Genomic DNA, 72,089 nt, shown 5'->3' with positions numbered 1-72,089 from the left:
ACTTGGATTGAACATGTGAACTGCATAGTCTTCTTATAGAACATACCATTTACCAAATATGAGTGCTGCCAAACACTCATTTAGCCTAAAGGAGTGAGCTGGTATTAGGGGTGGAGGTATATGTGTTATTTAAAGTTAGAATAAGGGCTAAGTAAGTGAATCATTTTAATATTGTGCATGTGTGATTGTGTGTCAGAAATATGTAGCAATGTGTTCTGTATAAGTGAGTGGGTTGATACGAAGAGTGGAAGTGTGTGGGCGAGTGTTTGTGGATTATGGTTAGAATAAGGGCTAAGTAACAGGATGATTTTAGTGCTGTACCCACGTCATTATATATGAAAAATGCCTCTGTGTGCTTTGTGTAGTGGCATTGTAAGGGTTAGGTTTTTTGAAGGTACTGTGCAAGGTTTGGGTTATCTGGTCAGAGTAGGGTTAGCACATATGAGTAAGGTGATATACCACCTTATTCATGTTCTAATCTTAACCGTAACCATAAACCTGCCCATGGCCTAAATCAAATTCTACAGATTACTTTACAAAAAAAGAACTTTCCCTAAAAGTATCATTCTACAGACCAAGTATATATGGTGATATTGAAAATTTTTGTTATTATTTATTTATTATTATGACAATGGCATATGGGGTCCTGGGTTTAAGACTTGAGACTGACATTTGTTTATTTCTTTATTTATTTTGATTCACCGATTGGAGAAATACAGTATTTGTCTTTCTTTTCTGATCTGTGTGAAGTCAGAAAATTTGAATTTTTGGTGAGTGTTTTTCTTGACATACAGTAATCAATGAACGTAGTGTTGATTTTTCTGCACACCAAGAAATTTAAGTATAATCAAGTATTCCATGTTACATTTACCCATATACATAGTTTTTTTTTTGGGGGGGGGTATACCACATCAATGAGCAAACTGTGGGTATCTTTTTTTTTCTTTTTCAAAACAGGTTTATTGTTTTAACATACAAGAGAAATATCATAACAATTTTATACAAGTAATTAAAATAGATATGATTATAACATTCAACAAAACAACTAAAGTATTTACAAAGACATCCACTACAATCAGATCAATTAATTAAACTAAAATACCATGCTATTGAAATTAGGATTTTTTTAACAAATTTTGTAAATTATCCCATACAATATAATAAGATGTTTTTCTAGTTGTTCTTGACCTAATTGTGTTTATTTCCATATGGCACACTATATTCATAACATTTTTAAATTCATTGAATGAAGGAGGTGTATCTGAAATCCAATTTCTGGTTATTATTTTCCCAGCCACTGCTAGAATAGACCATAACATGGGAAACTTAACCTTTTTAACACTTTGAGGTACAGGTGTGTTGAATAATATAAGAGATTTAGAAATAATGAAATTATCTGTAAAAAGAGCCTGCAAAAATTCATCAATTGACTTCCAGTATTCTTTCAATTTTATACAGTCATAAAACATATGAGCCCAGTCAGCATTAATTTCTACATTACATCTCTTACATAGATTATCTTTATTATTTATTTTATTCATCATCAAAGGTGTATAAAAAGATCTGTGTAAAAATTTCCATGTATAAAGTCTCCAGACAATGGAAGACGTAGTTCTATAGGCAGATTCCAATATATATTGTTTATCTTGTTGATTTGGTGGGTCCCCATTAATAGAAGTGAAATAATTCCAGTATGAATCTACACTGTAAAGTTTCTTGTCTGATAATTTTATGTATGTATGAAAGTTTACCTTTATCAGAAACTTTATGTTGTAAATTTAATATCAAGTAATCAATCAGTGTTGGAATAGATTCTTTAACTGTTATAGACATTAGATCTATTTTATTAATGAGATGTTGTCTAAAGGTCTGAACCTCTAACCAGCAAGTTTCTCTTAGATCAAATTCTTGTTTTAAGAAATCTAGATTTTTAACTTTATTATCAGATATCAACTGATACCAGTACTTTAGATTATTATCTATAGCTAAATGAGTTCCTTCAGAAGTAGATGACAAAAGCATACCCTGAGTATACATTATAGGGAATATAATAAAATTCCATTCCCTATACTTAGGGTGTAAGAATATAAAGTTACGATAGCTAATAATAATATTTAATGGGTAACAAACCATATGTTTAGGTGTAATAGGTGAAGTACAAAATTCCTTTAGTAACCATAACATGGAGTTATTTACAATCATATTTTTATGTGTTAAGGAGATTTTCATGAAGTGCATACTAATTAGCTCACAATAATCTTTCCATTTTGCAACATATGACTGATCTATTAATAAAGTAATAACTTTTACAATAGAAGAGATAGTATATAAATTAAAGTCTGGAAAAGAAATACCCCCTGAGACCAGCTATTAGTATGTTTCTTTAATGCAATCCTAGGTCTATTAGGTGCCCATAGGAAATTTAACATTAGTGTATTCAGTTTCTTGATAATTATTTTTGTAGGTGGAAGTATTATTGATTGTATTAAGTATAAAATCTTGGGGAATATTATCATTTTAATAATTGTAAGTCTCTCCTCCATAGTAAAAAACATATTATTCCAGGTATTAAAAGGTTTTGTATATTAAGAAAACAGGTATTATAATTATTATATATAATAGATTTAATATCTTTAGATAGTATTATACCTAAATAAGTTATCTGACCTGAATTGGGTACATATTTAGTAAAATCACTAATGAGAATATTTTTTCGTATATATAGGTAGTATTTTAGTTTTTTCTTCATTGAATATTAAACCAGAAATACTTTTAAAATTCATCATTTTATCAAATAGAGACTGCATAGAAGAATTAGATCCTGCTGATGTAATTAGAACATCATCTGCAAAAAGTTGAATTTTGGATGTTGTATTTTCATCTATTTCAAAACCCTCTATGTCAGTACTGTTTCTGATCAAATTAGCCCAAGGCTCCATTACTAAAGTGAATAATAGTGGAGAAAGTGGACATCCTTGTTTTGTACCTTTAAAAATATGTATTTTATGTGAAACATATGCTCCTACCTTAATATAAGCCAATGTTCCTTTGTATAAATGCTCAATTAGATTTACAAATGCATCTGAGAAGTTTGTGCACTTCAGTAACGTAAACAGATAGTCCCAACTTACTGAATCAAATGCTGAACTTATATCAAGACTAATAAGTGTTAAATCTTTCTTTTTCCTATTTGCAAAATCAATTAATGTTAAAGTTCTTCTTATATTATCAAAAGTATTTCTATTTACAATGAAGCCCGTCTGATCTATATCTATAATGCCGGGGATGATTGTCTTCAATCTATCAGCAAAAATACTCATAAACATTTTATAATCAACATTAAGTAATGAGATGGGCCGATATGAAGTACATCTAGTTGGATCTTTATTAGGTTTTAAAATTGGCGAAATAAATGTATATTGCCAAGATGGGGCAGTTATTAACTCAGTTTGGGCCAAAATAAAAACCTTATGTATTAATGAATATGTACTTTTAGAAAGGATTTTATATATCTCTGGTATAATACCATCATTACCCGGTGCTTTATTTGATTTAAGCTTATTTATTTGTGTAATAACCTCTGTATATGAAATACTCTTGTCCAATAGTTTAATCTGTTGTTTATTAAGCTTTTTATTCATGTTTGTGGTTATAAACTCCTTTATTTTATCTTTAGGTTCCATGTTAATGTTATTATGGTTAATTTTGTGAAAGTGATTTCTAAATTCATCTAGTATTTCTGGTATACTAGAAACATTCTTCTTTTTCCTTAGAGAAAAGATTTCTTTGATATGGTTTTGTTTATTCAACCTTTTTGTTTTACTTTTAAGTCTATGTAAGTATTTGGGGCTTATTGAATAAGACAAAAACTTGTATTTCTCTAAAGTTATTTTAACTTTATGAGTTAAAATTTCTTTGTATTTCTCATCTAGTTTGTTTATTTCTTCAATAACTTTCTTGTCCATAATATTTTCTTTATTATTATGTTTATAAGAGTCTAATTTACTTTGAATATCTAACAATTCCTTATCCCAAGATTTCCTTTTATTATTATACCATCTGATACTTTGTCCATATAGATATGATTTTAAGGCATCCCAAACATAGACAATGGAGACTTCAGGAGTATTATTTATGTCTAAAAATGTTTTACTTCTGAAAGTATATATTCTTTATAGTCTTTTAGTTGAGTTAAGTATGCTGGTATCCTTTTGATCTGAAGATTATGAGTATTTTTATCATGAATTCAAAACAATTGAATTATGATCAGATATAGGACATGAAATGATTTTGGAATTAATTAAATCTGTTACCATCTGGTTAGAAATAAAGACCCTATCTATTTTTGAATAAGTTTTGTATCTGTTAGAAAAAAGGTGTATGGTAATGATTTTGAATCTATCTGATTATTAATATCATTCAAATGATAAGAATTAGCAAAATCATTTAAATGTTTTGCATTAGATGTAATTCTTCTTTTTCCTATAGTGGTAGTATCACTTTCATGTAGTATACAATTAAAGTCACCAGCTAAAATAATATCTCCTATAGAGAATGATATGATCTTATCAAGATGATGTTTCACTGTATTAATACCAATTCCAGGTATCCAATATACATTAATTAAAGTGTAAGTCTTCCCATTAATTTGTATTGTAACCATACAAAACATTCCTTTGTCATCCTGATAAGACTTAATGGTTTTAGGAATGGGCATACTTTTATTCCATAAAATAGCCACTCCTCTTTTTTTCTGAGTGTGCTCTGAACTAACCAATACTGTATATTTGTTTGTGGCTAGTTTATCAATATCTTTTTTCAAGAGATGGGTTTCTTGCAGGAAGACTAAGTTGGCCTTATGTAAATTAATGTATCATATTAGGCTTGCCCTTTTACACGGATTATTCAATCCGTTAATGTTTAAAGAAATTCCTTTTAAATATGTCATTTGGCATTTTTAAAACTTAAGAATCTTATGATCAAAATAACAAATAACAACATAAGTAATGTTACATCTCCTCCTTTAGGTGTACCTTTAAATATAGCTGTATTTATTGAATCTCTTATGGGATTTTGTATAGGATTCAATTTTGTTTGTAGTGACAATGAGTGTACAAAATATATTGTGGATGTCAAAACTATATACATATAACAATGAACAAGTGAAAATAATGTAAGGATTAAACCTTGCATCCAGCCTGGAGTTAAAACTCCAACTTAGAGTAGTATTTACCACTCAAGTTAACCCCCTACCCTAAGCAGCAGTACCTCAGCTACCACCTTATCAATTTAATACTGGTTATATTTAACTTAAATTAACAGCTTTCAATTCAATTATCTAGCAAGACAAGACTACACATTTGGTAAAACAGCATCATATAAACTAAAATAAACTTTTTTTTTTTAAACTATTCATACTACTATATACATCCATGTAATATAATACACTTGTATTCAAATAGCATTCAAATAATCTTGATATTAGGAACCAAGAGGAGAGAGAGAAATAAAAGACGTGAAAGAGGGGGAGAGAGTGAAAGAAAGAGAGAGAGAAAAAAAAAAAAAAAAAGGAAGGCATATTTACATATTAATTTATTCAAAGTATGTAAAAATAAGTTCTAACATTCATTTAAATCAAAAACTTTGGCTAATATGGTTCAGACATTACATATATTAAGATGCATCTATTTTCTGTCATGTAAATGCAGTCAACAGCTTCCAAAAAAAAAAAACCTTGAATTGCTTGTATATGAGCATTTTACTCATACTCATTATTGTCAATAGAATAAAATATTATATTTATAGAAATTGTTGTAAATCATACTGCATAGTTATGCAAATTCTCAGAAAAACTTGCATTATTGTAAAAAAAGCCATCTGTATTTTGTATGTCTATACTACTGCTTTAAAATATATCACATGACAATTTCTTCCAGAATAGAGTTATAAAGTTATTTATGCTTGTCAATCAGATAAATTAAATGAGTTATAGTAATGTATATGTTTGGAACATAAGTTTTTAACACAGATTAGTATGCTGCAGTCAAGTAGATTTTCAAAAACACTTGAATAAATGTTTCATTTTCTATGCCTTCTAAAATAAGACATTTACTTACTACAAGAAACTGCATCATTTAAAATCATTATAACTGACATATTTTATGAATTATAACATAGATATTTAAGTAATTATATAAAATAACTCACATTTAGATGTTAAAGAGTTCATTTTCCTTCACATATTTGCATTTGCATCAGTTCTACTTCCTGGTAGAGTGTTCTTCCTGAATCTGCAATGTGTCAGTGTGATATCTGGGTCAAAGGTCAAATTGACTGCTTTCAGCTTCTCTGTGAGAATTCTGAGAGTTGAAGCTTTTAAAACAACTCGAGGACACTGTTCATGAGGTAGCCCACATCTCAGATTGTCTCCCTTAACATTTTGGCGGGAAACTTGTTAAAAACTAGTGACAAACATTCATTTAGCAGTGTAAATGCATCTAAACTTGACAAAACCTTCGCAATGTATTTTACAGGTTATTACAGCCTCTATGTAAGTGAAATTAAGCCCAAAGTTATTAATAAGTAATAAAACTCAATATTTTTGTCCCAACTCAATTTTTATGCAAATCTTATTATTTACTGTGTCTATATGATCAAAAGCATTTCTATATATTAATATGAAAAAAAAATAAAGAGAAAGAATAAAGAAAAGAAAAAGAGAGTAGAAAATAAAAGAGTGTAAGGCAGAAATAAAAAAAATGTAAGAGAAAGCTATAAGAAGTATATACAATGGAATATTACTTACTGTTTATATTAATAGAGTTAAAAATAGAACATATTATTTACTATTATTTAGTTCTAATTATTATTAGTTAAAGCATGACAGATTATTTACAAACAAGCATAAGCAGTATAATCAAGAAAGTATAATTAGGGATAGCATTTGAAGAACATATAAACTTTTTACAAGGAATAAATATGTTATTATTCTATTAATCATATTTTCATTACTCTTCTCTCCCTGCCCTCCCCCACCCTTTACCCACTACATAATCTAAATAGAATGTCATTGTTTAAACAAAGAAAAGAAGAAAAGGAGGAAAAAAAGAGAAAAAAAATGTATCAAATTACTGACCTTACTTCTCTTTTTCAGAAAGAGAAACAAATTGAATAATAGCTTGTTATTAGTTCCTCAGATATTTTGACTGGTTATGAAACAAAACATTTCTTTGCACACGGAGAATAACTTTGATTAAATCTTTTTCAGAATATTTGTGGCTTTCTGGAAATGCAGGAACTATATTTAAAAAGATTAATAATGAAGTAAAATGATGAGAGCAAAAAAGAAAAAAAACAGAACAAATCATTTGTTTTTAGTCTCTTCTTCTTCTCTGAAGTCTTCCACGAAGTTTCAGTTGCCAGTCTCTTTAATGAAGGACTAGCCCATTCCATTTCCTCTATTTTATCCAAAATCTTATTTTTTTGATAAACAGTAAAGCAGAGTCTAAGTCATTAAAATTTTAGGACCATCAGGAAGGAAGATTTTTAGCTTGGCAGGAAACAGAAGGTATGTTTTAAACTGTGCTTTTTAAGCTCCCTTATTAGTGGCAGAAAAACTTTTCTTTTAGCTATTACCAAGGAAGAATAGTCATTGTCAAAATGCACAGTTGTCTCATTAATCTTAACAGGAGCTTTAGCCCAAGCAGATTTAAGAACCATCTCTTTATCAAAAGATGATAGAAATCTAACTATAACTGATCTAGGATAGTTTTTGTTAGAGTTAGTATTAGCTATAGATCTATGTGCTCTTTCGATACCAAAAGAGAATGCTTCTGGTAAGTCTAAAGTTTTAGGGAGCCATGTTGTTAAAAAGAAGTAATATTGTTACCTTCAATATTTTCTGGCAGTCCAAAAATCCTAATGTTATTGCGCCTAGATCTATTTTCCAGGTCATCCAGCTTTGTTTGTAAATGTGTATTTTGTTTCAGCAGAAACTCAATGTTGATTTCCTCTTCTTGGATTCTATTTTCCATGTCATTCACAGCTTCTTCTATGCCTGTCATCTGGATCTTCTGTTGTTGCAGGTCTATATGTAACAAGTCTATTTGTTTTGTAGTTTTTCTATGAAGGTATCTATTTTAGTATCCATTTTATCCATCTTAGCAGTAAGTTGCTGGATTATAGTTATCAGAGACTGAAGTTCTTTCTTGATGCTGGAGTCTTGAGAATTTGTCTTACTGGAACTCATTTCAGACTGATAAACTGACAGGAAAATTTCCAAAGTGATTTCTGACAGGAATATTGTTAAAATTTCCTTTCTTTTTTAGATATAGTTCAGGAACTATATAAAACAAACATATTTAGAAAGAAAATTACTTCAAAAATTAATTTTTTAAGTAATTAATTCCTGTCAGTGTAATGAAATTGGTGGAGCTGAAGAAATCTGCTGCTATCCTGTGTTCATCCTTGGCCACGCCTCCAAACTGTGGGTATCTTGATGTTTTTGTGGAGATCATCTCAATTCAACTCGTGTGTGATTAAACTGATCTTGAGTCTGTTTTGTTTAGTATCAACGTTAGCCAAGCTTTATTGTGGTAACTACTAAAATTAAACAAAAATTAAGGATCAAATAACCTCATCACCAGACAAAATAAAATTTTTGAAATTGGATCTTCCTGACTTCTCCAGATGACCAGTTTACTCCATAGAAAAGGTGACTTAAGTAAACATGGGTCAAATATTAAAAAATAAACTAGGTTTCTAGAAGCTATGCTGGCAATGAAATTTACAGAAGCTGCGCATGGCACTGATGGGGCAGTGATCACTGAGAAAATAAGAGAACAGACTAACAGACCTAATATTGTACTTTACATTAACACATGAACAAGTCTTATTTGCTTTCCTGGCATGAAGATTTTTTGGCCCTACTGAGTAAGTCGTTATGTTCGACTCTCCACTCCTTTTAGGAAGTTGAACATTTTGCTCACAATCTGATGTCTCTTCATGAAAGTCTACTTATCTTTCTTTTTTCACTCTGATAAAGATTTAACTCATCTTTAATAGCATAATTTGTTATGCCATGTACCTTCACCCTGTTTTTTTTTGCCTCTTCATTCGTCTCTGTTCATTCCCTCATCTCTTCCTTGCAGGTCTACTTTGTGAAAATGGATTGGATTCTTTTTTGGTGGGACCACTGAAGCACAAATAGCTTTTATCTGCAGTTACCCACTTTTACATTTCTATCTGCTTGACAGAACTGTCAGTGCTTGGTTTGGAACACACTGTACATCAAACCACTTACTGATATTGAAGAACATAGACCTCAAGCAGCTGTAACAGAAAAAGGAAACCTCTTAGAGGAAACTGTTCACTTGGGTTGACCAAACATGTAGCTGAAGCTCCATCTCAGGTTCAAGTTCCCTGAGTCACACCCCTTCTAACCCGGACCTTATATTTTTAACTGGAAAAACTCTCTAATGTTAATAACATGCTATTTCCATTAGCAATCTGTTATGGCTACCCAGTGTTGAGAAAGATGAAAATATGTACTCAGAGGTATGAGGTTTCAGGATTTCTGGTCCATCCATTTTAAAATACCTTGGCCCTACTCAAGTGATGGCAAATCTATGACATGTGTCAAAGGTGACACGCCATGACATTTTGGGTGACACACCAGCATTCACCAACACCTGAGATACCAAAGAAACTGATTTTGCATTTGTTGCTTGTGTGAAGTGCATTGAATTATTTTGGGCCAGAATCCAGTTCAACAACACTGCTGCAGAGGTAAGGAAGTTATTAACCTCAAAGACTATTTTGGTATACTGTCTCTATGATAGTCTGCAAAGGGCAGTGCTGACATTTTCTCTTTATGGTTGCACTTCTGCAAAGGACAAGTAGTCTGCATTTCTAGAAGTGTGCTGTTATACATTCCTCTCTACTGTCCCTCTTAATCCCTCCTAGAACTGGCAAATTGTTACACTTTAATAATGACAATAATTAAACTTATAGACTAATTCTGCTTCAGAAAATGTATATTAATTCACATTCATTTTTTATTATTTATTTATTTACATTTTTTGACTGGGAGAGTCCGACTGGACACAGATCCGTTTTCAGCGGAGGCCCAGGGAGAAAAGCTCCACATTAAGTATTATTTGCATTATACAGATAAAAAACATAGCATTTAAATGTAGACATTAGTCCAGTTAAGGATGCAAGACAAGAAGAAAACAGATGTAAAACAGCTGTAGAACATAATACAATTTTAAAATATGGTGACATTTACTAAACATGGTTACAAATGTAGTTGAAATTCATCAGTGAACAATTGATACAATCTGTTTTTGAGGTACATAGCCATTAGCAGTTGTTGCTACAAGAAGTTAGTATTATGTGGTAGGCAGCCTCGGAACATGAGTAGCCAAGCTTGCTAAGAGTAGGCTGTTGACAGGGGGTTGAGAGAGGTAGTGGGTGGGGGGAGTGGATGGTATTAGAGGGGGGGGGTGGTTGCAAGGGCATATCTGGCAAGTTTTGAAGTGTGACTTTAGTAAGGATTTAAAGTGGGTGCAAGAAGTTACAGAGGTAATTGAGGATGAGAGGGAGTTCCAGAGTTTGGCTATAGTGCAGGAGAATAATGCTTCTCCAGCAGAGTTAATGGCTCTTGTGAGCTGTAGGAGGTTTTTGTGGCTGGATCTTAGTGGTCTCGTGGTTATGTAGGGTTGGAGTAGATTCTGGAGGGATGGGAATTTTAGTGGTTGGTTTATTAGTTTGTGGGCGAGTGTGAGTTGGTACCATTGAAGGAGGTGTGGGAGCTCTAGCCAGCCCAGCTCTGCTAGTGAGAGACAGTGGTGAGTACGGTAGGAAGCCCCTGTAGTGAATTTGGCAATTTTGTTGTAGCAGGTTTCGAGCTTATTTAGATCGCATTGTCTAAGGTTAGTAAATATTGGAGAGGCTTAGAGTAGGGTAGAGATAAGATGAGAATTTGCTACCAAAATTTTACTGCTTTGGTAAGTAGTTGCTGATTTCTATATAATGCTCCTAGTTTTTTGTGCACTTTTTTAATGGTCATGGAAATGTGAATGTCAAAGTTCAGTTTATTGTCTATTTCTACTCCTTGTAATTTTGTGTGTTCTGTAGGATGGATGGTGGTGTTGTCTTTTGCTGTGATGTTAAAGTGAGAGCTGTCTAGGGTAAGTTTGGTGGGTTGGAAGATTAGTAATTTTGTTTTGTTTGGGTTGTGTATTAGTTGGGCATTGGATAACCAAGTTTCAATAGAAGAAAATGCTTCCTGTGTGACTTTTTGCAGTTCTGGTAGGGAGTGGGCTGTGCAGATGATGATTGAGTCATCTGCGTATTGTATGAGTGTGCCATGTGTTGTGGCTGATGCTAGATTATTGGTGAAAATAGAGAAGAGTAGGGGTCCCAGGATGGACCCTTGGGGAACTCCTATGGAGACTGGTAGTTGGGGGGATAGGTTGTCCTGCCAAACAACTGCTTGTTGGCAGTCATATATGTAACTCTGAAACCAGTTGATGACTGGTTGAGAGAAGGATAGGTTATTGAGAAGAGAAATGAGATGTTTGTGTAAGACCATGTCGAAATCTTTAGAGAGGTCTAGGGAGGTAGCTGAGGAGCGATAACCTGTATTCTTATTTTGTAGGATAGTGTTAGAGAAAGAGAGTAAGGTGGTGGTGGTGCTATGGTTAGGTCGGAAACCATGTTGTGTGTTGGAGAGGAGGTTGTTAGCAAGGAGGTGATCTTTGACTTGAGAATGAATGTCCGTTTTGGGTCTATTCCTGCTTCTTTCCAGCCCCTGCTATCAAGCACGCTTTAACGTGCTTTAGCGCGATTTAGCGCGGAGTTGCCACTAGAGCAGCATCGGGCAACGCCGGTTAAACAAGGTTAAACTCTTTCTGGCTCCAGAAAGTCTGTTCTTCAATTTTTCCCTTAGAACTGCTCTGTTAGGAACCTAAACAGTTTACACCGTCACTAAAAAGTGCAGCACTTGTTCCAAATAGCTTTTTCTTCTCAAAAAGCTCAGCACTTGTCTTATAAGCATATTCCTTGTCTTATAAGCATTCTCTTTGCAGGTCAAGCACCCCTATATTATACAAATCTCTCACTAGCAAAACCCCCCAGGAGTGCCCACTTCCCTGCTAAGCCCACTACTTTTCTGTCTCATACTAACTCATAAATCTTTCTAGCATGTCGAAGGGTCAGATGCTGGCGTCCTCTCCTGCCCAGTTGGTGAATCTGGGAATTCTGAGACAATGTTACAATTGCCTCATGTACACAGACAACCCTCTCCTCCTCCCACGTAACACTAACACTTGCGAGGGATGCAGCTATTTAGCCAAACTGGAGGCTGAGCTCTCTCAACTCAGGACTGGCAAGACCAGGCAGGAGGAGAAGACAACTACACACACCACAATACCAGTCTCACATAACTCAACCACACCACTGAATCAAACACATAAACACACCAAGACATACTCGGAGGCTCTGAGTAAAAATTTACCTAAACAGCAGAGGCCTCCAAAGCAGACACCCAAGCAACTGCAAACTCAATACACCACACAAACAACACATAAACAACAAAATCAGTGTGCAAAGCAGTCACTGCCCTTAAGGCCAAATACAACACCAAACATACTTGTCATAGGTGACTCCATATTCAGACACACTGACGTCCCACTCACCAGGCTGAACAAGGAGAAGGTCACGGTAAGCTGCCTATCGGGCGCTAGAATCCGCCACAAAACACAAGCACTCAGGTCACTCCACGGCAAGTACAAGTATGACACAGTCATTGTCCATGCTGGTGTGAATGACCTGAGACGTACCTCCCTGGACTACATGAAAAGAGACATAGAGGAGCTCTCTGATTATGTATCCCAGGCAGGTATGACCCTGACCCTGAGCAGTATCCTTCCTTCACCAAGAATGATGCCACAATATAGTGACAAGATGATCAGCTTTAACAATTGGCTTAATTTCTGGTGTCATTCAAAGGGGATCCAGTGCCTGTCTGCCTGGGATGACATGCTTGACAAGCCACGCTGCTTTGCAAGGGACGGCTTGCACCTGTCACCCCTGGGATTCCGGATATTGGCTAAGGCTCTTGCCACCCCCATAGTGCCTTTTTTAGGCAAGGCTCAAATTCTAAACCTACCACCCTAGAAAACAAAAACGTGAAGAAACTAAGGGTAATGCTGCTCAATGCCAGAAGTCTAAATCTCAAAATGCACGCACTCGAGGCCCTTCTCAGTATGGAGAACATCGATGTCTGTGCTGTGACTGAAACCTGATTCCAGGCTCCTGAGAGCACCCCAGCACTATCAGGTTTCATCTCATATCATGCGTTCCGGCCCCAAAACCCGGACCACACCACAAAAGGAGGGGGTGTATCCATATTCATCAAGGATACCCACACCTCCAGGTTGGTGGCTACGCACGAAGCATTGGAAACCATCCAGGTGCAATTAACCATAGGCAAAACTGCTCTACAATTTGTAGCATGCTACAGGCCACCCTCTCAAACTCAGGAAACCCACACAGCCTTCCTGAAGACACTGGAGGGTATAACTGTATCACCAAACACCATCATATTGGGTGACTTCAACTACCCGAATATAGACTGGGAACATTACTCGAGCCCAAACTTTCTAGCCCAAAGGTTCCTGGAGTTCATAAATTCAAATGCCATGGAACAACTAGTCATCATCCCCACAAGAGGAGAAAATATACTAGATCTCATCATCACGAACATGGGGACAAAATGCTCCACACTGGAAGTATATCCCTCATTGGTGAGATCAGATCATAAACTAATCTCACTAGAAATCCACATCCTGCCCCCACCCCAAACAAAAAAGACCACAGTGAAGAACTTCTCTAAAGCAAACTTCACACTACTCAAGACAGGTGTGGTATCCTTCAAGGCCCCCGAGCCAATGGAAACCACAACCCAAGCTGTGGAAGCCCTTACAAATGCCTTCTATGAACACCTTCAGGACTGCATGGATCAGGCAATCCCAAATAAAACCAAGACTCTTTCCACCAAGGGCAAACGTCCAGTCTGGTGGACCCCAGCCATAAACAAACTTTACAATAAGAGGAGAAAGCTATTACATGATAGAGCAAAATCCCAAAAGGGAAGGCATCTTTGATCAGCACTAGCAAGAAACTATGATCCCTCATAAAATCATCCAAGGCCAACTTTGAGAGAAAAATTGCCATAGATTCAAAAGACAATCATAAGGCCTTCTTCAGCTATGTCAGAAACCTGGGTGGAAACTCCCAGATATGCTCAGAATTAGTCCAAAATGATACAAAAATCACTGAACCCACAGACATTGCCAACATACTGGCAGACAGGTTCAGCGCAAACATCACCCCCCTCCCCCCCCAAAAGGAGAGATAACTATCCCAACTGAGAGTAGCCTCCCAGACATTTCAAATGCGCAGGTGAAAGCTGCTCTCTCTAAAGCTAAAAACACAGCATCAATGGGACCGGATGGGGTCCCCAGCTGTGTGCTACATGAACTCAATGAAGAACTAAACCCGCACATAAGGCAGCTGTTTAATCTTAGCCTCACCACAGGATATGTGCCCAAGGAGTGGCGTACGGCAACTGTGGTCCCACTCCACAAAGGCGGTGCCTCTACGGACCCTGGTAATTACTGCCCTATAAGCTTAACAAGCCTGGTCTGCAAAGCTATGGAGAGGATCATAATGGAACTCATAAACAAGGACATAGGGGACTTGCAGACCTTGGACCCAACCCAGTTTGGCTTTGTCAAGGGCAGATCTTGCCTTTTGAACTTGGTCGACTTCTTCGAAACAGTCACCAAGGCCATTGATGAGGAAAGGCAGTCCATACAGCCTACCTTGACCTTGCAAAAGCTTTCGACACAATACCCCACTCGGGTATTATAGAGAAACTTACCAGCTTAAATGTAAACCCATATGTCACAAGATGGGTTGCAAACTGGCTAAAGGACAGAACCAACAGGGTTAGAGTTGCTGGAGCCATGTCAGACTCCAAGCCGGTTACAAGTGGAGTCCCACAGGGCTCAGTCCTTGGCCCCCTATTGTTCGGCATCTACTTCTCAGAAGTACAGGCAAACATAGGAGGACTATGGCTGACAAAGTTTGCGGATGACTGCAAACTGGGTGCCATTGTGGATAGTACATCGGACACAGACATCCTTCAGAGGGGTCTCACGGAAACTGATAGCTGGTGCCAGAGCCATGGCCTGAAGTTAAACGCAAAAAAGTGTATAGTCATACCCTTCGGGAAAAACAAGGTAACCCCAAGCTACCATATAGGTGGCAACCCACTAAGCACAGAAGAGGTTATCAGGGACCTGGGGACCCAGGTTGACAGTGGCCTCTCGTTTGACGCTCACATTGCTAAAGTGGTTAGAAAGACCTTCTACATTGCCCACCTGATCATGAAGGGATTCACATCCAGATCAAGTGAGGTCATTGTTCCCCTGTACTCTTCACTTATCAGACCAATGATCGAGTAGAAATGCCCCATTCGGGATGTATCTCACCTGACACCTGCAGCAATTGAGAGACCCCAAAAGTTCCTCACCAAAAGGATAAAGGGACTCCAAAACCTGTCATATGCTGCCAGACTGAAGAAACTCCAACTCTATTCAGTTGCATACCGTCTGCTCAGAGGTGACCTGTGCCTGACATACAAGGCCATGACCAACCCGGAATTAATGGACATGCTCCACCTCAAAAAATCCAAATCCACCAAAACCACTAGAGCAATCTCAAACCTTAGCACGGATATAAATAGGACGTGCTGGAGGGATAGATTTATCACCCAGAGACTCCCCATGCTGTGGAATAAAATCCCGGTCCATGTGAGGCAGAGCACCTCGCTGGCTCTGTTCAAGAGAAATCTTGACCGGTGGATGGGAGATCGTAGGTTTACCCCGGGAATCATCTCTGTGTCACTACTGGACAGAGGCACAACAAACTAATGGGCACAGTATTTCTAACATAAGGGGCGGCGTAAGCCACATAACTTTGGGCTAGGCTTATAAATGCCCTAGGGCAGTTAGCCTAGTATAAACCTATGAACCTATAATCTCTCTAGTATTTTGGAGAGTGGTAAGAGAATAGCTATGGGGCGGTATTTGGTTAGATCTGTGGAGAGGCCTTCTTTGTGTAGGGGAATTATGTGTGAGACTTTCCATAGTGTAGGAACATAACTTTCTGACAGAGATCTGTTAATCAAGAGTGATACGGGGTAGGCTAGAGCGCCATCTGCAAGTTGAATGCATTCACCTGGGAGGTTGTCTGTTGCTAATCTGGTGATTTTAAGTTTAGTTAGTAGTTGTTTTATTTTGGAGGTAGGAACAGGAGAGAAAGAGAAGCTAGTTGGGAGATTGTTAGTTCTAGTTGATGGTGTGGGTTTATGGGGGGGGGGGTTGTGTTGTCTAGCTAGTGATAGTACGGTTTGTGTGAAGTGATTGTTGAAAGAGGTAGCAATATTTTCGGAGGAGTGAGTTAAGTTAGGAGTGGGTGTACTTACTTTACCTGGGTGGAGGATGGAGTTTATTGAGGACCAGAATTGTTTGGGGTTTTTCCTGTCAGTGTCTCAAATTAATAGTACTAGTACTTAAAACTGTCCGTGTCTCTTATTTCTAGATTTGTCTCTGATTCTGTTGAGATTTATCCCTGATGTATTGAGAGCCATGCTGTTTTATTTATTTTTATTCATTTATTTATTTCATTTTATTATTTTTTTTTTGGAGGCGGATGATGCAACCAGAGTCAAGTTAAGCATTTTCCAAATTTCTGACAGGCCGAACCCAAAATGTTCACCATCACTGCCCTAGTCAGTAGTCTCTTATCATTGAAGCCACTAACTCACAAAGTTTTATCACCCTACACAGTATGCAAGACAAGCCACTGTCACACCATGAGGTATGTGTGGTTTGACCATTAAAAGCTGAACTATAAGCGTTTACTCTTCTTAGGCTCATGGAATGTGTCCAGGCTGAATGGATGTCAGCTCAAATGACAGACTGTGGGAATGGTTATTCTGTCTCCCTAATCACCTCAGACTCATGGTCAGAGTACAAAAGCCTCTAACATTCACAGATTTAACATATTTAATCTTTGTAAATCAAAGCTGGTATGGAAATAGGTAACACTGTTTCTTATATAGGAGTGAAAAGTAGGGAGAGATGTAGCTTAACATTGACTCTAGAACACTTGGTAAATGATTTTTTTTTCTGAGAGCATTTCTAATGTACATCTCCCTTATCAATTAGCATTGAATTCTCAGGATGCATAATCTCAATGAACTTGAGTGCAACACCATACACTTCACAAGAGTTTCGATCTGTGCCTCAAAATAGCCTTCTCTTGGCAGTCCAGGTCTACCTGGGCTAAACCCCATTTTCCTGAAACATTATGTAGAATGTGCAGATTTCATTCTAGCATGCATTCTCCATTTCTTGTTTTACTGACTAGTTCTGTCTAGCCTGCAAATGTGTTCTGGTTGGGTCTACTTGAGATGTTCGAAATTTCAAAATGCCAACATTCATTTGGCTGAGACCATATGATCGACATTTTGAAATGTCGAACATGTATAGCGGAGATCCCTATACAGCGTGGAACCAGGAGATTTCCCTCTTCTGCACTGTAGTGCGATCTCAGAGTAGGAATATTTAAGTAGCAGGGAGTGTGGGGGGTGCAGGGAGAGCATACCCTCTGCTAAATGCAGTTAGTGAGGTGTTTTTGTGTGTTTCATGTTATGTAGGAGATGTTCGACATTTCAGAATGTCGATCATATGGTCTCAGCCATATGAAAGTTGACTTTTTGGAATGTCGAAAATCTGAAGTAGATGCTTTCTGGTGACATATACTGTATAAGGCAGTGGATCTCAGTACAGTGATACACACAACAGACTTGTCTCATTTCTTCCTATCCTTTCCATAACACTGGAGACAACCATCCTTGGGAAAATAAACACATATATGCATATATTCATGCATGCATCCTTCTGAACTATTGTCAGTGTGTTTTTCTTTTTTTAATTCAGGCTATGGGAACATGATTTTAATTTGGTGCCTGACATGATTGCTCACCTATGACATTTTTTGGGTTTAATTAAGGTCTTCTGTTGCCTGGACCACATCTTACTGCTGAATAAAATCAGTTGCCTCAGATTCAGTGAGAGTTCACATTCTTGATTCATCTGCCACCTGAATGGTAGGACCTTCAGAATTAAAGTGTAAGGATTCCCTTTCACATATAATAGCTATAGCTGTCAGTTGTTTGCTTTGCAAGGCATGGTCCTTAGATAATTACTTATTTTGTTGTGTATTAAAATCTTACCTTGGATGTTACAGATCTAATTGCAATCCAATATGATAATGATATTGTTCTTCTTTCACCCCAAGACTGACTACTGAAGATTTAAGTTTTGTTTGATGAGCACAGTTTCAAATCAATTGTAGAAAGAGTAAGGCAATGATTTCTAATGACCTATTAGCTGACAAATTCACCTCCAACTTTATCCCTCTCTCCCCCTTCAGCTCTCTTCAGGAAATACTATCAAATATAACTCCCCCTGCTATCACTAGGGAACAGGTCCTTAATGCTCTCTCAAAAACTAAGAACGCTGCATCAATGGACCCAGACAATATCCCAGGATGCCTTCTAAATAGCATGAAACATGATCTATCAGGCTATATGGAATTGCTATTTAAATGTAGCTTACAAACAGGCTTCATGCCTCACAAATAGATAATAACAACAGTCATCTCTCTACACAAAGGTGGGGGAACCACAGACTCTAGAAACTACAGACCCATAAGTCTCACTAGTCTCATACGCAAAGCCATGGAAAAAAATTATCATGGAAATTATTAATTATGACGTAGGAAACCTCCAGACACTGGATCCAAACTAACCCAATTTGGTTTCGTCAAGGGAAAGTTATGCCTACTTAACCTGGTGGACATTTTTGAGAAGGTTAGCAAAGCAATGGATGAGGGAAAAATGTTTCACACTGCCTACTTTGATCTGGCCAAGCCATTTGACACAATACTCCACTCAGGCATTGTTTACAAACTCAGTAGGTTAGGTATAAACACTTATGTCATCTGGTTGATAGCAAGTTGGGTCACAGACAGGACCTAGGAAGGGCTGACACATACAAATAACTGGTGTCAGAGCCAATGACTAAAAGTAAATGTCAGGAAATGCATAATAGTATCTTTTGAGAAGTCATCCACCTCTGCTAACTATCATATTGACAATACGATCCTAAGAGATGACCCAGTAATCAGGTAGTTGGGGGTATGCATATATAGTAATCAAGCCTTTGACCATCACTTGTCTACAGTAGTGAGGAAGTCATTCTATGTTGTGCAACTTCTAAACAAAGGTATGGCATCTAGAGTCAAGGAGGGCATTTTTCCACTGTATTCAGCATTCATCAGACCTGTCACTGAGTACAGTGTCCCTTTTGGTATATACCTAACCAGACACATCCAACAAATGTAACATCCATAGAGGCTCCCCACTAAAAGAATAAAAGGCATAAGTAACATGCATTATACAGACTGCCTCAAAGCCCTATCCTGTATTCTGTCTCTTACAGGCTGTTGAGGGGAGATCTATGCCTGACATAGAAAGCATTGTCAGACCCCACCCTGATGGACCTCCTGCACATCTGCAAAACAAACAGCACCAGAATTACCTGTTTTAAAGAATTAAGCATTGCCTGTTACATAAATAGGATCTGCTGGAGCAGTAGCATAGTTAGGGTGGGGAGAAAGGGGCAACTGCCCCAAGTACAAAGTGTTTGGGGGTCTGCAACCATTAAAACCTGATCTTTTGGTAATGCAATACTGGTTTTTAACAGCCAGTATTTCATTTGTGGTCAAACCTGAGTACTGTAGTGTTCCGTGTGTGATCTAAACTGTAGCAGCTGCTTGTTTACAGTTTAAAAGTAAAAAAAAAAAAAAAAAATCTTTTTTGTTTTAACTAAAATCTGAGTGGTGAGGTCTGAGCAGGCAGGGTATAAATTGTAGCAACTGTTTGCTACATTTGTAGCAAGTAGTTTGCTACAGTCTGAAAAGGAGAATTTTTTTAACTAAAGCAGAAGTGCTGTATTGCTCAGTGCATGCAGTATTGAGGAAATGTTGGGGGCAGGCAACAGAAACATGACCTGAATGGCTGAGGCAGGAGGGAGGGGTGTGTGTCATGCATTTGGCCACCTGGTTGTTGTGTCAATAGAAGGAATGTACATTTTTCTTTTTCTCTCTTCAATGAATGACCCAGGGGGCGAGTCATAGATTTAACTGTAATAAGCCACTTGCTTACAATGTATGAATCAGCTTATTACAGAGAAATGCTTTTTTTTTTCCTCTTCACTTAAAGAGCAGAGGGGGTGGGGTGCTGGTTTACAGTACAAGCCCAGGGTGCTGCTGGTTGAACAAGCTACACTTCTCTGCTGGAGAGACAGGTATGTATCCCAGAGACTACTCCTTCTCTGGAACAGGATCCAAAACCATGTGAAGCAAAGTTCCTCCCTAAATCAGTTAAAGTGTATCTTGGACAACTGGATGGGGAACAGGAATTTCATACTTGATTTGGCAACTGTGTCTCTACTGGACACATGCTGCCTGTAAACGGTTACTCTCCCAGACCTCTGCTTGTAAATGTTTCATCTCTGGAGCCTATGCTTACACTTATGAAAGGTACCAGAACTTGTCAGAGATTTGTGAGGAATGGCTAGGCTTAAAAAGGCCCCTGTGCTGATTAGCCTAGTACACACCTATGAACCATTCCAGTTTGCTTCTGTTCTCCGTTTCTCTAGGTGTCTTAGTAACGGGTGACATAGTATAGTATGACAGTGGCTTTCTAAACCTTTAAATATTTATGTTTAATACCAAACCTTCTACGCACATTTTGGATTCGTCTTCAGTGGTGTTTAACAGGGTTTTATCACCAGTTTGGTGCTTTCAGGAAGATAAGCTAGATCCTTGATGTTGAAGCCAGAGAAGTCATTGGTTATATGGTCCTTGTCACCCAACTTGAGCATGGGCTTCCACTTATTACCAGCACCTCTGCTGACAACCTAAGCAAAGTTATGTCATTACATAGAAGATAGCCAATTTCAATTTCTTAGGCCTGAAATGTATTTATTTATTTATTTACATACAATGATTTATTTTTGTCTCAAAGTCTCAGTGTCTATTTCAGAAAAGTCATAGACATCTCCAGTCCTCCAGAACAACTGTTTTCACTTTTCTGTTCATAGCAGAAGATTGTTTGCTTTAGCTAGTTCATTTTTAAGGAAACAGGTGACTAGCTGTTGCTCTGGAATTTAGAAGGCTGCAAAAATGTCTTTACCTCCCCACCAGCCATACTTTACCTTGTGTAAATGCATTACCTTAGGGTACCACAGCATGAGCATTACAGCTTGCTGGGCATCAGATGCGGATCTGTGCCCATTTCTTCTAAATCTTTCCTTCCTGTCTTGCCTCTGCTTGACTATGTTTTCCATACAAAGGATTTAACTGCTTTTTCTATTGCATCACCAGTCTTCTTGTCACTTAGCACAGTTATGCATAGCATTGTTATTTTGGATTGTTTGATATATCTCTCCACATTTTTTACTCAAAATCATGTAACAAAGTCTGTGAAAATGAAATGATATTTAAGAAAAAATGTACAATATTAAGTTGCAGGAAATGTTTTTAGAGAGATGAAAATAATTTATACTGTATGTGATTAACTGATAATGTAATAATGCAACAGTACACTTAAAGGCAGTTAAAATGTGTACCGAGACAACCCCAAAGTAATCAAAATCTAAGGCACCAGAGATGTGAGTTGATACAATAATTTATTTATCAGATATTATTATATATATATATATATATATATATATATAGAGAGAGAGAGAGAGAGAGAGTACTTGCTTGTGTGTTGTTTTGTGTATCTGTGTCAGAATCTGCATATGCTAAATCATAACTCATGTGAGTTCTAACATGCAGAGCAACTGAAAATAGTAATTGCATAATTTCAGGGGAAACATCTTCTGCAGCTTATTACTTGTATGGAAGATCTTTGCATTACGCAACCATATGACAGTAAACCCTTTTGTGTAGATATAGCAATAAGACTTATCATTGTATTAAAAATGTTCCTTTGCAACACACCTTACTTTAAGAGCTATAAAAATTAAACATATTATTTGCAGCATTCATGTATTGGAAATTATTCCATATTCTGAATAAATTTATACTGTTGAGCATAAGTGTTGAAATGTCAGTTGCTGCCAAAATATTTCAGTAGGAGCAAATCTGGCATGAATTTCTATTTTTCATACTAGTAACTTACAATGAGACTTTAATGAAACAAGTGAACATCTGGGATAAGTAATACTTTCTTCTCTAAACAGGTACAGCTGTTAGGCCCAAACTGCCATGGTACCTGAAGACATTTTCTATCTTTACCATGTACTGTTTGCTTACTGAGACATTTCTTTATATTGCAGACCATCTGCTGAGTGCAGCCTTAGAGACATATTCTCTGGCAGATACCTTCTGTATTGGCAAGCACTTACCAATAACCAATGCTGCATTTCCTATGCGTCTGTTATCCTATACCATATATAAGATCTACTGCATGTCAACCGACTGTTCATTTAGATTTCTATTACGAATCAAAATATGCTGCTCCCAAAGCTGATTACGTATAAGAAAATATACAAAGCACATGTAAAAAACAAACTTCATGAATTACTAAAATTGAACTTAGTACTTTTTACATTTAAAACTGGGAAACATTTTCTAAACTAAACTATTGTTGAGGCTCACTGTCTACCCTTAAATCACCCACAAGAGCTGCATGACATTACAACTGAGATTGGCTAACAGTTGACCTTTGAACTCATGTTGGCTCATACAACATGTCACAACAAATACCATGGTACTCTCCTGAGTAATTTCATCATCTTGAATGGTAATCACAGCCTAAAAAGGCAAATAAGAAACAGAATACTACGAAAGCAAGCTTAAAAGCATGAATCAGCTGTCTTCAGTCAAAGCTTTTTGTCATTCATCTTGCTACTTGTCATACTGTTGAATAAGACATTACGTTTAAAATAGGACTCAAGTGTTTTCTGTTTCAAAATAGCACTATTTTATGTCATGACATGACAGCAGAAATCCATTGCAGGGAGAGGGGGTCATGATGGCATCTACTTTCGCTGAGCCAAAGTGGTCACTTGGCTTTTAAAATCATGATTAAACATCGCCATGCATGAGTAAATCTGACCATACCCCACACCCCTATCCAATATATTATTTGGAGATAGAACAGAGGTGATTCACAGTCCAAATCAAGATAATATTTTTGCTTTTATAACACTCTATCTTGAATGACAACTTTTACTAAAATCCATCTGGCACAGTGTGGATGATTTATGAATATAATCATTTTCCATGTCTGATGAATAAAATCTTTGTTGCCTTTTCTGGTATGCAGAATTTACTAGCCTTTCACATTACACAAAACAAATCCTATAGTTTTGGTACTGACAATATTAAACATCCTTCATGATTTTGTAGACGCTCAGTAATCTGGGTCAATAAAGGCTGTCTTCCATATAAATTCCACCACTACCAGAAAGCTTCCAATTCAACTATTTCCTTTTATTGTACACGACAACACAGATTTAGCGCTTTCATCTCCAAACCTGGAGACCTCATCAGAATTCTGATGAGGTCTCCAGGTTTGGAGATGAAAGCGCTAAATCTGTGTTGTCGTGTACAATAAAAGGAAATAGTTGAATTGGAAGCTTTCTGGTAGTGGTGGAATTTATATGGAAGACAGCCTTTATTGACCCAGATTACTGAGCGTCTACAATTGTTGCTTGCGAGTGTATGGTTACTGGTTATCCTTCATGATTTTGTTAACTTAACTGTCATTTTACAAACTCTATGTTATTTTCAGCCAGCCTTGTACCTTAATTATGTGCTGTTGCTGCTTTGGTTTAGTCTATTCATCAAATAGGAAAACTACAACCACAAGAAAATAAAAAGATACATATCATTCTGTACTAGTCAATTCTGTCAACTCTGCTAATGATGCATACTTAAAAGTATTTGTAACATTGGCAAAGAGGGATAAGAAACACAATAGAGTGGTGTTCTTATTGCACTGACTTGAGGACTCCATTCCAGATAGTATGCTGTCTAACAGAGTTAATGCACATTTTCTGAGCACATGATCAGGTTGTAACATACACAGATCTAGGAAATTCACAATCCTTCTTTTTATTATTATTTCCTGATATTTGTTAATACTAATATTACTGCAGTGGTGGTGCTGCGGTAGCGTTGTCACCTCACCATAAGATGTTGTCCTGTTTGATTCTTAGCTAGAGCGTCTTCTGTGTGGAGACATGCATGAATGGGCGTACCTTCGTTGAAGGTTGTGCATCAGGGCCAGCAACTCGGCAGGTAAAAATCTACTGCCAATCATTAGCGGACCGGAGTTCTGCTGTGGCGACCCCTAACCGGGAAAAGCTGAAAGACTCAACAACAACAACAACACTAACATTTTTTTGTGTTCCGAATTTGCACGGGTTTTGGCAAAGTGGACTGTTAACTGGCACCATTTCAAAACAGTGAACGAGAGTCACAAATTGAGAAATGTAATTTGGTAAACCATCAGTAACACATTTTAGAATGGCACAGGTACACTTTACAGCACTCTGAATAGCAGTAAGAGAAGAAATTCTACATCGCATTTAAGTATCACTGTAGCACATGGGTTAAATTAAATGATTTTAAAGAAAAAGGAAAGGGGATGCAGGCTTTCAAATCAGCTTGAAGGTCCATGCTGCTTGGAATGTTTGCAGAAGATGTGAAAATGCAGATTACATTTTGTTGTGTGGAATATAAATTGTTTTACACGTTTTTTTTTTGTCTGTGTAATTTCTACACTGCTTAGCAGAGCACAAACATGGTGAAAGAAATAGTGAACAATTTTATTTCTGCCATCTCCATTATCTCCAACAGTTTTGGTACCAATGTATGGTATGTCTAATAAGTGAGTGATGTCGCTATGGCAAAAGCTATGAATGCAGTGACTTTGGTGGCTTAAAAGAGTTTCTCTGGGGTTCATACCTAGATACTGGGAATGGAATGTGGAAATTATTACACTAGATGCATGATTTGCTTTCATCAGTACATGATATACTTTTTTCCCTGTTTGTTGCCTTGTGCAGTTGCTTCCTGCTGAGTTGTGCAATCAGTCTTACCTGCTTAAGGGAAAAATGTGAAAAATTTTATTTGGTGAGCCTTCAGTAATGTAAATAGGCTTAGCAGCAATGTGTGGATGTCAGTACTCTGTACAGTATTGAGTGGAATGTATCCACCCCCTGTGTAACTGTCCCTGTGGCACAAGGTGTAAGTGCACTGATTTTGGAGATAGAACAGAGGTGATTCACAGTCCAAATCAAGATAATATTTATTTTCACAAAGAGTGTAAGAATGCAATTTCTCACAACACTTTAATGAGGAACATAACACTACATACAAACAGCTTTAATAATTATGTTTATTTCAAGAAACTTCTCATTGTTTGATACATTTTTCTAAGTAGCATATCTCATAAATGATTTAATTATGAAACACAGTTGAATGTATGCACAATTGTTTAAGCAGGATAATTATGATACTAAATAAAAAATACACTTGCATATCTATGATGGGCAGAATTCTTCAGCTGAATTTAACTTCTTGGGTCACATAGCCTAACTCTGTGTTTAGGACAATATGTGTAGTGAAATACATATGTATCATACTCCAACCTGTATTATTCCACTTATGAAAGTATATCCATCTGATATACATTTACAAACAGTAATAATGCCTCTTTCAAGGGGAGTTCATTTCATAGGACATTCTAAAGTCACATATGTGCAGGCCTATCTGATGTATATCTGCATTCATACTGAATGCAGTTTATCTGTAATGAACATAATTGAAAGTGAATTCTTCTGTACCACTGGCAAATAATTACCTTGCTTAAAATGTATACATTATTTCTTCCTTAGGTTTGATTCCCACATCGATCAACTGACTTTTTACAGTGTGTAATTCTAGAAAGTTATGTGCTATGTCATCCTATTTAATCTCCAAAACACCCAAGATGCCAATATAAAGTGTGAAGAGGCGGAGCATTGCACATGGCAAATCTCACTGCCATGATTCACAGCTTCATTGCTGTTTGATAAAATACCTTCCTCTTAGATTACAAATGTCTGTCTGTGCTTTCCATCATGCAGATGCATTTATCATAGCTGTGTGAGTTTGCAGACTAATTGTTAAACATGAAATTGGAAACTGGTGCCAAGTCATAGTGAATGGCTATTCATCTCCTATGGCAAAACTTGGTCATATTGTTGCCATCAGTTGTGATAGTCCAGTTATTCTCACACAAAGATGCTTAAATGAGGTGTGCTATCAGAATACAGAGTAAAGGCAGACTACAGGAAACACTGGCAACAGTTACTGTAACAGCCGTTTGACTATTGGACGTAGCCAAGTGCAGCATCCTCTGTGGAGTGCTGATATAAATCAGTTGTCTGAAGATTTGTTTTTTAAACATAGTATCAAGGGTTCGATTGATGGGTGTCACATTACTTCTTACTATAATGTTGTACTTCTGTAATACATTTCATAACACATCTTACTTTTTATCCAGTTAAGCATTTGCTAACACATCCATGACCATAAGAAAGATTTAGTAAACCACCCTTATTCTACTCTTCATCAGGTTCTGACTGTCCTATAGCTTCCTGATCCCCAGAGCCATCAGTTACTGATAAAGAACATGACAGATGAATGCTGAGGGCAGCACACCATAAAGATGTGCATTAATGACACATAACACCACCTTTTCATAGGTATCTGTATATCTGGCTCTATCTTCCCCTCTTCTCTCTCACCCCTTTGTACTGTTGATCACTCAGTAGGCTGATGGATGTAAATGCCATTACTTTGCTGCAGAATACTCACATCTCCCATTGGGAGAATATGTTATCACTGTCACTTCAAAGGTGTGATTTTTTACATGCTTGGAGTATGGTTTCCTTGTTGGGGTGTAGAGATAATGATTAACTTTATAAGCTTAATTTTTCAGCCTGACAATGGTTCAAATCTAGCATTAGTTGAAACTCTTACTGCCTGTTTTTATGTGTTTTTCCTGTGAATGAGTTGTCTGCATATCTATCTAAGCCACTTCTGTTTGATCAGTTCTAGTGCTCAGCATTTTCATAAAGTCTGGCAATGAGCAAATGAACTATGTGACTGTCATTGTAGGTGTTATTGCAAAATACAGTCAGTATTTGCTTTACATCTCATTCTACACCCAGTTAACTTGTGATTTCCCTTGAAGCATGTCTCGTATGTAGTAGGTATAAAATATTATTTCAGTAGATATTATGCACACACTTTGTCAGGCAACTTATCTAAAATAGTCATTCCTAGGTATTCTTAAAGTCATAAGAAAGAGTTACTACATTAATTACATTCTGACAAAGTGTGTAAGATTATCTACTTATTGGAGGTGAACATTGCTTCAACTCAGCTTTTACATTTAGCTCAGAGAGTTTACTTTTGCTACAAAGAAAGCTAGGTTGGTAGGTGGATTTCTCCACTAAGTACTCTTTAGAGTTCTGATGGCTGTGCATCACCACTAAGCCTGGTTGCACTATAGAAGGCAAACCAAATTAAAGTTTTTCACTTTTTTCTTCAGCAGAGAATTACTTGCTCTGTATTGTTATGCAAATGGGGAAGGCAAGCACAACCCTTAATTTTTGAACGAATCTTTGGAACTAACAGAAAGGTATAATACAATATGTGGAGTTCCACCGAACATCACTAAACAATGATACTTCGCAGTCTCAGTTCAACACATCAAAGTATAATCATGCATGTGCTAACACTTTGAAAATATCTGCACAAATATGTTTCTCAGCATTGCACTTCAGTAAGAGATTTGGAAAAAAATAAGTATTGCCGCTGGATTATATTACTTCATTATATGGAAATTGTTTAATGTGCTCTTGTGAAATCCAGTAAACTTTGTTAACTGAATACTTCATTCTAAACGGTTGTGCCTGCACTGCACCATTGACCCTTGTAAGTGATTTACAACCATGTACAGCCTTGATGCACATAAATCATCGTTTATTATCACTCCTGCATTGGATCATTAAATATTGTTTGGTATTGACAGACCACATTGCCCATGCATGAGAACATACCATTGCTAATATCAATACCATTCATTAAGGCTTAAATACCATCATCATAATTTGATGGTCCATGAAGGATTCATTGTCCATCCTGTGTTTCACAAGTGTGTGTGTGTGTGTGTGTGTGTGTGTGTGTGTGTGTGTGTGTGTGTGTGTGTGTGTGTGTGTGTGTGTCTCATATACACAAGACTGGTAAGCCCATGTCACTCTAAGTTCTGCATTGTACATTAATGACATCATAGCTGAGATAGGTCAGCATTATGTATGTATTATTGATCCCAACATTGCACTTTCTCCATCATATCAACAAATATGTATTTGCTCAAAACCTTCAGCATCACAATATTTTCTCTGACACAGAATGAGAAGCTATTCATATCTACACTGCACTGTCACAGTGTAAAGTTCAGACTTCTGCAGTGGTTGCTACATTAACTATTGTGTCCTCTAGATTGCATAGCTATATTGGTAGAGAGTTCTAATCTCACATCATTCAACTTGCATATCAATATGACCTTAACTACTGGTGGCCTCAATAAAGCATTAGCCTAGAATTAATTTTACACTGCAAGGTAAGTCCACATCAATGTCATACCCTTCTCCCAACATCCTCTTCTTTGCAACACAACGCTGATGTCATCCTCTAAAAAGTGCACTCTTACACAGACTTCTGTAGTGGTGCTTGCATTAAATACTGTGTCCTCTAGAATGCATAGCTAGATATGTATGGGGTTCTAATCTCACAGCAGTCAGTTTGTGTGTAAGCACATGGAGGTGTGTGAATATGACCTTAAGTACTGATGGTCTCAATAATGCAGTAGTCTGGAATTAGATTTACCCTGCAAAGTGAGCCAACATTAGTGTTAGACCATTCTCCCAGCATCACCTTCTCTGCAACATAATGCTGATGTCACCCTCTATAATGTGCACTCTTACACTAGAAAGGTTAGACTTTTGCAGTGGTGCTTGCATTAAGTACTGTTTCCTCTAGATTGCATGGGTGGGGGATCTGATCTCATGCCAGTAGATATGTGTGTATGGAGTTATATAAATGTGACATTAACTCCTGAAGGCCTCAATAAAGTAGTAGTTTGGAATAATTTTTACAGGTTTTGTCCATATCAATGCCAGACCCTACTCCCAACACCATCTTCTCTGCAACACCACACTGATGACATCATGTATAAATTGTAGGCTCATACTATAAAAGGCAGACTTCTGCAGCAGCACTTGTGTTAAGTGCTCAGCCCTTTAGACTGGTAGGGAATTCTAATCAGACAAGAAGGAACTTGTCTTCTCCCAGGGCCTCCGCTGAAAATGGACCTACGTCCAGTCAGACACTCCCGGTTAACAAATATAAATAAATAAATAAATAAATAATAATTTGTGTGTGCGATGTTGCAGCCATTGTATCACTGGAGGATTAATTCACCAGTTGTGCTCATTTGACTCCCACTCATGAGAAACATTTACATAGTCAGATCAATCTAACATCATCTTTTTACTCTGTCCAGAAACACATACTCTATGCAGCACACTGATGAGGTCATTATTTCAATAATGCACTCTCACATCACCAAAGTCAGACTTTTCCTGTGGTATCTATGTATAATACACTTATGTCTAGATTTTGTTAGTCAGTAGGTGGGGAATCTCCTGATTGTGTGTGTGAGTGTAAATGGATGCAGGAGTGTATTACACTTCTTATTATTGACAACATTTTAAGTCCAAATAGCTGTAGACATTATTTTTTGCACACTCATTTCTTTTGCATGTCACAGCTGATATCATTGTTTCAAAGATGGTGTGTGGCTACCATGCAATCAGACTTCTGTTGTGGTGTGTGCATATAATGCACTTGTTTATATAGATTCTATCAGTTGATAGGTAGCAAGTTCAAATACAGGCATGACTGTCATCTGTGAGTCTCTATTTCTTCCTCTTACTGTACAGAATAGGCTGCAAATACATATATGTGGTATATCTATACAGCGTGCTGTGTTGTGCAAACACTTTTTAGAGGAAACAGGAAGGTGATGTCATCCATTGAAATGTGCAGTGTCACAGTCGTCACATAAATCTGCATTTGTTCTTGTACTTCAGCAAACCTTCATTAGCTTGTGATGTTAGCTCTCTCTCTCTCTCTCTCTCTATATATATATATATATATATATATATATCAACTCCCAACTTCACTGCTTACAGTCAGTGTACATGTTTTCTTTTGGAAAGACTGATGCTGTCATTTGAATAGATTGTTAATCGATCACAGTTGTAGTAAAGCACCTCCTCAGGACTGAGGACATGAGACAATGTAATGTATGCTGTTGCCTAATAAGGCATGTGTTCCAATACAGGATTATATCCACATTGTACATAATAGCTGTTCTACCATCACAGTGACAGCAACATAGGGCTACAGGTGTGTTTGGGTATACCTAGTATCAGGCAATGTTGTCCAACATATAGCAAGATTATTTCTGAGTAATTACAGGGACACATATTCCTTGATTTGTACACATGATGTAATGGTTTCACATAACCACATATATGACGCTTGTCAATGCACTTATACCATGGTACATTCATTAATTCCACTATGGTAGTGATTTTCTCAATGCTTAGGCAAGTGCTCCAAACCAGCATTAAATAAAGGTAAACATTTGTGTCCTTAATTGTTCTTCATGAAATACATCCCTCCAATTATACTTTGTATGTATAGAGTGGCAGAGGCCTCCCCCATTAGTTTTAGCAGATATAAATTATGGGTAAATACAGTACAACTGATTGAATGACTTCACATAGGTGGAGTTCAACAGCTGTTTTAACAGTTCCATGGAGGTGAATGTCATTAATAGCCATATTGTTATTTGTAGGGGTTGTACATCTTGATGTTCAATTCTAGCATTTTGGGTGAACATATTGATGTCACACAACAACCATTACATCACATTAGTCTTATGCCTTGAAATGTTGCATGAACACATGTGGAAGCAGTTTTGGATTCCATGGCAGTAGACATTTGTTCTGCCAACATCATGATGAGAGTGTTGGTTTGGCTTGTGCATTGAGTCCTGTGGTGTAAAGGAGTGTGGTCCTGTTCTCGGGTGGTGTACAGACATACAGAGAAACCTTCCTTGACCATGGAACATGGCTATAGGACTGATCACACTTGTGTGCACATGAACATACTCATTTAATTGCCATCAGTCTGACATACTGATATGACAGTCATTCTGAGGGAGTCTTTCTTAATTCACACATTCATTTAATTTGTTTGTGACAATACCCATTGCTACCTCGTGTGGCAGATGCCGACAACACACATCTCTGGGGAATACATTGCATTATAGTGTGGTGTTTGCATCTGTTCTTATCTATCTGTCTATACTATCTTAATAGTATATAAAGCACTCTCAAAATGGTTTTAGTATCTTGACAAAGCCTGGGAGAGCCCGGGCGAAAGCGCTTGACAGGACTACTGCTTTTTGTACCTTGGTACTGAACCCGTTATTTGTTTCGTGTTTTCAAAACCAGAATTTGGAATTAAAGCATTTATTCTGAATCCCTGAGGACTTTGGCTGTGACTCTTTTGCTTTACTTACGGGTAACTGGTTTTTGGATTTATTTTTGTATTCTTATCTATCTGTGCAACAACTGGGGCAGGCAGGTGTGCCTTATGCAAGGGTATCTGTATTACCACTCACAGCTACATATGGAACGTGTAACCTTTACAATATTGAAGTGTATAATTCTGTCAAGGGTGATCCTCCTCAATATGTGTTAGGCCTATTTCTGTGGTGTAAACAATTAATGCACAGGTCTATGTTAACAATGATCAGATTGGTTCAATTCCTGCCAAAGGAGATTGTGGCTTCTGTAACATTCCTATTTTCCAACATGTGATATTGATGGAATGCACACTATGCAAATATCCCATAATATATGTACTGTCCTTGTGAAGTGTAATCTCAAGTCAGCATGTCAATAGCATTCATATGTCATGTCATTCCCCTCTGTTACAATGTTAATTTGTGTAATTGTCACATCCTACAATATCATGTCTGCTTTTATGTACCTATATTTACTCAGGAAGTGTGTTAATTATTATGATATACATATTACCAAATTTTATAATTACAAAATTGTCTTTCTGTCATAAGTGCCTTCACATCAATTATCTTACTAGAATTTGAACATTTACCCTCCCCTTACATATTTCTATATAAATTTCTTTGATTTTTGTGCACATTGTTCTCAGTACTCTTTTCCTGTCTGGTAACCCATGTATTGTAGTTGCCCTTTCCATTCCCCCTCCCCTCTTGCTTAATACTTTATATGTTTGATTTATGCACTTAGTATGCTCACTACACTTTCCTTGCCTGTGTACAGTATGCATTATTTGCCTTATGTAGCTCTTTGTGCTGCCTGCTTGAGCAAGCTTAACAGATTTGCCTATATGCAACCTTCTTTGCTTTTACTGTGTGGGCTCATGCTGCTGAAGACATTTTCCTGGCAGCCAACACTATTGCTGGCCTTAAAAATTGTCTTTTATTTGTGTACGTGTGATGAACAGCAAGCATATCTGATTAGCACTACTGCTCATCACCATACCTCTCAAACAGAGCAAGAAATCTGGACGAAGCCATGAATAAAACTGAGACAAAGGCACACAAATAGGGACAATTTTTAAATATTATGCTTACAAACTTAGAAAGATGGTAGAATAAGAGGTTTTTGCGTTATCTTTCTGAAGGGTATAAAGTCTAAAACTCAAATATTTGTCATTATTTTCTAACTTAAAGCTTTAATAATTTGCCGCTAATTTGCCAGAAAAAAACACAATTTTATGAAAAATGGACCAAAAATATGAGGCAAAATACTGGACATTATGTGAAAATCTGTACAGTTGACAGGTATCCCATTACACTAACAAGTAAACATCATATAGGCTTCATATGAAGCCTACACAATTTTTCATGAATCCCTGCCTTAAAGCCTGTAAATATTCTATAATAAACATAACTGACAGTTGGTATTTGTGTACAAATCAGAAGACTTGCCTGTGTTGCTACTTCCCAAAGTCACCATGTCTATGATTCAGAAAAAAAAATAACAGCTTTTCACTGATAGGGACTTTGCACCTCATAACTAAAAAGAGAAATATTGCAAATAGCGAAGTGTCAAAAATGGAGTGACAGTAGTGTGCAATCATTATGACATTCTCAGAGATTCATGGGGTGTCTTAGAATATTTAAATTACAAAATGGTAGGACTGCAGCCCCCTCCCCAGTTTTTAAAGTTCAGCATACATGGGTTATTATTTCAATTATCAATATTTTTAGCTCCATAATAAGTGACCAGTGGGTCCAAAGATTACAGGAGTAATAGCTCTGTTCTTATATAAATGACACAATGTTTGAGGTTTTGAACTGCATCTGCCAAAAAGTCATTTGGCGTTTACTGTTTGTTGATCTAATGCCTTCAGCCTACTATACGTTGACATATATACACATATCTATGTGTGTGGCTATATGAGGCTAGACGTGGAAGGTAATCACTTTGCTCTATGTTTAGGAGAAAGTTATTTTTAGTGAGCATTCGGTTATGCAAAAGAGAATGAGAGGAAACAATTTACGTGGGATTAAAAATGATATGCTATTATATTTATTAACATTCAGTCATTTTCTTGTTCTCTATAGGTTCATAGGTTCATAGGAGTTTACTAGCCTAGCAGGCCCTAGAGCCTTTACAAGCCTAGCCATGTTAATCCCAAGTATCCCCATTTGTTCTTTTTGAGTAGCTCGCAGAACGAATTTATGAACAGAGCGAGTCTGTGATCAACACTGGCTACCCCTGTCCATAAGGGACTTGGGTGCCACCCCAGGGGAAATTTGCAGTCTCCTATCCAATTATCTAGGTTCCTATTAAATAGGGTCAGTGAGGAGCTCTGTTTTATGTGAATAGGAAGTCTATTCCAGAGAAGTGGCAGTCTCTGGGAGACATATCTGTCTCTCCAGCATGTTCTGTTAATGTCACAGGCTAGGTTGAGATTCCTAGAGTGAGTGACTCTTGTGTCAGTTGGCTTGCGGATGTGCAGCATTTCCATTAGGTTAGGGTTGGAGATTGCCCTATACGTCAGGCACAAGTCGCCTCTCAGCAGCCTATAAGATACCAAATGAAGTGACAAGGCTTTCATCCTGTTCACATAGGTCATTGTTTAGAGTCCCTGTATTTTCTTTGTGGGAAACCTCTGAGGTCTCTCCAGCTGTTGCAGGTGTCTGGTGAAGGACATGCAAAAGGGTGCATTATACTCTTTTTTTTAATTTCTTCAAGTCTTTTGGGTTTCTAATATCATGATAGGAATGGACCCCATTCCTAAGTCAAAGTATGATTAAAATTCATGAAATTAGTACTGTTTCAGTCTTTGATGTTAGCCAAAGATCCTCTTTGCAGCACCTGCAATGTGCCAGCAATGACTCCTTCTGCAATTTGTATGGAGTTACATGTATCGATAATATATCTAAGTACGACTGTAAATTCTTTTCATAAGACCTGTTGCACCTACTACTATTAGAACTGTCTGGGTATCCTTCTTCCACATTGCCATTGTTTCTGCCTGCAAATCCTGGTATTTTATGACTTTGTGTCTCTCTGTACGTAAGACATTATAGTCAGTGGGTGTAGCAATTTCAGTGATCAATGCTACTTTTGTCTTCTTTTCATGGACTACTATCTCTGGTTTTCTTGCATTTATTTTTACAGTGTTGGTAGTAGGTGATCCCATGTGATATAAACTTCATCATTTTCTATAATGCTTTGTGGCTCATGTTTCCAGTGTTTTTCAGCTACCTCAGTATTGTAATGTTTGCACAATCCCCAGTGCAGCAGTCTTGCCACATTATTATGCCTTTCAGTATACAGTCCTTCAGCCATTAGTATATCACAACAAGCAATAAGATGTGTGACTGTTTCCAATTCTGTTTTACAAAACCTACATTTGTCTGTTTCACTCACATGTTCAATTGACTTTGTGAACCATGTATGTAGTCCACTATCTTGAGCCGCCAATATTAACCTTTTGTGTTTTGGTTTATATTCACCTCTCCTTAACCATTCCTGTGTTAGACCCTGATCAACACGAGGTTGGTCCAAGAGTTTCATATACTTGCAAATATATTTATGGATTTTCCAGATTTATTGCCTTCTATTCTGATACTACATTTTATATTCTTTCTTTTGTTTTTTGCCACATTCAGTTGCTGCCTGATTTTTATTTACCTCTGGTTTGATTCCCATTCTTGCTTGATGCAATATGCTTCTGCTAAACTAAGCAGGAAAGTCATTTTAGACTTATTCTCCTGTTTTAAAACTTTCACTATGTTTGTGTCTTGTGAGGTCAGCAGATATGTATGCATTGCAGGTCTATACATTTAATCAATTTAGAGGAGGCCCATACTTCCTTCAGAATGAGGAACATACAGTCTCGCTATGCTCTAATTTTTATAAATCATAGTGGTGCTGCGGTAGCGTTGTTGCCTCACAGTAAGATGCTGTCTGGTTTGATTCTGAGCTAGAGCGTCTTCTGCGTGGAGACATGCATGAATGGGTGTACCTTCGTTGAAGGTTGTGCGTCAGGGCTGGCAACTCGGCACGTAAAAATCAACTACCAATCATTAGCGGACCGGAGTTCCGCTGTGGCGACCCGTAACCGGGAAAAGCCGAAAGACACAACATTTGAAGAGTATGAAGCATCCTTCTTGTTTTCTTGTCCAACCTGTCCTACACTTTTTGGTGCCAGTCAATCACTCCAAAATTGTAAGTTAGGACAGGAAGAGCAAATTGGTTTATAACTTGGACTTTGTTCCTAGATGTCAATGCTGTTTTCAGTATTAATTTAAGTCTTCTAAAATATTCCTTACTAAGTTTTATTTGCATTTGTTTATGATTTATTGTTGATCCTTTATCAGTTCCCAAATATTTATACAATTCCTCTTGCTGAAGTTCTTTTATATCACATTCCTGTCCCAAACTGATGTATTCTTGGTACTAGAGCTTTCCTGCTTTAGGTAGCTGCATTTGCTGCAGGTGTCTGGTGAGGTATATGCAAAAGGGTGCATTATGGTCTATTTGTAGTCAGCCATGGTGGTGCAGTGGTTAGCATTGTCGCCTCACAGCAAGAGGATCTCCAGTTCAATTCTCGGCTGGAGTGCCTTCTGTGTGGCATCTGCATGTCCTCCGTGTGATTGACTGAATGTTAAAAGACATGCAGGTAGGTGTGTGAGTCTCTGTGTATGCCTTCTCTGAAGGTTGGGTGCCAGGCTGGCAACTCAGCACCATAAAAATCCACTGCCAATCATAAGCAGACCAGTGATCTGCTGTGGCAATCCTTAACCAGGAAAATCTGAAAGACTTTAATGGTCTGATGAGGGTCAAGTGCAGTTGAGTTATAACATCCCTTGACCTGGATGCTATGCCCTTGCTTATGAGGTGTGCTATGTAGAAGGCTTTCCTTACCACTGTGGAAACTTGGTGGTCAAAGTTCAGATTGCTATCAACCTGTATTCCCAAGTCACGCATCACTGGGTTGGAACTCAAGGGGGTATTGTCAATATTCTAATTTGTAGGGAATTCTGTTTTGTCCAAAGGAATAAGAATGCATTTTTTTTGCATTTAGTTTTAGACCATGGCTTTGACACCAAGCACTCATTTGTGTTAGCCCTTCTTGTAGTATGTTGACATCATTGGGGGACTCACTGATTGCTCCTAGTTTGCAATCATCAATGAACTTGGTGAGGCAGAGTCCATCTAGTTTGGCATGGACTTCTGAGAAATAGATGCCAAACAGTAAAGTATTGCATACTTAGGGATTATGCAACTTCTTCTGGTATCCACCTGACCTGAATATTTTTAGAGGTGAAAGCAAATTTGACAATGCTACCTTTATTTATGGTGTATAGCCACTGAGGTCTGTCACTGTAAAAATGCAACCAAATTTACAGAAGTTTTAGTTTTACATGCTGTTGTCCTGCTGTTACTATACACTCTATTATTTTATTTAAATACAGACATTCTTTGGAATCTTTTGGCAGTGATAAGTACTTTTTTATTTAATGTATTACTTTTTTTAAGTTCAGAATTTAAATGAGTTTGCCTTTCGTGCAATTTTTGTTGAGAAAGGAAAATGACTCTTTTGATGTAAAAATACCCTGAAGGAGTTATTCACCTTAAATGTCTGACAAGTTTTTGATATATTTTTATGTACTTTAAATATTTAAATACATTCTGAATGGTTGGCAGGGCAGTACTAAAACCTGACAACAAACAATTTAACCATAGTTTGGGTAGAATACCTGGGTGGAAGTATTATCAGATTATGACCTTTCAGCTATGGTAATTTTTCTGAGTGCCACTAACATAAAAACATAACACTGAAAACAACTTTCAGCTATACACAAACAACTGAAAAGTAGGAACTAGATGCATTATTTTCCTAATTTATAAAAAAATATTTGAATGGTACCCCTAAAGGATTTTTGTTTCCCCCCACTGCACACAACTTTCTTGGTTAACAAAATGACAGGCATCTGGGAGGTGTCTCTACAGAAAAAGCTTGAACATAAATTTTTTATAGGTTCTATACAACCCTGAGTTTCAATATCCCCTGCATTTCCTTTATACTAATATTTATAGTCACAGTTATCTTCTAAAGTTATAGGATTTTCAATAAGAGGTACAACATATCTAATAGGGCGCCCCACTGCTTTATGAGACTGTTTTGTTGAGGACTTTATGTACAAAGAAGAGTCTTTTACTGTTTTGATAGAGATAATTTCCTTTTTCTTGAAGTTATAACTTCAGTTATTGAAAATACTCATTTGGTCCTCTCTTTTTTTTCCTCAGTCTCAGAAAAACAGTAAGTGACTTCTGCATTGTATAGATCTTTAGAGGCAATTGTGTGACCTGTATCAAATGAACACATGCTTTCAGGAAGGCTGAATCACTGAGGTGGCAGGGTTTGTTTTGCAATAAAGTTTCTCCTTTTTGCTGTGGTCATCATTTATTACATATGTGAGACTAGTCTGCTCTTTAGTCATATTGTTAAAACATTATAGGTTAGATTTGCAGTCTATAGAAAAATAGTGCAGTGCTACTGCTGTGGTCCAGGGTATGTTAATTGGTCTTTCTTCATCTTAAATATTTCACAGCTTGGTTTTATACCCATGTATACAAATGAGGAGATGAAAATGATGCATATTGTGAAGAACTAATCTTAAAAGTAGATACCTGATATCCATATCCTTTTCATGTTCTCTGTTTTTCTTGTTGTTCTCAACCTTCTTCAGGTTTACCAGTTTGTAGTGGTTTTAGCTATTTGGTTTGGGTTATATTTGAGGTAAGCAGCAACTTATATGTCTTCTTGTGATGAGAAGAGGTCTGGTACGCATTTGATATTTATGCAGATGGTGTGTTGGGTCCTGACTGATATAAAAACATCACAAACAACATTTATAGGGTTATCACCTTAGCACATTAAAGGGGATGTTGCTATGCACTACTTAACACAGTAGAGTGCCAATGTATAAAAAACAGATGTACTGCATTACTCACATCTCTATTACATTCATTACTGAACCTGGATTCCTTCCCTTTTCCTGGTTGACAGACTGACAAAACAAGCACCCACCTATAACTTAAGATCCCAGGCATTCCCAACCCCAATCCTATGAACCTCTTAAAATGAATACACAGCACTAAGCACGTTTTCTTTTACCTGGCCACATCCACAAGGGAATTCTTACATGAAAACTAAAATGAATCTCCCTGAATTCTCACAGGAAAAACTCAAAAATTTTCTGTTCAAAGATTTGCCTGCCAATGCTGCAGAAAAAGTAGCAGCATGTAAAATACCCCCCCTGTTATTATATCTACAGGTACTTACTCCACAACTTAAATCCACTTCTCCTGAATACTCCCTTGAACCAACCCCTCATTTTCTATCTGTGCCCTTCTTTCTGAATTTCTCTTTCATAACTTGATGTGGTGTATAGCACGACCTTATGATTGTTATGTATATATCCTTTTTTGTCATATGTGCAGTCTTTGGTTTTGTTATTTTGGATCTTTGGTTAAAACTGAAAATAGTGCAAGTGGATCCTCCCTGTCTAACAAATAACAAAAAAAATATAGTAAAATAGAAATACCCTACACACATTAAGACTGCTAAATCTGTAACTTAGCTAGTTACCTGGTTTCATCATCCTTGCACTCTGAGAAGAGGCAGTATAGTTGCAGCACATCCAAATACTTATATGGAAGCACGTGCAGTCAGACATGGGCTATCATCCTGTGAGAGTGTTAAGGCCATGCTGTCACTCTGCTGAATTACTTTTGTAGTAAGACATAGTCTGACAGATTACATTTTCTGATTCATAAAACAGCTGTCCCTTACAGTTGCATACTGTAACAAATCTACAACATCTGCTTGACACAACAAAGCCTGACTTACAGTTACTTGGCAGTAACTTCTCAAATTTGAGACCCTGGGTTCACAAGCCCGTGGTGTACATGAATGATTTATTGAAAATGAGTGAAATATTATTTTTTGGGGGGTGGGGGGGTGGTAAGACCTGTTAGAACCTCATGTGGATATCTTTTCACTGTACCACTCCTAGCTTTATTATCCTTTCTCTGAGGTTCTTGCATATAGGAGAAAAAGTATTTAGTAACATAGTTTAAAAAAAAAAACTTGTTGTTTCTCAGAAAGGCTGCAAACTTGGGCAGGGCAGTCCCTATACCTGTCTTTGTTTGTGCAGGACAGTCCCTATTTGGGCAGTTGTGTACTGTGTGAAAAAAACAAACTAAAAAAATAACAAACATCCTCACATGTAACCAAAACAAAACGACCGGAGTACCAGCAGTGGTGGTGTATTTGTGTTTAATGGAAACATCCTGACATTTTAGAGCAAAAAAATATTCTTCTTTAATAGTTGCATAAAATGATTATTTTGTATCTGAAGGATCTAAATCTTACATGAAATAACATAAGCAACTCATGTGCTACAACAATAATATTTTATTTTGGCAAAAAAGTGCAGTTCTGTCCTTTGCACTGGCTGTGGGTATGTTTTGTCCTGCAAAATCTCACATTTCTATAAAAAATGTCTCACTTTGAGCGTTTGAATATTTAGCAACCCTAGCAGCACAAGAAAACATACAGTTTCAGCAAAATATGATGAGATCGCAGAATATGAGCAATTACTCTTTTGAACAGTGAAGGGCTACAATTGTGATATGAGCAGTGTTGTACTGAGCATCTACACCTGATGTTTTTGTAGCTAAAGACAACACTGTTCTAGATGCTACTAACTCAGACTGTTTGTAAGCTTGAGGATGTGGTATAGACCTGTTTGTGCAGGTTACACTGGGGCAGTGCATTCCTCAAATACCAGAACACCATTTAACCATTTTAATATTACATTTCTTAAAATTCCAACATTCATTTACTGCAGTGTCTGTATGACAAATCACTACAATTTCATAGGTAGCAAATACTTCTCTGTTGTCTCACAGCTAAACAAAATACATTTCACAACATTAACTAGCACACTGTGAAATCACAGAGAAAGTGAGAAATGACTTATTTTATAAATTCCATTTTACACTGACTTCATAGCATTTGAAACTTGATTTCCTTTACATAAATGTTCTGCATTTGTAAAAGGAGCACATCTGCACTATCTGCTTCCCAAAGGTAATAATGGGAAATTGGAACTACAGGTTCTTTGGTTACATAGTTCAACATTTGGTATGTAAATGACTCCTGACATAAACGCATATTTTCAAAAGCATCATTTTATTTCTAGAACAGGCATTAAGTGCACAAAGACTTTTTATCACTTATTCCCAGCTTTACATATTTAAATGTTTATTTCTTGTCAAAAAATTACATTTTACACAACTGAGAATTTGTTAGATTTCAGGGTGCACTGAGCTATGATATGATTTCATTAAATTATGTCCCTCTTAAGGAAATGCTTTAAATGTATCTGTAAGTGCAAACTGACTGTGGAACATGTATTTAAACTGAAGCTGTTGATTATAATTATAAGAAGCTGTCAAATCACCACACATCTATCAAGTAGTTATTTTAAACTCAGACTTTGAATGAGGGTTTACATAAATGCATATGCATGGCCTGTAAAAATATTACTTATTTATTTGGTTAAGATAAAAGGACTACATAGATCTTTTGGTGGTTGCTATACAGATGAAGACCTTCTAACATAGAAAAAAGGATAAATAATTAGTTGATTTTTGCAGAAACAGATGACCAAATATGGATAATTATTCTGCCACTATACTGACTTATTTAATCAATCGTTAGTAAGATGTTAATAATTGCTATACAGAATTGTTTTATTTGAAAGGCAGCAACTTTGGTTTTATATAATGAGGCATTTAAAGCAACACAGCATGAAAATGAAGGCTGTGGAAGATAGGTCCAAGAGTGCATGATGTAGTTTATTGAAAAATTTTAAATTTAAAAAGTGCACAGTTGCCTACTGATGTCCCACAGTCTGTGATGAATGTATATGTTAAAGGGGCTTACTGTAGTCACAGTATACTACACATTATAATTAACTGTTTACAAGTAGGGATGTTCTTGTATGACTCACATTCCTGGTGCAGTGGGGACTGGGAGGAGTCACATCTAAAAACATGTCAGAGAACACTGAGAAGGGAAATGCTATTGGTGAAGGAGACTCGATAAAAGATACTGATGTTGGTTTCGCCAGAGGTAGTTTGATGGTGAGTTGGAGAATGTGGAAACGCAGGAAAAAGTAGATATTACAAATGGAGTCTCCAATATATATCTGACTGCAGCCCATTGTGACAATATAACAGGGTAATGTTCGAGTGTTTGTTTCCGATGTGGGATGGCAACTCATATGGGGACAATAATCAGCAAATGGGAGATGTGTACGGTCCTAAGGCAGATTATGGTTAAAGCAGTCAAAAAAATTAATAAATTTAGAGATTTACTCTATTAAGCATTAGCTAACAAGAACTATGGCAGGTGTCAAAGAGACATATCACAAGTTGCAATATATACATAACAACAAACATAAAAAGAGAATATTGACTGATACATTAAGGCATAGTAATGAGGGGAACTATGGAGGAGGAGACACTGGACAAGGGAATGCATGAGAGAACTCTTAGCTATTATTGATGTTCTCTACCCACAGTAAGGAAACAGGTGTGCATGCATTTCAAGGTACAACACTATAGATTCACATGGGTCTATACAACTTTATTGAATGGACTACTTATCAAACACCTCTTCATCGAACTCTATTAAGTGAAATATTATTCCGTTGAATGATCATTTCAGGAAAATGTTTCCCACAGGAAAAAAACAGTTGGCCAACCCCTTGACTGCAACAAAAACAGCACTATTTAAAACCCATCTGATGTAGGGCTGCACTCACCCCCCCAACTAAATATACCAACTCCAAGATCACACTACAGTGGGGAAAAGAGCAAATCCCCAATGATGGCCCACTGTTTTTTTCCCCATGGGAAAAACTTTGCTGAAAAGATTATTCAACGGAACATGATTTCACTTAATAGAGTTCGATGAAAAGGTGTTCAGTAAGTAGTGCATTTGATAAAGTGATAGGGACCCAATTTGCACACTTAACAATGCCTGTTTTTCAGAATACATAGGTAGGTGAAAGGAAGAATTGTATAGAATGTGTGCTCCCTAATACCATATATTACCATGTGGTCCATAACTCTGCACAGCCAGGGATATAGCTCCTCATATGTAGGAACAGTCATTACAGTGGTTATTTCACTTGTAATGCACTGTAGCAGGAAGGCATTTACCATAACACACCTTAATATTAAAACATGCACTGCTAAATTGTTGTACCATAGGCCCTAATAGCCTTGTTATGTAATACTGCATTTTGTTTTCACTAATTGTATATAAGTAATATGTTATGATCCCTGCAGACAGGTTTAAGTCAGCACATCCCCTGAAGCTCCAGTAGCACTAGACAAAACTAGAGAACAGCATAAACATTTACTATAGCTATACACAATTGAAGCAGAAATGAAAAAAAAAAAAAAAAAAATTTACTTTTCTGAAGCAAAAGCCAATACCACAATGCTCTGGTTGACTAAGTTTGCAGATCACAGCAAGCTAGCAGCAGTCATTAAATCCCCAAGTGACTTAGCCATCCTGCAAGAAGGTTTGTCCCATGTAAATGACTGGTGCCAAAATCATGGACACTAAATGCCAAAAATGGTATTATTGCATCTTTTGGGAAGTCATGTCCCCCAGGGAACTACCAGATGACTACAAGCCCATAAGAGTTGACCCAGTTATTCAGTATTTGGAATATTATGTGGATAGTGACCTAACATTTGACCAGCATGTGTCCACTGTTGCAAGGAAGTCCTTCTAAACTGTGTGAATTATAAACAAAGGTGTTATGTTTAGATCTAGGGATATGAAACCCTCCTTGGCACGAAACTGTCTAGACACATGCAACAACTGTAATGCCCGCAGAAATAACTTACTAAAAGGATACAAGTTCAAAATAACATGCCTTACATGGACCAACTCAAAGCCTTGTCACTATACTTAAGGGGTGACCTGTGCCTGACATACATGGCATCCTGCAACATAATAGTGTTATATTTACTGCACATCAGCAAGTCAAATTCCATTTAAAATACTCAGTCTAGGGATTGCAACTTTTTCTGCAACATCAACAGAACAGTTTGGAGGGACAGGTATATCTTGCAGAGGATACTACTGCTGTAGAACAGATTCCCAATCCACATTAATCAAAGTTCATCCTTGTCCATATTCAAGCATAACTTGGACCTATGGATGGGAAACAGAAAAATTACCCCAGGGCTTCTCTCTGTATTACTAATGGACAGAGGGAGCTCTTAAATGCTTTATTCCGTGCATGTATCCCCTCTAATTATCTATGATATGATCACATTTAATCTCATTGGGGTAATATATAACTATTGACCAAGGGAAGGAAAGGCCAATCCCTAACCAAATGTGATTTGTTATCTCAAGCACAAAAAAGGAAATTATAAATTACCACAGACTCAAAAAAAAAAAAAAAGAAAGAAAGAAACTACACTGGCCAGTAAAATCTGAAAAATTTAATAAAACTCACTCTAGCACCTCGGCTGATAGCCTTTCAAGAGTACAAAGTAACACATTCGCAAGCCGCATTTACATACTACATCATATAAAACAATTAAAAGCAATTAATATATCAATTATACTAAATATCCTTCTTCCAGTAACACTTCAAATTCAATCCAGAAGGCATCAGGGTATCAAAGTTCAAAATGAAAACAGTCTCTTTGTAAAACAACTTATTTTTTAGTTGTTCAACATTGAAACATTTAACTTTTTCCAAAATAATTCCCTGCAAACAACTATTGTTTCCACCATGATGATTTCAAAAGTGGAGCGCTACCGAGTTCTCAGTTCTTTTATTTCTAATATCTCTAAGGTGCTCCTGTAGTCTGATCCTAAAGGATCTCTTAGTTTCTCCTGTATAAAACAGACCACAAAAGCACCTCAAGACATATACAATGCCCTCAGCAGTACAACAAAAAATATCATTGGTTACAAACCTAACATTATTGATCTTATCAAAACAACTAACTACATGTTTACAAGCAGAACAACTGACACATGGGAAAGTCTCAAGATTTTTAAGTTCTCTCACCCTCTTAACACCAGGGGTAATATGTTGACTGTGTATAATCATGTCTTTTATGGTATGACCCTTCTTATAAGAGAAATAAGGTTTATTGGGCAAAAAATTCAAATCCTTAAATTTAAACAAAAATCCCCAATAAGACCTAATAGCATCTACCACCTTCTCAGTGAACACAGTATACATAGTAACAAAATAAACTTTGTTTGCAGGGGCCACCTCCCCACCATTAGTAATCAAATCCACTCATACATCTTGAGTCTTCATTATTTGCCGATTACCTGATGCCAGCCTCAACAGAGCACTGTCTATAACAGATGTACCATACTCCCTCTGACTAAACAACACACATGTGTTAGACAATTCCGGAACATTACAAAGTTTACTAATGTGCAAAAGTTCACCATAAGGAAGTGCATTAATTAAATGAGGTGGGTGACAGGTCCTATCATCTAAAAATACAAATCATAACCAAATTTCCTATGGAACCTTCCAAAATCAAATCCAAAAAAATCACCGTATTACCACATTGGACACCATCAAATTGTAAACCAAAAATATTTTGTTGTAAATTATTTAAAAAAATCAACTAAATCACACCCTGCTGTACATAAAAAATCAAAGCATCAATGTATCTAAAATACTTAACAGCATACTTCTTAAAAAATTCAGATGATACAGAAACATATTCATGAATAACCCCTTAAAAAGGTTAGCATAGATGGTGGAAAACGATGCTCCCATGGATGTCACTCTAATCTGATGATATATTTTCTGATCAAACTCAAAAAATTATTTAACAAACAAAAAGTGTACTAATTCTATCAAATAAATAGAAAAAGGACCATCCCCCCAAAAATAGTTAACACTTCTAAACCCCAATGGTGCTGAATATTTGTATAAAGACTCTTTACATCCATAACCAATCAAAACCAACTCTCTGTCCACTGCAAATCTCTAATTTTATCCAGAAAACCAAGGCTGTCTCTAATATACAAGCCTAATTTTACTACAGCTGGTAACAAATATGTATGTAAATATATAAATAATAAATGTAAAACTAAATATATTTCATGCAAAAAATAATTCACAGCAGAAATAATAGGTCAACCTGCAGGGGTATATAAATTCTTACGAACCTTGGGCAAACAATAAAGACTCACTAAAGTACACCCTTTAGTTGAAAATTTCTTCTCCAAATCTTTGCTGGACAAATAGCCCAACCTAAAACCTTTATATAATAAATTATTGAAATTCCTTAGAACATTTTCATAATCTACCATGTTGGCTATTTCATAAGTACTCAAATCATTCCAATTTTCATAACATATCCCCTCATATTGAGAGTAATGCATCACAAGAATCTTATCGCCCTTATCAGAGGGTTTAACTACTATATCATCCCACTCGCTCAAACTTTTAAGGGACAACCACTCAATTTTAGTAAGGTTATAATTAACCCTTTCCTTTTGTTTCAAGAACTTTTTATATTCATTCTCCACAACAAAATTCACCATGGTGGAAAAACTCTTTATTCCTTCATGAATATAAGGAAGAATAAAATCACACTTACACAGAACATTTGAGGTGTCCATTGAACAATAAGCATTAACTGAATTTTCATCAATAGAAGAGTTACAAGTAAAGAACTCATCTTCAGTATTTTCTTCAATAATGCTAAAAGAATCATACAATTCAGTACTGTCAATTCCACAAAAAATAATACGACAAATGTAACTTCCGGATAAACCTAAATAATTCTGCCTTAAGAATGTGAGGTCTAGGTAAGACAGTGAGGATAAATTTTAGACCACAATTCAGTACAGAAACTTCAACTTCCAACAAAACACTACCCGATATATTCTAAATTAAGTTTTTACAGTTAGGCAAAGTCTGAAAAAAAAGGAAATTGTCTGGGCTTAAAATGGCCTGCAAGGGCTGCTAGCCTACTAATTACCTATGAAACTATGAACCTATGAAAGGCTTAACATACTTTGTGCTCACAGTAGATGCAAAAAATAACTTTCCATAGGCAAGTGTTATTGAAGGGTATACACAAATTCAAGGATCTGAGGACTACAATAATCAATTATTGTACTACATATATAAAGAGAACCCACAAATAAAAACATTCCAAAGTGGATTATTTGCAGGAGAAAGGATGAGTATTGAAGAGTAGATGTCTAGGTTATGTGTCTTTGTCAAGGAATTGGCTTGAATAAAAAGATACTTTTTGAGTTGTGATATACATTGTGTGTAGGGATGGAGAACTTCTAGGAAAATAGGGAGAAGCACCCAAAGTCTGGGTGCTAATGTGGCAAGAGTATTGTTGATGCAGAAAATAATAACTTCAGGTGTCAGCAGATTGATACTGTATTGTAAGAGGCATTTTAGGTTGTATTGTAAAGTTTTTGGAGTTAGTTTATGTGTTAGTAGGGAAATTTGTCAGGGCTGAGAGTTTTGTATAGTAGGTATCCCAACTGGAGGTCGTCCCTTTGTTGATTGGCAGCCATTTTACTTTAGGGAGAAAAAGACAGCGTCATTCTTACTGATGAAAAGGTATCATGCTCGATATTGTTTGTAGGATGGTTGTGCTTTTCCTGGAGGCTACAGCTATGATGGATAGTCCATATTTTGATTATGGGAGTAATATGCCTTCACTAGTAACACCTGGGAAAGAAGTGAGTTTTCTGGTCCAGAAATTAGAGTTCATTTTTTTTGTGATTTTTTTTCAGTGTTGTTTTTGGAAGTTACAAGTTCAGTCCAGCCAATTCCAAGACACTTGAAGGAGGAGGTCATTTCTATGGGAGAATTGTTTGTCAGAAACATTGATTTGCATGGAGGCTTTGGCTATTATTTGGTGAGTGTTGAAAATCATGGATTTAGTATTTCCAGGGATTGTCAGTAGCTTGTGATGTGGCAGCCATTTGTTAAATGAAAGGCGGTTCATTCTAGAGTTAGTTTTTTATATGATGGTGGGAGGTACTGGATCTGAAGGTGACCATGTCATCAGCATATAGAATGATAGGAACATGGAGAAAGGTCATATGAGAATTTATTAATAAATATAGAGAAAAGAAGGAGACCCAGAATTGAGTATTGAGGGATTACTTTGAGCAGTTAGGCAAGAGTAGAAAGGAGGTACCTATTTTTAGTTGATATGAATTGTCTGAAAAAAATATTTGAAGCAGGGTTGGGAATATCCACTTATTCCAGGCTAATTAAGTATTTCTAGAAGTTGTGAGTGGTCTATGAGATCAAAGGCCTTAGTAAGAAGATAGCCCCAGTGAGATTTCATTTGTCCATATTCCACTGAATTTCAATTGTCAGTCTCCATACGGATGTCATGGCACTATTGCCTCCCAAGAAGTTGTGCTGCTTGTTGGGGAGAAGGTGGTATTGATGGATATATGATATATATATATATATATATATATATATATATATATATATATGTGTGTATATATATATATATATATATATATATATATATATATATATATATATATCTTTATCTGTGATGTGTATCATACATATGTGTGTGTGTGTGTGTGTGTGTGTGTGTGTGTGTGTGTGTGTGTGTGTGTGTGTGTGTGTATATATATATATATATATATATATATATATACAAACATAAAATATTCGAGTGTGGATTTTTTCTAGTGTTTTGTCTAGGGTTAGAAGTATTGACAAAGGGCAAAAATGGTATGCTTTTTCTGTTTTTGGTTGCTTAGCAATGAGTATTGCTAGGGCTTCTTTCCAAATGCTGTGCATGATTTTTTTCTTGTTACAAGAGCTTGCATATGTGGTGAGAAAAATGGTTAAGTAATCTTTGCTGATGAATGTACCAGGTGTTGAGACTCTCAGACCTTGGTGGTTTATCAATGAAGATGTGAAAAAAGTGCTTTTCGATATCTTTAGCCTTGATATGTTTAATATAGTAGGATGTCAGGAGTAGTGGGTGATATGTGGAGGTGGGAGTGGGGGGGGTTAATAGTTATATGTGGAAGATTGCTGAATTCCAGCAGAAAATCTACTGTGGTAATATTAGTGTTGGTGCATTTGTGAGAATTAGAGGGAGTGTTGTTCATAGTTTTGAAGCTAGTGAGTAGCTGTATCTCATTATAGAAGTTTTTGGTTTGTGCAGTGGGAGATTTTGTCTTGTTCTGTTCATTGTTTCATTAGTAAGTATTAAGCTAACTGCTTTTGTGGGCCATTTAAGCCTATCCAGTTTCCCATTCAGTGCTTGAATTAACCTATCCCATTTGATGTCAGACTGGCCTTACCTATTCCATGGTTGATAATTATATCTTACCCCTAGGTAGAATAAATGGCATAATAACATAGATAATTTAAGGGGACCTATGTATCAGATAAAGAATTTAGCAGCTGCCTCTGTTCATTAACAGTACAGGGGGCTGTCCTGGGGTAATTTTTCTATTACCCATTCATATATCCAAGTTGTGCTTGAATATGAACAGGGATAAGCCTTGTTTTACATGGATGAGTAGTCTATTCCAGAACAGTGATGTCCTCTGTGAGATATACCTGTCTCTCCAAACCTTCAGTTCTGTTGATGTTGCAGAAGAGATTTAGAAACCTAGACCAAGTATTGCTGATGCCATTTAACTTGCTGATGTGCAGTAGGTCCCTTAGTACTGGGTCAGAGGATGCCTTATATGCCAGACAAATGTCACCTCTTAGCAGTCTGTCGCATACCGAGTATAGTGACAGGGCTTTGAGTCTGTTGAAGGATTCATTGGAAGGGTTTTGTTTTCATTTGAATCAAGACTCATACCTGAGTAGAAGGAGTTGTTTTAATAATTTTTGTTTATAGGTTCATAGGTGTATACTAGGGTAATGACCACTAGGGCCCATATAAGCCTAGACGTGCAACCCAAATGTGACCCACAAAGTAGGCTTATATATGGGGTGATTTCCTGCCTGCTGCTGTCAATCAGAGGCATAGGCCCCAGACCAGGAGTGAATTTCCTATTACCTATCCATTGGTCCAACTTGTACTTAAATAGGGATAGGGAGGAACTCTATTTTACGTGGGAGGGGAGCTTGTTCCAAAGAGTGTGAATTCTCTAAGAAACATATCTGTTCTATCCATGTCCTATTTATGTTGCAAGCAAAATTTAGGTCTTTTAATTTAGTAGTTCTGATGTTGTTTGTTTTGCAGATGAGCAAAAGGTTTATCAAAACAGGGTCCAAGGATGCCTTATATGCTGGGCAAAGATCACCTCTCAGAGGTGTGTATGAAACCGAGTAAAGAGACAGGGTTTGAGGCAATCAATGTAGGACATTTTGTTTACTCCCTGAATTCTTTTTGTAAGGAACCTTTGTGGACTTTCCATTCACTGTATATGTCTGCTCATGTCCATACTGAAAGGGGTATTATGACTACTGAAAGAACTTTTAGGGGTATTTTATTGATTACATAGTTACACAGGGTAGGCAGCATCCCAAAAGATGCTACAATGCATTTCTTGGTATTGAACTGTAAGCCATGGCTTTGCCACCAAGTTTTTGTCTGTATTAGACCTTCTTGTAGGGTATTCTCATCTTGGAGGGAATTCAATGACTGCTCCTAGTTTGAAATCATCTGCAAACTTGGTTAGCCAGGGCCTCTGACATTGGCTTTGATATCCAAGAAGTAGATGCCAAAGGCGAGTGGGCCCAGCACAGAGCCTTGGGAGACTCCATGGATGACCAGCCTCTTCATGGAGGTGGCCTCACTGATTCTAATCTCCTTAATTCTATCAGTAAGCCAGCTAGCTATCCAGTGTGTTATAAAGGGGATTATTCCTGGTTCCGTCAGTTTGTTGTCAATTCCAAAAAGAAGTATTGTATCAAATGTTCTAGCCAGATCCAGATAGGCAATATGCACCATTTTCCCTATTCATTAGCTTAGTGATCCTTTCAAAAAAGTTCCCCAGATTCAGTAAGCCTGACCCTCCTTTGACAAAGCCAAACTGGAATCGATCCAGCATCTGGATGTCTCCGTTATCCTTGTTGATAAATTCAATGATATTTTTTCTATGTCTTTGCAAATAAGACTAGTCAGGCTAATGGGTCTGTAGTTTTCAGGATCTGTTCACGGTCCTCCCTTATGAAGGGAGATGACTGTCACTATCCTTCATTCTCATGGCATAATACCTGTTTTAAGACAATAGCTAAATAATGACCTTAAGTCCTAATAAGTCAAGTTTTTGACTGTTCAGGAGGCAGCCTGGGATGTTATCGGGGTCCAGTGAGGCTGTGTTCTTGGCTTTAGCAAGTGCACCCAGTACATGCTACCTAATTATTGTTGGAGGGGTTATGTTTGAGGGTATTTCTTGGGGGATGGTTGTGGATAAAGGGGGTAAAATTGGAAGTGAATTTGTCCACTAACAATTTTGCTATATCATCAGGCTCAGTGAATGTGGCACCATTAACCACCAGTTCAGCATATTGCTGCGTGCTGCTCTTGACATTTCTGACATGACTATTTTTTGTTTCTTCTTTCAGCTTTTCCCGGTTAGGGGTCGCCACAGTGGAACTCCGGTCCGCTAATGATTGGCAGTAGATTTTTACAGCTCCAAGGTGCCAGCCTTATGCCCAACCTTCAATGAAGGCACGCCCATTCACGCATGTCTTTTGAACAGTACTCGACCGTGGGGAGGACATGCAGACTCCACACAGAAGGTGCTCCAGCCGCAAATCAAATGGGAGAACCTCTTGCTGTGAAGCGACAACTCTACCACTGCACCACTGCGGCATACATTTCTGACATGACTATAGAAGGCCTTAATGTTACCTTTCACCTGGGAAGCCATCTTAACCTCAGCGTTTGCTTTACTTGACCAAACTAGCCCTCCTAGTTGCCTATTTAGTTTAGTGAGAGAGTTTTAATCTTTAATGGAGTTACCCTTCCTGCTTTTTGACATTTTTTTTTCTTTTGTTGCATATCCTGTTCAGTTTGGGATGTTACCAGGGTGGTTTGTTTCTGGGGCTAATCTCAGGTTTACTTCTGATAGGTACAGCAGTCTCTATGTAGCCATTGACATGATTGTACAGAGTTTCTGAGAGCAATTCAGTATAGGCTAATGTGATCTCTTGATTTGGAGGGGCACTGAATTTTGAAAAAAAACATGACTTAATAAAAAGGTAGTTTGCCTAGGAATAGCTCCTGTTTCTGGTTTTAATGGGATTATGCAGTTGATTTTGATCTCAAAGGAGAAAGCTTTATGGTCAGACCCTTCCAGGAAATAAGAGACATTCGGGAGACTGCAGCATTCTCCAATATTTGTGATCATGAGCCCAATATGTTGGACCCTCTAGTGGGAGTGTTCACTATTTGGTCACAGGTGTTTGTATTTGCAAAGTCCAGAAATCTCTGTGCCTGTTGATTTGAGGCCATGTAGGATTCCCAATCAATTGAGGGATAATTAAAGTCTACCATGAGAAATGTATTAGGTTGGATGGTAAGTGTTTCCAGTAGGTCCAAATATGCATTGCAAGCTTCTTGGGACATGGAGAGTGACCTATACCTGGCGAGGATATGGTAGGGAATTTTGACTATGGTGATCTGCACATGGAGAAACTCTAGCACATCATTCTATCTGACCACTCTAGAGGTATGTTTGTTACTGATGTATATCAAGACACCTCCACCTTTAGCCCTTGTCTGTGCAGCTACTAATCTAAAGGTGTGGAAGGCACTGCCAGGGTACTATCTGCCTCTTTAAACCATGTATCAGTAACTACACAGATGTCTATATTCTCAAGTGTGAAGAGGGCTTGGGGGAGTGTAGTTTTTTATTTAGGCGACTGGCATTGAGCAGCAATGCCTTGAAGTTCAGTTGAGTTGATTTTGCTGTGTTAGTAGGTTTGTTGTCTAAAAAAAACACAAAGGGATGGATAAAGTTTCTGCCAGTATTTGAAAGATTAGAAGGGAAAGGTGCAGACCATCCCTGGCAAAGCAATGTGGTCAGTTAACCATGTTCCCCCAAGGTGATAAATATTGGATCCCCTTAGAATGACACCAGAAAGACAGCCAGTTGTTGAAAACAATCATGTTTTACTCATACTGTGGCATCATCCTCAGTGACGGTAATATGCTGCTCAATGCTAGGCTCATACCAGCCTGAGACACATAGTCTGAAAGCTCCATAATGTCTCTCTTCATATAGTCCAGAGACGTACACCTCAGGTTGTTTACATCTACATGGACTATGACAGAATCATACTGGTGTACCTGTAGCATAATGACTTGAGTACATGCATGATTTGGCAGAGCCTGGCTCCAGATAAACAACTAACAGATATCTTCTCCATGTTCAGCTTGGTTTGACAGGGATTAGTATATGTTACAATGGAGTTCCCTAAGACGAGAGTCCTGGGAAGTGTGCTTGCTTGCCTTAGTGGTTTAGTGTTTGGGGTTCCACTGAGAGTGACAGTCATGCCTCTCAACTGTCCAGATTTTCTCAGACTGTCAAGATTTTTACCTGATATTTGTGGTCTGTTCTTCACAAAATTTGTGCTATTTTACAAATCAGTAAGGAGTGAAGTCACTAAATAATGACATACATTTGAATTTCAGATTTCATATCCTTGAGAAAATGCATGCTAACACAAATCCTGTTATTCTGGCAACATTTTAAGCTTATAAGAGTGATTTTTAAAATCTGTCCCTATTTTTGGGGCTCTGTCTCCCCGTTATTTTAGGCGTTGTCCAGATTTCTCGTGCTAAGAGGTTGAGGGGTATGGTAACAGTATGTATGGTGTTAAGTGCTGATTTTTGCCTTTGGGCTTTGGGCTTGCTAAGGCATAGGTTTGACAATAGGTAGTCTAGGCAATCTTTGTTGTTTGGGAAGATTGCTTTCAAGTGCCTCAGCATATGTTAATCTATGTATGTGTTGTGTGCTATGTGAGGTCAGTGTAGGATGCATGGTTTTGACAACCCGATGTGCACTTGTATGAGAGTTTAGCCTGTAGTGTCATTGTCTAAGTACATCTTTCTCATAATTTTTCTGCATCTTTAAGGATTAAGTAGTTGTTGGTAAGTATGAGACAACTGCTACATTGTCTCAAGATGCCCATACCCACCAAGCCAGTTACAGAGACATTAGGAAATCGCATATCCATACTGTCCAATCCTTTGATTAGTAAGCAACAAGAGTGGTGATGTATTGAGGTTTGAAGACTATTAAGGGTGCTTTGCTGATGGAAACTAATAGGAGTGCTTTACTGGGGCCCTTCAGCAGGGCCAGACTTACAAGGATACAACAATTAAGTACCAACAAAAATACATAGTAGAAAATTGCACAGTAACATTGTCAGTAAAGCTTCTCAAAAGTGCAGTTCTCAGCAATACAATCTCAGAGTACTTAAAAACAGTTAAAGTGCAAAACAGTAAAATAAGTCTTTTATCTGCCAAGGTCATCACAGTATTTATTCAGGTCCCTTTCAGATTATGGCAAAGATGCAGTTAACCAATGTGCACCATTAATGGCACAAAGTCTTCATATTAAAGTTATGAGTTACTATTGTGACTCAGATAGGAATCATGAAAGCTGCAAATATCAAAGAAACCTTCAGAATAATTGGATTCTAGCTTGAAACCCAAGGAAAATTAATATCATATGGTTATGTTTTCTCTTTCTCCTTTTCAAGGAATTTAGATACAGAACTTTCTCTCCATAGTGCAGCTACATATTGACCTGAAAGACTTAAGTTCCCAACTTGTCCCTTTTTCTTAAAACCTCAGAAGGGTTCAGTCATAGGAATGACCTTCCCTGCTAGTACATCATTAGGGAATATAGATCATTGCTATGTCACACAGCATCTTTTTCATCTAGTTTATATAATGTCAACAGTCTGAAATCATTAACTCTACTGTATGAAAGTAAATAAAACTTGATACTGATAACAATGTTGTAAAGAGTATGATATACGACAATATTGTGCAGACAGAATTGACAAAGTCATGATTTTATAACAACTAAAAAATAAATTAGAACCATTGACATTGTAGAATATTTTTTCTAGAAATTGTGACTTTGGAGGGCCACCGAGGGTTAATTAACTGAAAATGCAGCTACTATAGATGGAACCGTTTATTAAAATGTATGTTTATTTTCATAGAGAACTGGATTGTTGATACTTTTTACTGGCCTTTTTCTGTATCTCCTAATATCACAAACAGCACAAATGTAGGAGTGGCAAAGCAGACAATGTGAAACATCATCAAGAACTGATTATTACAGTTTGTGTTGTAAATCATTTATTTATAATCTTTATGTTAACAAACTTTGTGTGTGGACGCGTGTTTGTGTGCGTGTGCATTATAGCATGTGTGTTTGCATGTCTGTTTATGTGTGTGTGTTTGTCATGGAGCTGTGTAGTACATTTGACTTGTTGGACAACATGCTATTGTAAGTCAATGTTTGACAGCATGCCATTGCAAATTAGTGCTTTTAATAAGTACATTTTTGAAATGTTACTTTGTATCACCTGATGTACACTCACAGCGAAAATTGTATATACTAGATAGAAATATTTATTTCTTTTACTGAGTTTAGTGAAACCAAAAATAAAAATGAGACTGCATTATAAGTATACAAAGTTTGAAGAATGGGTCTGTTAATTGATTTCCATTAATATTAGCAACTTAAAAAGTCTGTGTAAATTATTTTGCTTCAGAGATGTTCATTAGGGATGAGTCAGCAAAAGCCCTTCTTCAGAGCTAAGGGAAGTTGGAGTTATTTTCATTCAAACAATGATGAATCATCCTTGAAGTGGCACAGAATCTTGCCACCGAAAGCTGGATTTTTGTTATTCAAGTTACTTCAGAGTGCCATTTACCGTCTCCCTTGCATGATATCTTCTCATCACAGTTTTACGTCCTTGCAGTTTTTTTTAATAGTTGCCATATGTTGAAGCTTGGTGACATATTGTAGGGCATCAAATGTGACACAGCGAGAAAGCTAAGAATAAATACACATGACACTATAAATGACGTTACAATGACTGACATTTTAACAAGATGCTGAAATGGACAAGAAAAAGTTACATATACGGAAAATGGGTTGTTGTTTCACCTAACTTATTAATGAAATCCAGATTGCAGTATGAGATCCAACTTTCAAGGTGTTGTGTTAAGAAAGAAAAAAAGTGTCCATAGAAAGAATATAGAATGCTGCAATGTCTGAGTATAACACACTTCAAGTGTATGTGAGGAAAGGCTGACTTCATTTGCTATTTAGAGGTGTAAATAGATTGGGAGTAAGACATAAATTATTTTGTTTATTTAAAAATCTAGGTATAATGATCTGGAAATGTGGAGGTGCAGACAATGCTAAAGCATTACTTACTTTAAAGCTAAACATCCAAATGCAGTTTATCAACAGATGACTTACTACAGCTCTTGGAAATAAAGTCTTTTGCAACAGATTTCCTTGCCCCATGTGGTTTTCCATGCTGGGCACAAGCTCTAAATTACATTAGCTAGTTTTAAAAATTAGAGAGAAACAGGAACTCTATATATATAACATATGAGCCTCAGTTACACATATCACACTATTGATAGACTCCTGCTTCTATATTTCATGTTGAATTTTTTTTTTTGAAGGAAAGTGTTCTTGTTTTGTCAGGTGTTCTTTTTCATTCACTGTGGCCAGTCATACAGCAGTATGATTGTCTATACAAAAGTAAACTTAGGCTCTTTTAAACCTTCCATAGCCTCAAGGGTATAATATAATGTCTGAAAAAAATGAGTCTTCAGAACTGATAACCCTACCTTATGCATTTAGTGTTCTTTTATTGTTAAAATGTCCATAGAGATAGTTGCTGGTCTATCTTGTAAAAACAAAGAAACACTGAAGCCCCATTGGCAAAATAATGTGAGGTACTATAATAATATTTTAAAATTAAATAAACTAAAACTAGTTTGGTTTATTATTCTAAAAACTGAAAGGTACGTTTTTTCAGAAGGCAGACATCATAAAACTGGGCTACAAGTAAGAAACAGTTTAGCAATCTTTCATTTTAAATTAAGATGAACATAAATGAAGGCGGTAAGAGTAAAAGGGCAGTTAGTATAGCTAAGTATATCCAGGGCAGAGATGAAGGCAATCAATATATGCTGTATTGAAGCACTTATAAGAAAATGTCTAAAAGTATACTCAGCTTACCATTTTTTATACTGACAAGGATACATATAACATAGGGAGTCAAAGAGATAAGTAGCCAGGTTTAACAACTATGCCACTGCCTTTAATACAACCACCAACAAGAAGCTGAAAGTATTTCTGATACAAATGGCAGGGGATAATATCTACCAAGACATCATGTTAAACCCAAATGACAAGTTTAAAATACAAAAGAAAAAATGGACAGTCACTTCCAACAAAGAATATGTACAATTTGAAATGTATAAATTCAGAACAGTTGCACATGAGGGAAACATAACTGAAAACTTTCTTTGTGTACAGTTAAGGGCCATAGCAAGGAAGTATGACTTTTATGACATAAATAAGGGAGCAGAAACACAAATTATTCAAACATGCAGGCACAGTGGGTAGCATTGCCGTCTCACACCAAGACGTTCTCCCGTTTGGTTCTTGGCTAGGCTGTCTTCAGTGCAATCTGCATATCTTCCTTGTGTTTGTGTGGACTTACCCTGGGTGTGCTGGTTTTCACCTAGGTGGATCATAAACTTTAACTTGCCTGTAGGCATGAGTGTGTGCACGTATGATAAAGAGAAAGGACTTGGCTACCTACTTCCATTTTCCCCTTTCCCACAAGCAACAGTGGCTCTCTATAGAATCACTCAAGGAGTCAGATGTGACTCATAACAGAAGGATTGTACAGGTCAGAAAGAACAAAAAGAAGGCAATCACCTAGTTAAGTATGAATTTAGAAACATATTAGCCTCTTTCAGGTAATTAGAAATGTTAGATAAGCCAATACAAAGAAATAATACAAAACAACAAGTCTTAAACTAGACAGCACAACACAAATGCATGTTGACACAATGATCTGAAAGGAAGGTGATCAAAGTCTTGGTCTAGCAATTTGTGCAGAGGTTAAGGTTGCTGTAATTCCTGTGGTAAAAGGTTTGATTCTTTCGGCTCTCATTTGTCTAGTTTGACCCTGAATAACTCACTTAAGCAGCCATTGCTCCCAGGTCTCACCTGAAAAAGGATCATGTCCAGTGGACCTACCCAATTAACAAATAGGATTATTATTAAAGGCAATGTATGTGAATGCACAACATGAGAGAAAAAAGTAGCATATCATTGTTCAGGAACTCCGGAGTATAAATCAAATACATAGAATTATACCCATCAAAAGGAAAAAAAAAATATCTGTAACTTAATAATATCAATTCACTTTGCATATTTTGCAAGACTGTTCGAGAGTGACTACAGAAGTGACAAGACATATTCAGAAAAGATATAGAACAGAGACAGGGATAGGTATAATTTAAGGTCAGGCATGGAAAAGGTGTTAAAGAATGACAGAGATATAACAGAAAACAGTGACAATGTGCTAAATAAACATACCTCTGGATGCATAATAAATGGCAACAGCAATAACACAAAACCAAAAATAACGTTAAAGATGATGAAGCTCAAGGTGAATATGTGAACGGAATCAAATACTTCAAAATATTGACAAGTAAAATTTGTAAATATTTAATCCAACAACCAAATTAAACAGAGGAAGTGTAGTAACAGATGCTTACAACTCAGTAATGGCTCTCTCCAAGAAAGGCTGTTTTGTGGCAGAAGCAAATGTGACTTGCAGAATGGTAAAAACTATTATCCGTCTTCTAGAAGTTGCTGACTTTAATATATCAAGTTACCATATAGTTAAATGATGATATTAATTAAAGTAAAAGATTTAATGAGATGATAAATGAATACATTGATTTGTTTAAAGGCAGTGAGAGAATTATCAAGTGAAGTTGTGGACAGACTTATATATAAAAAATGTAACAACCACATAGAACAATAAACATTTACCTTAGAATGAAAGCAGAAGATAATCAGGAAGAGAGAGAGGTTTAAGAGAAGATAGGGACTGAGGAACTTATATAATGCTGGAGTGAATGATAATTGTTAAAAACAAAACATACAGATGTATTGCATGGACATAGCTATGAACAAGTGTTACTATGGTTTATTTTCTTTTTTTAAAAAGGTATATACACCTATGAGATTTGATTGAATTGCGGTTTAATGAAGATATTTAAAAATAAGAATAACTGGAAATACTGACCTAACTAAAAAGGTATCAAGTCATTACTGTGTATTTTTTTCCACAGTCAAAGAACCTAAAAAAAATGCCTGAGAGGTGGAACTCTGTACTGATGTGAGAGCAACTAACAATGCAAAGTAAATATAAAGGCACCTAACTGTATTGGTAAATTGAGTAATAAGTGAATAGAGCGGGAAAAGTATTGACATGGCTTGATCTGATGTCGGGGTACTATTAACATCAGCTATACACAGAAAGTAAGAGCAAATCTAGGTTTTAAATGAATACAGTGCTGATAAACAAAATACTAATATTAAATATGAGCTCTGCCTCAAACATATCTCCGTATGTAATTAACTAAGGTGGAGAAAAGTATTTATCTAGCCTGGTTTGAGATCAGGCCATGGTTAACTTTGATGATACCTAAAATGTAAGAGCAAAACCAGCTTTTATGTAGTGCTGATAAGATGCAACCGAGTAAACTAATGAGCTGTGCTTCAGTGATACCAGCATCTGCTATATCAAGTTATACAGGGAAAACTATGGAAGGAACTACAATGATGAATCTATGGAAAGACAGAAAAAGAACCTAAGGAAAGAAAGAAAGTGCTTAATACATGTAAGGAAGGCTTGCCCATTAGCTGCTTGACCATGAGTTGAGCGGGGGTGGGGGATGGGGGAGCGAGAGCTTCCTTCCCTTATTTAGGCAAGCACTGAAACTTTTCCAAACTTTCACGGCAGAGGCTCACAGGATCTAGTTGTTGAGAGTATAAACAAGAAGAATGGAGGCAGCTGTCAGTGACTACACAAGTAGGTCTTAGCAGTTGTCAATTTATATTTCCTTTATAAGGTTTTATAAAAAAATGTATGGAGGTGACAAATCTCTTGCTGTTTCGTCAGTGTTGTGTTTCTTCAGTCATGTTCTGTCTGTATTTCAGGTTGGCATGACAACCTGGCATTCTTGCTGGTGTGAGTTGGCATCGGTAATTGGTATTTCAGCTTTTATGTAGGTTGTAAGGTAGGCTGTATTTTGGTGTCTGTTGCATCTTTGGTAATCTTTCAGATTTCCTTGAGGATGTGGGGTTTGGAGGACTTTGTAAGGAGTGAAGGAGTGCAGAGATTTGGTTTGGAGTCTTTTTGTTGACAGAGTTTGAAGAATAGGTTGGGAATAAATGATATTAAGGGGAAAAAGAACCACATTGGCTTGAAATTATTGGTACACAGGGGATAGTGGGGATGGATATGAATGCAGGGCAGTATTGGACGGCTTGTTTGGTTGGTTTCAAGTGGTTAATTTGTAGCAATGTGGTTTATTTTTACTTTTTATTTTTTGGCTTGTGTGGTTGTTTCTGGTTATTTCTCCATTGTTTGGTTTCTGATTTGGTGGTGGGTTGCGTCCTAGTTGTTAGTGGGGAATTGGGGTTTCTTTCATATGCCTAATTTCTTGTTTGAGCTGGTAATACAATTAAAGGGGTTGGTGTTCCCTGCAGTTTGTGTTAGTCAAAGTTGTTATTTAGTTCAGGAGATGTCAAGATTTCTTTCAAGAATCCTGCAGCACTATTGCACCCAGAACCTGTATAGAGTTGTGTCACCATCTGCTGGCTTGATAGATATTCCTTATTATACTAAGTATTATTTCTCTCGGGCAGCAGGATTTTCTTTGGCTGTTTAATTTATTTGGGTGGCACTCGAGGACCCAGAAGGACTGGAAATAATCATAATTAAGGTTTACTTTGCAAAAAAAAAATATATATTAAAAGTAAGGAAAGTGGTATAAGGAGTTAGTAATAAGGGCCAAGATGGTACTATTTCTTTAGCAGGATAATATGTTCTTGTGCAGGTTATTTTAATTATGGTAGGTTTTACTGCTGGCTAATAGTCATTTCTTTTTTTTTTTTGCTTGACTGTATTAACCTCTTAATTCTATTTGCAGGTCCCTTGTCTCTGCATGTACTCAAAGACAAGTGGCATTGAATAGTGCAAGAAGCACAGGGTTCCTTCCCAGAGGTATAAGCAGCCCACATGTAGGACTAGGTTTCAGTTTGGAGAAAACAAACATTGCCAGTGTTAGAAAATGAGATAATACTGGGGTCCAACCCACTGAAGAAATCAAGGAGAAATGCTAGAAAAGACATCCCAGCTACGCAAAGAACCCAACTTCTTTAAGGTATGGCATGATGATGACAGAAGTCGGGAGTCTGAATTAAATGTTTGTGATGGGGGACAGACAGTGGAAGAATATATTGATGAATTTATCCATTCACTTCTGGAGGAAGGTAGGGTAAGAGTATTTGACATAGCTTTGGAGAGGAATTTTGGTGCCACATCTGCACTAATAGTCTCCCAGGAAGGGTTTCCCCTGGGCCTGCCTCTCCCCTCTCTTTGGGAACCCAACAGTCGGAAGCAGTCTCTCCTAGTTCTGTGAAAAACTCTGTTTTGGCTGACCTTGACCTCAGCATCACCCAGTTTTGTCACCCAAGACTTTTATAAACTCATCTGGTAATACAGTTCTGTGTTCTCACATTACCTGCCATATCACAGCATGCATCAAAGAGGAAATACGTAGAGGGGACTTCATCAGCATATTTGACTTGGTTGATACTAAGGGTATCCATTGTACACTGAATGCTGATAATCCTGGGTCAAAGGACCTAATGGCAGCCTTAGCAGCAATTGGGAAAAAAAGCTTCAACCAAGGCTATATCTAGGAAGTGGGACATGTGGTCATTAGGTTGCATGGTATTTATTGGCATTATTGTGAAAAACCACAGAACAATCCAGCGAAAAGTACTAAAGAAATGTGAGGTGGCGTAAAAGACCGCTGAACACCAATGAACCAGGAAAACAAACTGCAACACCGCCAAGAATTAAACTGCAATACCGGCAAAAATAAGATGATGAAAAAATCTATAACCACGGACTCCAGAACCAGGAAATTTCAAAATTTATTCCACAAAACAATCAGGGTTAAGCGCTTTCACACACAAATCGTGTGCTTCCTCAGAACAATACATTCCAATAAATTCATAGCTTAAATAGCAAATTTGGCGCCAACTTTTACAAATGCATATTGAAGCTTTTTAAAGCTATAGCGCTTTTATGTGCAAAAGTGTTAAACCTATGAATGGTTCATAAGCTAAAAATTTAATATATGCAAATACATTAAAAACAATACGTTAAAAACAATAAATGCATAAATTTGTTAAAACATATTAACTTCTATATTAACTGTGTGTTCCTGATCACTTGAATACTAGAAATTAATACATGTCAAATATACAGTATAAAGCAATACCCATATAAACTATTAAATTAAACTTTAAATTAAAAGCATTTTTTTAAATGAAGTATTTTTAAATGGAGTATTTTTTAAATGGAGCACTTATTAATGAAGTTAAATGAAGTATTTGTTCCAAGTTGCCATTTAGTATTTAATGAATATTTGCCTAAGTTAATTTTCAACAGTTGTTAAAGAACTATGTTTAATTTAATAGTTTATATGGGTATTGCTTTATACTGTATATTTGACATGTATTCATTTTTAGTATTCAAGTGATCAGGAACACACAGTTAATATAGAAGTTAATATGTTTTAACAAATTTATGCATTTATTTTTTTTAACGTATTGTTTTTAATGTATTTGCATATATTAAATTTTTAGCTTATGAACCATTCATAGGTTTAACACTTTTGCACATAAAAGCGCTATAGCTTTAAGAAGCTTCAATATGCATTTGTAAAAGTTGGCGCCAAATTTGCTATTTAAGCTATGAATTTATTGGAATGTATTGTTCTGAGGAAGCACACGATTTGTGTGTGAAAGCGCTTAACCCTGATTGTTTTGTGGAATAAATTTTGAAATTTCCTGGTTCTGGAGTCCGTGGTTATAGATTTTTTCAGCATCTTATTTTTGCCGGTATTGCAGTTTAATTCTTGGCGGTGTTGCAGTTTGTTTTCCTGGTTCATTGGCGTTCAGCGGTCTTTTACGCCACCTCACATTATTGTGAAAAAGGATTCCACCAGGCTTTGCCATTGCTTGCCTACTTTTTGGCAATCAGGGAAGCACATCATGTTAAAGGAGGTTTAGCATGCTCATCTTATGATCAGACATTTAGAAAGATGAAAGCCAAGGACAAATCTATCAAATGGGAGCAATGGCATCCTGATATTTAGCTATGTGACAATGCTGGATAAACCTAATCCACTAGAGAACAAGAGGTTCCACTAGAGCTTCAAGAGAGGGGAAATCTTATTAGGTTTTCAACAGTGGCAAGTGCTTCTAGCCTACTTGTAAGTTCCTTCATTTATCTTCTTCCTGTGACAAAGGACACCCATCCATTAGATGCTTTTCTAAGACAGGCCACCTGACATACAGCAACTTGTCCATGTATCAGGAAAATAAGACAGCCTTCTGACAGTAACCTGATCAAGTGAAATCATCTTTTTCATGGTTCAAAAGCCAGTGTGTAAAGGGTTCAGACAGGAAGCAGTCATTCTCACTCCCCAGTCAAGCTAGATAAATTGTCTCAGTTGCTGGGAGCTTACCTTAGCAATAAAGCTCCAAAGTTTCTTATTGAAGGTTTTGTTAATGGCTTCAGGACTGGCTCATTGGTTCCTCTAGGTCTGAGACCAGTTAAGAATCTGTTATTGATCAAGGGTTGTGAGGATATTGCCTTCAGTATACCTGAGAAAGAAGTATTAGCTGGTAGGGTGTTGGGCTCTTTTATGCAACCTCTCTGGCTTTCTTTTTAAAATATCCTCTATAGGCTTCATCCCTAAAAAAAAAAAAAGAGATGGAATTTAAATTGATCTTTCTAATCCAGAGGGTGCATTTCTGTCAATGATTTCATTGACAGTCTAAAGTGCACTATTCTTCTCCTGAACAAACGACTGAAACTATCTCAAGATACCCCAGTCCATGGCTCTGCAAGTTAGATATTTATTTGGCTTTATGCCTGCACCCAATATGGCAAGAAGACTGGCCACTCTTAAGTTTTCAGTTGGACAGGAAAATCTAGTTTGACACGGCCATGCCAATGGGGTGTTCATAGCTTGTACTACCATCAAAGTATTCAGCACAGCCATTCCCGGCAATCAGCACTTCACTACCTAGATGATTTCATGATAGTGAGGGAGGGAAAGGAAGGGGCCATTAAAGGAATGTCAATATTCATGGACATTTGTACTAGCTTGGGGGTACCTTTAGTGGAGGATAAGTCAGAGAGGCCAGCACAAGAGTTGACATTTCTATGCTTGGTGATGGATGCCCTAAGTCCTGGTTTTAGAAAGGAGGAAGGACATCACCTTTCTGAAAATGCTTCCAGTATGGGTTGTCACTTTGGTATGGATAGAGTGGTTGAGGAATTGCAGGGTTTCCTTCTATTTGGACAATCTGGCAGTAGTCCACACTCTGAGCAAACTCTCCTTAAAGTCTAAATGGGTGCATTTTATCATTTGGCTGCTGGACTTTTTGTGTTTGCAAATCAACTTAACTTTTTCAAACATACGTGCTTTGGGGTGTGTGAATGATATTGCTGACAGTTTGTCCCACTTACACTTTGTCAGGGCTTGGGACATTCATTTCCCCAGATGTCTGGTTGATTGGAGAAGGATAGCTGGATCTCTAGTATCAAATTCCTGGGCTAATAATACAAAAAGGGTGTATTCATCATCAGTTCAATCCTTTAAAGTTTTTTTTACAATTTGTTACCCAGAAGTAAAAGAAAGTGGGTTTGCCCTTGTTCATGCATTTCTTGGTACACAGATGTTGCAAGGGCTATTGCTGGGGATTTTGGATGATTACTCAGGTCATTGGTTATTGACCAGGATACTTCAATGCTAGGAAAATCCTAAAGGGACTTCAAAACATACCAGAAAGCTAATAGGTCTCATCTCCTGGTCATTATTGTCAAATGTTTATTTGTCTCAGCTTTTGATTTTTTACTTTTTTACCATGTGGTTAGCTTTATTCTCTTGTCTTTATTTTGGGACTTTCTCCACCAGCGAATTGTTGAACTCCTTATGCTGGGAGGATGTAGTGATTCATAATGAACTCCTTTTGATTTAGCTGGGAAAGACTAACACTGATCAGCCTGGTAAGGGTCATCAAGTCTGCCTGGATAAATCCAAGACCCTGGTGATTTGCCCTATCCACTGGCTTACCCTGCTTAGTAAGTTGGTCCCTAAGGCAGCCAGAGCAGGCTTAGTTTTAATATCTGTGTCCGGCAGGCCTGTTAAATTTCTAGTAATTATGCTAGCAGCTGAAATATATTTCATAACTGTTTCTTCTTATGTTGTTTAATGGGGAAGTTCAGTTAATTCTGGTCTGAGGCCACTAAGGGGAGGGGATGGCATGGTCATGACATCTGGTGGCTATCTTATGGCTTCCGCCTTCCTCCTGGTTGTTTTTTAGTGACCTCTTTGTGTGGGCAGTGTGTTTTCTAGGTTTAGGCCATGGCCAAGGCAACTGGTGTTGGGGCTGAAAGTCAAACCCTAAGGATACTGAAAAGCAGGTCCTAGGTAGCTTGGGTTACACACCCGGACCCTTTAATTCTGAACCAGAAGGGGCTTGGTTATACCAACCGGTTTAAGGGGAAGGTTACAAATGTTAATAAATCCAGAAAAACAATCATTCCACAAAATGGACCACAAAAGATGGAAATGTGAAACAAATGTGAAATAGTGATGCTTGTTTAAAAAATAATGTTTAAAAAACAATCAAAACCGATTAAGCACTTTTGTCCCTTCTAAATAATGGGACTTCCATAGAATTTCATTCCATTACAATGATGTAATGATTTAAATATCCTTTTTTAAAGGTATACACATTCTTTTTAAGATGGTATTTACATACTTTAAAGAAATATGCCCTTTAAAAATGTTTATGTATAATATATTTAACAGCAGCATACCCTTTAAAAGTATTTACTGAAAAAATATCATTCAAACAATACTTATAATTTACTAGATCTTAACTGCAAAGTAGGAATAATAGAGACTTTGTCGTTTAACCCTGGGGAAATGTGGGCACCAAACTTCAGTTGCCATAGAAGTTCTTTGTATTCTAATAAAACATCCCACATCCCACCCTTTGGGTCCCTCATTACCTGCTCCAAAATAATGAACTTACATCTCTTAAAATCCTCATATTTTATTACATGCTTGTATAGTCTATCATTTTCTTTATAGTTTTTTATATTGTACAAATGTTCTTGTATCCGAGTTCTTAAAGCCCTTTTTGTCTTGCTAACATAAGAACTTGTACTTATGTAACAAACTGCTAAATACACTATACCTGTGGTTCTACAATTCCCTACTTTAGGGTAAATTACAGATGTGAGGTCATTGTTTAAAATTAATTGGTCAACTTCTAATATAAATGAACATTGTTACATGTGCCACATTTCATTTCATAGTTGCTTTTCGTTTCATACCAGAATTCAAACCCAGAATTTTTTCCATTTCTAACATAACTTTAATGTTGTTTCCAGTCTTAAAAAACATATTGTAGATGTTCATGCAAAGGTTTATATGTTTTTTCATCATTTTTCAGTATATTCCAATTATGCCTAATTATATCAATAATACTCCCTGAATAGCTATTTTATGTCAGCACTAAAGCTCTTTCAAAATTTTTTTTCTCTCATTCTTCAGCATTCTGGTTCTTGACCACTTATTTCCTAACAAAGGGAGGTATTTGTTATACTTATGTTTAATAATTTCATGACTAATTCCAAATAACATCTTCTCTGGGTATCCCCCAATAAAAAAAACATATCAAGAACTTTTTTTACCTCCGCATTGCAAGTCTCATCGTCAGACACCATTCTAGATATTCTGATAAGTTGTCCCTTCACTAAACTCTTCTTTCTGTTTATAAGGGTTCAAACTTTCAAAATGTAGGCGATTAATACTAAAAGTTAGCTTTTAGAAAATGTTAGAAAATGTTAGAAACAAAACTCTTTCCCCCTGTTGTAATAGTCACATCCAAATAATTTGTACGACTGTAATCAACATGGTGGGTAAATTTTTTAAATTCCATAGTGTTATTTATATAAATAATAAACTTTTCAACAACTTCTATTGGACCTTTCCATAAAGTAAAAAATATTGTCTAAAAATCTAAAGTAAATTCTAGAATATTGATAAAATTCAGAGGCAAAAACATATTTTTTCTTCCAAGAAGCTAGTATGAATTTAACAAAAACATGGCCACAATTGGCCCCCATTGCTACACCCTTGATCTATTTGTAAGTCTCGCCCTCAGAAAACAAAAAAATTGTTGTCCAGTACTAACACCATCATGTCAACTAATAAGTTCATCCTTTTGGTACTCAAAAAATTACATGCTATAATGTCTTCACTGTTGAAGGACCCTCCCCCACCACACACACACACACACACACACACACACACACACACACACACACACACACACACACACACACACACACACAATGGAGCAAAGAATATCCTTTATATGCAAAGAATTAAGTACAGGCCTGTAACACCTTTGTGTTTATGTTGAAATCTAATACTGCTGCTGTGGAGGCAAAAGAATTGTCAGAAACTACAGACTTGAGACACAATGATCATCACTTGATATATTTACAGCTGCTGGAAATGTTGGTGACTACGTGTTAATATAGTGAATATTCTGTTTGTGTTATAATTCAGAGAGGAGTCTAAAATATCACTGTAATGGAGGCAACAACAAATAAGGTTAATGCAGGCTTGCAATATTTTTTTCTGAGTTTTTCTGCATTTAAAATTACAGCTAGCCAATGTTTCTTCTAATACATATGTCTCATCATAAAAATGCAGTCAAATGTAACATTTCATTTTAATTAGCTCAACCCCCCCCCCCCAAACACCACCTACTTCCCTCATAAATATTTATTATTTGAAAGCTCAGGAACTGAGCACACCTCATTAACTTATTAGCTATTCAGTTTTTAAGCAAATTAGCTGTTTTTTTTTTTCTTTTGGTGAAGTATTACTTCACTTTCTATTGATTTTCAGGACCTATCCATCAATAGTAGGCAAAGTAGTTAGTTGCTTGTCAATCACAAGCCCACATTGCTCTGTAAATTGTATCCATTTTTTTTTTAATAAAATCACGGCCTGTTGGTAAATAGATCTATAGATCTAGTGAAGTCTTACTAACTGATCTGGGTAAAAGTGATTGTTGTAATAAATGGCTTGTCTGTTTGAGCAGCCTGCTATAAGTGGACAATATCACTCTATATGTTTTTTATGCTTTTTATAATATTTTGCAAGGAATAATTCTACTAAAACCCTAGACAGTCAAGCAAATATGAAAACTTTCTGTAGTTTGTTCAGCACTAATTTCTGAAACATTTCAGTCATATATACTGAGCTACAATACTACATTTCCCTTTAAGTTTTGTTTACTTCCTTCTTCTTGAGGCGCCTCTCCTTTTGAACCTTATTTTAGAACCAACCAGTCCTCTCCACTGATGTCGTCAACAGTCCCTTCACCTCCTTCTTCACCCATTCATGCTATAACTACTCTCCTTGCCTGAGATCTACTTACTTCTCAAGAATTTGATGGGTTTCGCTTCCTCTGCTGTACAACCCTTCATCTAATTTACACTAATATTGTACCTTGTTCACCCACTGCCTTGCCTCCAAAACCTTCTCCTTAATCACCACCCCATAACTATTTTCCCCTCAAAGTACATCTTTAAAAACACCTTAGTTTCCATCTTTGTCTTACATACATACCACTGAACTCCCAGTATGTTGAATCCACTTTACAGATCACCTACATCATTTATCTTCTTTCTCTCCTCTAACCAATCTGTGTGGCATTCACCACAGCTGCATACTCCTTAAAAAATAATTGATTGAACTCTCCTTTCCTCCCACCCACCTGCAAGATCTTCCTTTCTGCCCTCCAAACAAATTTGTCACAGAGCTTTTGTGTTTCTTCCACTAGCATTGCCACTAATGCAACCTAACACTAACTAATCAAATATAAAAACTGACGAACTATTCCATTTTCACAAAGTCACCCTGCATTATAATACATTTGTCAAACACTCCTTACCTGCTTTACAGTCATGGTGCTTCCTAACACAAATACTTAGGGTGGTAGTCATAGTCCCGAGATTCGCACATTCATAGAGGCTATCTGTGAAGACTACCACTACTCCTATACACAAATTCACCAATATCAGATTATTTGCAATGATTACAACAATGTGAAAACTTCTGCAAAGAAACACTCAATTTTGTGAAATGCGTAACAGTGGTGAAAATAATCTTTAAGTATATGCAAGGTACTAGGTTAAAAAGCTAGACGCTTGTATAATTTTGGAAGCTTTTGGCTATTATGGAAGAATGCAGCTATGGACAAGGATGTTTGAAGTACTGACACATATATGAGGCAAGAGGTGAGTAGTGAAACTATTTATATTAACTTTTTAAAAAATGTAAAGGGGTTTTATATATTTTCTGTAGTGGTATCCTTTTGTGGACACCCTGACTGGTTTATTAAAAATGTAAAGGGGAAAACAGGAAAGATTGAAAAAGGGGAGATATATCAAAGAGGAACATACAGGTGGAACACATCAAGAGGGTTGTGATGGAGGAGATGATTAACCCCCCCTCCATTTTTCAATGTTTTTTAAGTAAGATGGTAGTTATTTATTTTATTTATTTATTTATTGACATTTGTTAACTGGGTTTGTCCAACTGGGCTTGTGGCCCATTTTCAGTGGAGACCCGAGGAGAAGAGCTCCAGTAATACATTTTAAAACAAGTACAATTTTAAACAATGTTGACATAATAGCAGTTATAGCAAAACGATTCACATATGTTGGGATAAAACTTTATTACATTCCGATGTATTGCCAAAAGGATTCAAGGACTAACATTACCTGCATGCTATAAAGGAAGCATTTAACAGTGCCTTAATGAATCAGCCTGCAATTTAGGAAGGAAATAGGAGAGCATGTAGGAGAGAGGATTATGGAAGGAGGGAGGTGAAGATGAGTTCATCACAAGACCACTCCAGTACACAGGACCTCGAACATTTCCTTTGTCTGATGGTGTTGCAGAGGAGGGCCACCCCCCCATTGTTGATGGGGTGTAAATCTATGGTCTTGCACAGGACGCGAGTCTTGCATCCACTGAAAAGCATCCTTGACTGGCTGAAGCTGTCTCTCTGTCTCATCACTATCTGCTCTAACATAACTTCAACCAAGTCCCAAAGCTCACAGTCTGTCTGACTTGCCAGGCTGTACCATGCCAGTGTGTTTACAGGACCAGTTGTTGTTGTTGTTATGTTTTTCGGCTTTTCCTGGTTAGGGGTCGCCACAGCGGAACTCCGGTCCGCCAATGATTGGTAGTTGATTTTTATGTGCCGAGTTACCAGCCCTGATGCACAACCTTCAATGAAGGTGCGCCCATTCATGCACGCCTCCACGCAGAAGATGCTCTAGCTGAGAATCGAACTGGACAGTGTCTTACTGTGAGGTGACAATGCTACCGCAGCACCACCACTGTGGGTTTACAGGACCAGTGACACCTCCAAATTCCTGTGAGCACACACCTAGACTGGCAGAGTATGAATATTCCCTGACCTGAGAAAAACATGGCTGAGCTACTAATAGGTCTTCTAGGCCAGTTGAAAAATGAACATAAATGAGAGAAAAATGAAAAAGACAAAGTAATGCATAATTAAAATAAGAAAATGAGAGAGGGAGGGTAGAGAAACAAACAAGAAATGGAGACAATAAATTGACTCATAATGTAATGCATCTTTACATTCTTTATTAATATTGACGTATTACTTTTCCACAGGCATCAAAATACAACAATTTGAAGGAAGTCATGATCTCTTTCTACTTCAACTTGCAGTAAACAAGAAAAATTAATATTACAAATGGATTCAGTACAAGTACTACATGAAAATCTTTGCTTTGATGCCTTGCTGTCTCTGCAAGTCCAGTACCTTCACCAATACTAGAACTAATGTTCTAAATCTTCACCAAAAAGCATGGTGGAGGGTCAGGTTTATAACTGACAGCCTCCTAAACCTCTAGAATAATCTCCCCTTGCATGTTAAGTAGTGCAGCTCAATATACTTCTTTTAAGAAAACCTAGATGACTGGGCATTCACAAACTTACCCCGGGGATGACTGGTATGTTCTTCTTGGAGAAAAGAGGAGTGGCTTGAGGAAGGATACTGGCAAGGTGTAAATGGTCATAATGCTAAATGGGACTGGGATATCTATGAAGTCTATGTCTATGAAAACAGGCTTGACAATAAGTCACACCAAAAGCTGACATTAAACACAATAACTATGAACATCAGGGGACAGAATACACAGAAGAAACATCTTGGTATCTCAAAAAATCCAAAAAAGGAAAATGTAAGTGTGAACTTCTGGTATGAAATTAAACGGTCCCAGTGCCATATCCTGGTATTATTTTGAGTGTGAACACAAGATGCATACTGAGAAGTGAGATAAGACCATGTAAGGGAATGGGTGTAGCAGAGATCATTATACAGAACAGGTTACGATGATTGCTCTTTGGACTATTAAATGACTGGGAAAGGAAGCTGATTAAAGAAAATGGGTTATGGAGAGATTACAAACATCAAGACGGACATAACTCCAGCTTATATGTGATGCACTGAAGAGAAGTGATGCATATTTTTCTCCACATTCCTTTCCTCTGCTTTTTAGTTTAATGTTACAATTACCAATATTT

Source organism: Protopterus annectens, chromosome 10.part0 (assembly GCF_019279795.1).
Source record: "Protopterus annectens isolate FY-2018-M chromosome 10.part0, PAN1.0, whole genome shotgun sequence".
Classification (NCBI taxonomy): Eukaryota; Metazoa; Chordata; order Ceratodontiformes; family Protopteridae; genus Protopterus; species Protopterus annectens.
Note: the sequence above shows the minus strand (reverse complement) of the source record.